General features: G+C 39.3%; 1 protein-coding gene across 7 annotated transcripts; it reads right to left on the bottom strand.

The window, feature by feature from the left end:
• Positions 1-36,379: 36,379 nt before the first annotated feature.
• On the bottom strand, positions 36,380-65,475 carry letm1 (leucine zipper-EF-hand containing transmembrane protein 1). 7 transcript variants are annotated; one of them, XM_038728254.1, is made up of 16 exons: positions 65,122-65,475; positions 60,698-60,755; positions 59,538-60,024; positions 54,691-54,834; positions 53,335-53,472; positions 52,733-52,936; positions 52,354-52,473; positions 51,720-51,851; positions 51,324-51,482; positions 50,784-50,918; positions 50,230-50,262; positions 49,147-49,281; positions 48,725-48,918; positions 48,133-48,162; positions 47,169-47,325; positions 36,380-46,227 (listed from the first exon to the last, which is right to left on the bottom strand). In XM_038728254.1, the coding sequence occupies exons 1-16, from the start codon at positions 65,198-65,200 to the stop codon at positions 46,075-46,077; spliced, it is 2,358 nt and encodes a 785-aa protein (XP_038584182.1). In that variant the 5' UTR covers positions 65,201-65,475; the 3' UTR covers positions 36,380-46,074. The 7 variants fall into 7 exon arrangements, with proteins under 7 accessions (XP_038584182.1, XP_038584183.1, XP_038584184.1 ...); XM_038728255.1 differs by having other exon boundaries at positions 47,169-47,307; XM_038728256.1 differs by lacking the exon at positions 48,133-48,162.
• Between the last annotated feature and the right edge of the window lie 6,614 nt (positions 65,476-72,089).

Below are 72,089 nucleotides of genomic sequence, written 5' to 3'. Positions count from 1 at the left end.
TGCTAAAATAACCTTTATAGCTGACCATGTTATCTGGATTAGCTTGTTAGTCTGGCTGACCTAAATTCAAACTAGCTACTGGTCTAGAGTTAGCTTCACTTCAACAAAGCAATGGTTCTAACTCAATCAGATTATTTCTGTAAACTTTAACATTTGTCATTTATCTTCAGTTCTACCTTCAGGTAAATTAACCGTTGAGTCTGTGTGTATCGCAGTGACCAGTGTGGCAATAATCAAATAAATCACTACCTTAAAACAGTGTTGGAGTGATGGTGTCCCAACATGAGGCACTGGAACACAAACAGACTGCAAAACCTGAAAAACAAAATCCCAACAACAAACCTAGTGCACTCACAAGTTGATTGGCAGATAAGAAAGAAACATTTAAGCTGCTCTTTAACTGGAAAAGAATGTGATTTTGTCTTGTAGCAATGCTTTACAAATGGAGCGAGACTCAAAGGCATCATTGTTTAGTTTATTTGCCATGAAATTAGACGTCATTAAGGCTGGGGAAAATGGTTCCACATGCTAAAACTGTCTTCCATCTGAAGTTCAAGGTAAACAAAAAGAAAGACAGCTCTGTCTCTCTCGTGCCTCTACTCTTTTATTTTTATAACCTTAAGGTAGCAGCAGGACACCCCACTGAGAGTACAATTCTCCCTCTCTCCAGACATCTGACCTAGGAAATAGCATCAATGACAAACTTAACAACATACACCACCAACAATACATCTCTTTCTCTCGTTTAACATTTTAGTTTGACCTTGCAGTGTTCACACAGCAACACACACACAGAAACACTCAAACAAAGCTCGAACGCCAGAAATGAACATGATTGATGACTATGAGGTAACACAATGCTACCGATGTGGAATTTAATGTGGGCCTGCAAAACTTAGCTGCTACCGTCAAGACAGTCTCATGCAGTCCATGTACACAGGGCAGGGCACACCGCAATGGCTCAAAGGTGTGAATAGGAAGTTCCTGGCCACCTCAGACGGCAAAGGAGTATATTTTCACACACACACACAAAATGAACTCATCAGGTTAAATTGCAGGACCCTGGCATTGTTGGTTGTCATGTGCAACACTTTTTTGACACAAAATAAAAAGGCAAAGCTGGAAAAATAGGTATCACAGTTTCAGGCATTTAGAAAGTCGTACTTTCCTTTGTGACAGACTGAGTGAACAGCACCAGAATCAGGTTTAATGTGACCTAATGGTAACTTTGACTTACCAATTTTGACTTACAATCTGATAACTTTGACTTCCCAGGAGTATTTTCGTTTTCATTATGCTTAACTCATGTTTGTTTTTGTTTAGTTTTTTCTTTTCCTGGTGGAAATGGGGTGCCATAGTGAGTCATATGACTCAGTATGGGATATATGAGTCTTATGCATCACAAATATTAAACCTCAGTGATTATTTGACCACATGTTATTTATATCTGTTCAGTCAAATCAGATTGGAACTTTTTGAGATATCAGCCTGCAAACGGATCAAAAAGGATAATGAACATAATAAATGTATATAATAATAAACAGAAAGGAATGAAAACATCACCCCCTGTAGTTACCACTGTGCTGCCATCAGCCAGCATCCTGTAAGCATGATGAAACACACTTATTTATGCTGCAAAATAACGGCACAGCTCATGTATTTTTCAACAGCCAACTTGTCCAGCTGTTGCAACTTTGCAAGTCAGCCGTTTGCATCTCTTCTTTTAGTTCTTGAATTTAGAAACTTTACTCTGGTGTACTCCACTCACATGAAGCAGAAGCCCAGATTGATCAGGTCACTGTTTATATGCACATTAAAGGTATTTATATTATGATTTTATGCAGAGCAAAATGATAAGCTGAACAGCAGCCTTTGGAAGCCAATATTGTACTTTTTACTCCACTACACTATTTGACATTAGTTGCTAGTTACATTACAGGTTCAGATTATCCATACAAAATATAAATGAACTAATAAATGATGTGTTATTATGGATTAAGCTACCCGGCTGTGTACAAAGTAGCTGAACAGCTGCAACATCAGTGATGCTTTCACATTAATGCATATAGACATACTAGAATATCAGAAGATATTATTCCGAAATGGCACATTGTTGATAAATGCAGAACACTTTCGTGGAGCACAGCAGCCGCCCATCCAGGGAGCACTAGAGAGGAAAATTACATAATCTATCTTAGTTTCAGTCTTATTAGTAATTCCCTCGAAAGATGACTTCACCTGCCATCCTAGAGGAAAAAATTGCAAACAGCATCATGATACAATTGCTAGAGCCTTTTGAAAGTGGCCATTCAGGACCAAAATACATAATAAATATCTTAGCAGCACCTGAACCACACAACACTCAATAGAAATGCATCCAGGACTACCCATAATACAGCATATGCTTGTACAGAGCCACCCTGCTACTGGCCATACTTAAAGTATTATTCAGGTTAAGCTGCCAGACCTTTAAGTAAACCTTTGAAACTGTGGGACTGAGTTTCCTTCTTGTCAAAAAAAGTTAATAGAATATTCCTGTCTGCTCCAAGTCTGCTCCATAATATATGAAAGGGTTTGGCTCCCAGCTCCCTCAGGGACTGAGGCTTCCTCTAATGGCCTACAGGGAAAATAAATGAGGATTCCCATAGCAGCAGTGATTGTAGGTACTGCTCGCTTGCCATGCCATTTTATTGACATCTAAATCGAGCTACAACCCATAATTAAATTATGAGCTTAGCAAGGTTATTTAGAGTTATGACATTTATATGCATTAATCAAAACCAGGCTGCCTCTATGAATGTAAATTAAATATCCATCGTAAAAATTTTCTCAGCATCTTAATGTTTTGTTTATCATTTAAAGCAGGGATCTGTCTGCTTTAGAAATAAATTGTTTTTAGGTATTATTTACTGAGGTTACTAAGGTTTTTCACTTTTCTAAAAGTTGCTAACGCTCGAGTAACCAGGTTAAGAAGTGAACACTCTGCGCATGTAAATATAGCTGCTGTCTCCTGTGCTGTCAGTGTGTGATGGATGAGCTGCGAGGGAGATTAAACGCTCCTCAGTGTGCAGTGACAGATGAGTCCAGCGGCTCTGTGCTCCACGCCGCATTTCTATCTTTCTCCAAACAACATGAGGCCCTTTGCCAAGAGCCGGACTACAAAGCCCCTTCAGGTCTCCATTGTTCTCTGCCATCAATATGGAGGTACAGTGTTGGAAAGCACTGCTTGCAGTGTTAGGGGGGTTTAATTAAAATGATGGTGAAATGTAGTGAGTGCCTTTATAGTATCAAAATGATTTAAAGGTAATACACTGTATTTTAGTGTGTTACAGTCATGTTTAGAACAGTAGGTGAGGTAAAAAATAAAACGTTTAAGGGCATTATTTCAGGATGGAGAAAATAAAAGCGACATAAAAATATGCAATGAAAATATAAAATGTACCTGAAAAGGAAACAAAATTTTTCTCTAAATTATTCGCATGCACTGACTGAAGGTTTGTTTAAAATTGTTTCTACCACTAATCATATATCTGACTACATATGGATACTCATCTTGAATATATCTGATGACAGTTTTAAAGTTATACCAAAGATGTGAAAAAGAATCAATGCATGTAGAACTTTGTCCAATATTACCTATTTACAGAATTACCCTTTTCATTTCTGAGTTGCAGAGGCATTGATTTAGCTTAATAGTATGGTTTATACATACAATGGATACATACACATAATCGGAGTTGTAATGTGTTTATATATAGTGATTATACTGTGGTATGTTTTTGGTAAGTTTCGAATACTTTCCATCTTTATTTCTCCCCTACATAACCTCAGTCAGAGACTGCAGGTGTCTTCATTGTGAGTGGTTGGTGGGTTGTATTCATTCAAAGACCTGCAGTGGTATTGTGATCAGAGCGTATTTTGGGAAGCTTCATGTATTTTCCATTCTTCTTGTTTTCCTGCATTATTATATGTCAAAGAAGAGTGAAATAAATCCAATTTCTATTCTTTACATATTGAAACATCAGGTGTCACATCCTAGAGTTATAGCTGAGTGTTTTATAGTGATTACAGTGCATTAAGTATTCTAGAGTGATATTACTCTTGTCCTTTCAACATGACAAGCAAGCCACAGAACGGATTATTTTCCATTCAATGTCTGAGGCTGCATCTGTGGTTTATTGCCTGGCCTATATGGTGTGAATACTGTCTAGTGTTACATGCGCTCATATATTTGAGCTGTGTTTTCCTACATCACAGCAGAACCAAATAAAAGCATGTAAATGTCACACATCTTTTTTTGCAAACAACAGGCTGCACAACTGTGGTGTATATAATATATACATATATACAGTACATATATACATAATTATTACATTGATGCATACATTGCTGTTGCTGTTGAATGTGTTTTTTGTCTGACTCACATATGCCCTAAATACATTGCAGTTATATACATATATATACACACTCAGACAGTGGGTTGGAGTGTATGAGCAGAGGCAGAGGAGAAGCTGATCCATGATAACCACCAGTAACTGTATTCCAGTCGAAGACTGCAACTGGTGGGAGGAAGTAACTGCCACACCAAGGTCTACGTATCCTTGAGCATGCCACAGTGGCTGACCCCGAATTCTGACCCCTCTAAATAAACTGATATGTGTAAAGACTAAGTGTACCCAGGGAGTAATATATCAAAAGTTTCCAATGACTTGTTCATGTTGGTAGTAAAGTTCTCTTCTCCCTTCACAGCTGCATGGTAAAGTCGAGCAAGAAAGGCACAGAGGTCTCATTCGTTGCCCATTTTTCCTCAACAAGCAGCTTCTTTAGCTCTTGTTGAAAGAAACCACAGGCTGTGGTTTTTAGTATAATTACATACTGTAGCGTGTACATTGTATAATTATAGTATCACATGCACCCATACATTTGCAGTGTGTTTTTCTACATCAGGCCAAAGAAGTGCCAAATAAAATCCCAGAAAGTTCCCACTCTCTTCTTTAGAGAAGAGGACACAACTGTGGCCCTGAGCATAGTTCCTATACGGGTAACTACAGTATGATACTGTCTTTGAATGGCATTTAAAGAACAAAGTAATGTCACATAAATCTCACATTTCTGACTTTTCTCTCTGCAACTGATTAGTGTAATCATAGATCCATGCATCCATCCATCTGTTGATCCTATTCAGGGTCACTGAGGGCTGAAGCCATAAAGTACTGCATTCAATGTGTAATTATAGAACAGTGTAGTCAGAAAGTAGTGGAGCAGTTATGCTTTGCTTTGTTTTAACAGAGGACTGACATTAAAGTACAGACTTTCAGATTTATTTTAAGTGTGTCCACATCTAAATTGAGTGAAAACTATGAGACACGTAGCTCTTTTTATACACTACATGGCACAGAGTGTTTTATAATTTACTTCCATTTCTAAACTGTCTATAGTTGATTGTTCTGTTTGTCTTTAAACGTTATTTTTGCTCCTTTATATGTTTTTTTATGCATTCAGCCTACTTGCATACTAAATTTGAAGTCAGAAGAGAAGGGATGTCAGCATTTCATGGCACATTATATCAAAATATCACTGTAATACATTTAGAATTTATTGTTCTGGATCGTCGCCCCACACACTCAAAAATGAAGCCAAACACAGAAATATTGTTGCTTCCACTCGTCAGCCAGTGACTGTCAGACAATCCATACCAGCCAGAGGGTTTGTTGTGCTGGGACACTGAGCTTAGCCAGCCAACTAAACAGCCCACACACAACTGCACATCCTCCACCAGCAACATCACCGCTGGCCCTGGACAGGCTTTTGGGCTGGAAGCAGGCAGTCCGGCAGCTTCGGGGCGGGCCGGGTCAAAGGAGCGCGACGGGAGGACGGCCAGCTCTGGCGGCTGCTATCCCTCTCCAAGACAACTGTTGACGGGTCACAGAGGCCCAACTGGGCCGGGGCCGGGCACGCTCAATAGCTCCCATTGACAAGGCACTTCCTGGAGGCAGCAGTGCACAGAGAAATAAGTAGAGAAGAAGAAGACGTTTCAAGAAAAGGAGAGGAAGAGAAGATGAAGGACGGAAAGAGTGTGGAGCGAGGGGGAGGAGAGAGATGAGAGGGATGTCAAAAAAGAGAAAAGGAGGAAAGCTGGAGGAGCGAAGAGGAGAGAAGGGACAAGATGAGTTCAGATGTAAGACAAAAAGGATAAGGACGACAAGGAGAAGAGAGGAGTAGAGGTGATAAGGAGAAAACGGAGAGGTGAAAAGACAAAATAGAGTGAGATATGGAGGCAAAAGGAAACAAAAAGATCAGAGAGGAGAAGGAATAAACAAAGGAAGGAAGGAGGTAACAATAATAGCAGCTCTGTGAAACTGTACTTTGTACTGGGGTGTTTTGAGCTAGGTGCTAACATCAGCATCCTAACATGTTCACAGTGACAATGCTGACATCCTGATGTTTAGCAAGCAAATTTCACATTCTTAGTTTAAAATGTTAATATACTAACGTTTGCTAATTAGCGCTAACACAAAGTGTTGAACAAACAAGATTTCTTTTCACCTGATGATGGCGCTAGATGAAACGTTAGAGGATCACCAAAGTTGTCACCATTCATCCTGAGGGGAACATGTATTTCTTTGCAATGCATTCAAGAGTTGTTATTATTATTATTATTTCACTCTTCAACCTTCCAGTTGTCCACAAACCATGCATGTTCATAAAGGTTGTGCTATCTTGTAGATGTTTTGTTTGACCTGCTGCTGGATCTGATTTTTACTGAAGGAGAAGTCAGACATCTAAGTCATTAGGATTCATCCTCTGGACACCCTGAATGTCTGTACAAGATTTTATAGAAATCCATGCAATAGTTGTTGAGAAATTTCAGTCTGGACCAAAGTTGTGGACCCACTAATCAACTCTACCAACCCTAGATTCACACTAAAAATGGGCAAACGAGGAAGAAAAGTAGAAAGAGGACAAGAAAGACTGAGATGACAGAAGTAAGGATTGGAAAGGAAAAGGAGTTTAAGATGAAAGCAGACTGGGGGAAAGGAGAAGAAAAGGAACTAATAAGAATAAAAATGATGAAGAGAGGTTGGAAGATTTGGGGAATTCAGTGTAGAGCACACACACACACACACACTCTTGAACCCCACAGAATGCCCAAAGGTTTCTCCCTTAATTCCTAATTCCCCCTTTCTCCCTCCCACTTACTTCTTCTCCTGGTTGTTGGCGTACTGCTCCTTTTCCTTCCCCCTTTGTTCTGTCAACTGTGAACAATTATCGCATCTGGAGCATTCTTCCTGACGTCCTCGCTCCTGTATCAGCAAACATTCACCACCTGCTCAACCTTTCATCTGACCACAGACATCCAACGGTCATCGTTAGCTTAACTGATGCAGAAAATTTGTAGGTAACAATGTGGAAAATGTACATACAAATACTTGTTTGTTTTCCTGGTTTTGTTTATCACCGGCTGATATGACAAAAGAGTGAACACCAAATGTTGAACTGCTGTTTTTCTTTGTTTCATTGTGCTGTAATTTGTTTCTCCTACAAAATGTGTTTACCTGGGCAATTAATTTTTTATTTGAAATTCATGTCTGGCTATAAAAACAGTAAAATGATCATGTGGTAAGGATGAAAAAAACTGGAGGTTGAAAGAAAGTTACCCGGCAAAAACATTTCAAAACCAGCAGGAATGAGGTTACAAATGTGAGTCTAGGCTCCCTGCAAAATACAGACATTAGTAACAAAGACACTTACAAGTATAAGATACGAGCTACAAGACATGTTGACGGTGATTTGAAAGCTTCTGTAACAATCGCTGGAGGCTTCTAACCGTAACTATGTTCTGCATGGTGTTGTTTTATACTTGAATGTGTGCTTTATAGGAAATGTGGAAACTAAAGACTAAACTAAGTTCGAAATAAAAATAAGAACTGGTAGTCAACATGACAACACCTGTCCCTTAAGGCCCTTCACACCAGCATTTATATTGTAAAACTGAGCACCACATTGGTTTTATCCGTCACGATGACGAGAGGAATCAGCACCAAGCTGCAGTAGCAACCCTTGACATGTGAATTTATGCTGCTAAACAAGTGCAAACTGTCAAACAGCCTTGTGCTCTGATGGTATGATCAAGTCCAAAATGGGGGAAACTATCATTTTAGCAAATGCTAAAATCATACACCACTTCTCTGACTACCCTGTCTCCTAAAATAAATACGTTCACATGCAGCTAATTTGCAGTAGCAAATATGTTTTGTCGGAAATGTAATGCCAGCTGAATTCAATGTTTTTTCAATATACCCTAACATACCTCGGGGAAATAGGAACTGACTCAAAGCACAAGACACAATATTTGTTACACTTCTTGGATTCGAAAATGTTGCCAGTGAACATAATCCAGACTGTAATTAAGTTTCCGCCAAAACATATTTGGTAAAGCAAATGAGTAGTATAGAAGCATATTTTGTGAGAGATAAGAATGTCTCTTAGCAACTCTACTTGAATGATTGGATGTTGTAACTGACTTCTTCATTTTGCCTTTAGTTTGTGAGGAACAGCAACAAATGTTAATATCTTAAGTGCTAACATCTATAATTGCAATGACTTTCACTTTGCCACTTTTTGGTGTTACCAGGAGTGGCTGCCCCAGCTGTTCATAAGTTCATATTTATTGGTGCTATTTATATATAAGTGATCACTAAATTAAAATGAGCTGCACAAATAGTTATGTGAAGATTACTTGTTACACATATTATCTGCCAGGTGGAAATGTTTCATACTGTTAGTTGACTCTATTAGCTAACTGGCAGGATGCTAATATGACCCGTTTAGATTGAGGATAAAAGAGGTGACATTGTTGACATATCTGACCTGACTCTTGACCAAAATCATGGTTCAATTACGGGGTGAATTGGGGGGTCTGACACCCCAAAGGAGGCAAAAACAACAGTTCAGGGCGTCTTTCTTTCCTGTTATTGAAAGTATTACAACGTATTCCCATATTCATGCCTCAAGAATCTTCAAATATAATTTCAGACACCCCTAAGATGGACCGTACCATTTCCTAACCTTTATGTTGAATGTCTTGTCTGCCTGCATCACGGCAGCTGCTCATTGAAGTCCAGTGCATCACACAGCGAGCTAATAGAGATACTGTAGATTAATGTAAGCTATCAAGCTTGTTTAATGCACTTAACTTTCCTACCTTCAGAGTTTCAATATTAGCATTTTTTAAATAAAAATCAGCTCTCTCGTGTGAACTAGCGGTCATTTCCAGTTCCAATTGTTACCTAACACCGGTGCTTAGGCATGAGTAGTGAAAGTGAGGATTAGTTATCGTAGAGATACATTTTGACATCAATGTAGAGTTTATTATTTAATTTCACAACAATCATGCAATTTGTTTTCACACTGGAGTTTTACCTGGCCAGGTAATTGACAAATGTTCAAATCCAGGCGTGTTTCAAAAGTTTGTCTAGTACTTTATTGAATTACATTTCAACACTTTTGTGGTGCCACAAAAAGAGTACAATGAAACTTAAATCTTGAAATGATAAGAATTAGGAATTAAAGATAATGCAGACTGTATTTTATGAAAGTTTAGTTCTGGTATAGTATTGTGTGGGTCTGTGTTTGAACGGAAATGATGGTCTTCTGTTGCCCTGACTACAAATGTTGTGGTATGGTATGGGGCACCCATGAACTGGTGTAATGAATTTGATTTATCATCATACAGACTGCAGACATTACATTAAACAAGCAAGGAGACTGTAAGCATTGTAAGACTTTAGTTCTCTGAAGCACGAGCCTGCGATGTACAGGGTTTCCTTTACCACCTGGAAAATGAGCAACTTAAAGCTTATCTGCCGTACAACATTATGCTGAGCAGAACATCATATAGTCTCTGAACAAGAAAGAAACAAGAAATGTATGTTAGTGGATTTTTTAAAAGGAAGATGTTTACAAAGGTTATTATAAGGAGCCTTTGGCAAGTTTTCTGCTCCTGCACACCTGCCTCTCATCAGCTGATCATCCCTTTGACCGGCCACCTACTCAGCTGTTCCTCGTTGGCTCATCAGGCTGCAAGTGCATAAAGGCCACTCTTTCCTCTGGGCTTTGTCAGATTGCTTTCACCATCACTACTTACTTTGCGTGTTAGCCAAATGGCAGTCTGTTGATTAACCTGAATGTTTAAATTGAGTTAAAGTGCTTTATATCTTTAGCTGCTATGTCAATTTGGGCTTCCTATCATAGGAAGTAGTAGTCTATCATAACAGGCTTGCTGAAGTAACAAAAAAGTGCAACATACATGGACAAAAACTTTTAAACTTGAAGGTCTAAGAATGATGACATTAAAGTATTACCTGCCAGTCTTAACTGACATGTGATGTCCAAGATAAGCAGCACAAAATCCACAGTCATCAGCTCTTAGGAGAAAAAAATGGTTTATAAATGTTTAATGATTCTACACAGCTGCAGTAATTTAGTTTTAGAGTAGGGTCTTTAATCTTTTTAAGCTGGTGTCACTTTAAGTCCAAATGTGACTTTAGCCTTAGAATAAAAACAGTAAAAATACGACTGTGGTCAAAACCTTCTAAATATTCTGTATTCTTTTCTGTATAGAGATATGCAAACTTGTTAAATCATGAATTAGGTGCTGAAAAGTCACAGCCTGAGTGTTACTCCATTTAATCGCTCATAGGGTGAAATGAAGCAGGGGTTGTGGGTGTTTTTCAGTAGGTGCCTACTCTAGTGAAAGACCTGCTCCATATCTTCCCCACTGTTTAGACTGAATTGCTTTTAGAATAATTCCATGCCTGATTTCTTATGGCTGTTAGCGCCTTGCTGTTCATCTCTATGGAGAGAGAGAGGGAGAGAGAGAGCGAGCGAGCCTGTCCGCACCACAGCAGCTAACACCGCTCACTGTCTCAGGGTGGTAAAACGAAACCCATCCCCGAGGTAATTAAACCACCTCATTGCTAATCAGAACACCAGGTTAGCATTTTAGGGTGTGTGCAAGAGGCGGGGGCAGACTGAGATTAAAATGGAGGAGAGGTGATGGGAGCTGTTGCCTAGCAACCGGCATGTCAGACAGGTGCTTGACGGAGATGGGATGTTGAGTTCATCCAATAGTTTTGCTCCACCCCCCTCCCCCCTTCTGTTTTTGCTTGCTTTGCTGTTCACCAGTTGTAAAGGCTTATTCTTAAATAGAGCTGTCTTTGTCTCCAAGTCAAGGACCACAGGAGGATTTCAGTGGAGGAATTAACACCTAAACTTTATACCACTTAGAACAGGGCTATAGTGGACTTTAGAAAACCTAGTGTACCATACCCCCCATTTTTTCTTACTAAAATTATGATTATAGCACGCTGATTTTAATTAAAATCCTGGAACAACGGCTTGTTCAAAAGCATTATTTCATTATGGTAAACGTGTACTCTGATCTTGAGACTATCCCGGTAAAACAAATATGTGTGTAGCCTATTTATAAATATTGGTACAGTGGGTGCAGACTAATAGGTCAGAACTTGGTTATCTAACATGCCTTTTGTGGTGTTAGTCTACTGGGCAGCATCTACTCTCTGTATGAATGGTGAAATTGTGCAATAGATCTCATTGTTAGGCTCTGGCTGGCTTCATCTCATATCCATTACTCAGTTTTCTATCATTTCCTTTCGATAACATTCACACCTGCATACAATGAGTTCATGCTTACACTGCACACTTTGAGGTGTGTCGAAGGGTGACTGCCTCAGATCAGCAAGTTTCATTCAACCTCCTCTTACATGCAGCAATCCCCATTCCCCTCATATGCTGATCCTCTTCCTTTATCAGCAAAAGTATAAGTGCTCAAGTAAGACCACCAGAATAGCCATAACACTTTAATATTTCCTCCGCAATTAACAAAAGTGTGCTTTAAAATGTAAAGCTGCCATTAGCCACTACCGGCAGATTTTAAGGCTCCCCCTTTTGATGCAAAAACAGGGAATAATGAGACGAGGGAGTCTTAATCACCCTCTTTCGAACTATCAATCCCACCCACAGACATGGAAGAGAGGTTTTGGGGGTTGTTGGAGCAGACAGGCATTATCAGAGGTGGAGGGCTTTACAGGTGAATAGGTAGGAAGGGTACGGATTAAAAAACACAGGAGAGGAGAAAAGCCTGGAGGTCAACTTGTCTGCCAAGACACTGCCTTTCATGCTCACTCGGCCTCCCTTTCATCTGCCGCTCCTGCCTGAGGAAAAAGCGGGTGAGCAGGGGGTTGGATCTCGAGGGTGAGGCAGGAGGAGTGACACAATGCATGCAGGGAGAGAAAGGCAGGGTGGTAGTAAATCAATGCTAATCTTTCTGATCTGCTGATTAACATTTATTACACATTGCATCACATTCAAAGGAATTTTGGTGGTTAAAAAAAAAATGTAGCAGCAGACAAAGTGTTGAAGAATATGTTGAGAGCCAGTAACCTCACACAGAATGAAAACTGACCCTCACATCACCCTGAGAACTCAGAAAAGGGCTCCTTTCATTACAGCTGTACAGTAGCTGCTGGCGCTGTTGTACGCATTTCTGCTGTGATGTCAAGGCTTTGGTGAGTGGTTGGAGTTGGGGGTGTGGGGGTGGACGACAAGGGGCACAGCTGGGCAGCTGCTGGGGAGAGCCAAGAGGTCCCTCAGGTCCTTTTTAAATAGGCCTTTTCATACAACACCCACTCAAAGTACTCCAAGAAACAAAGAGGACGGAGAGTAGTCGACCAAAGAGGGAGGACGAGTGCACCATAAACAAATCTCAGTTTATCGAGGCCGATCTTGTTTGTTTATGAACCACGGATGTAAATTGCAGTTCCCTCTGTTGTGGGGAAAAGTTCACCATTGGTCTCTGTTACATGGTGGTTGTTTCATGCTGTCAACATTGTTGTTGTTTTTTTTTAAAGTTTAGTTTAAGATTTGACAAACAACCATGACTCCTATGTTTTTACAAAATTGAACCCTTAAATATACTGTAAACTAGAGACTTCAAGATCTAAAGCCCCACTGATGATCAATACAGGCTTCCATGTTTATTATATCCCACAATATATAAAGACGTTGACAGAACAAACAGCTGACGCATGTAGGGGCAAATTTGTAAAATCTGACCTTAGGGTGAGGGTTGTGAAATGCCATTGGGTCATCGGAATACAAACAGGTTCTCCCCTTGCTAGCATGAAATGTGTAACTTTCATGGCAAGCTGCCAACTGGATTCATTTCCAAAGTACCCTGAATACTGAAGCGCCAAACTTGTCATCAAACTTTAAAAATAAAAAAAAACCTGGTTTCCAATCCTAAAATTTCTCTCAACCTCATATTTAACCAAATAAGCAACAATCTAAGTTAAAACTAGAACAAAACCTTAGTTAAGACTGCAGTGCTGAAAGATTAATCTAATCTGCGTCTTCAGGAAAGGGCAAGTATTCGATCAGATGTGGTTGTCAATGGCATTTTCTTGGAAACACCAGCAAACAACTGTCAAATTCTTATGTGGTTCCAGTGTGATGGAAGAAAGATGTCCATTTCCCATGGTGAGCGAAACCATCAACCACTCAGAGCTTAGTAGGTAGGATTAAGAGTGGGAATGTCACTCATGAGCTGGACACTGCTGTAAGTCCACATACAGCTCTTGCATCAACATTTCTTAGATCAATGTGAAGGTATTAAATACTCAGCGGCTACCCATGCATATTGAGAACTAGAATAGAAGATGGTGCCTATTCATCTGAAATAAAAATTGCTCACCCAGTACATAATACAAAAACACTCTAGCTTCCAGGTTTGCTTGCACAGTGTCCCTGTCTAGGTTCTGGGAAGGTTTTACAAATATAAAACCTTCATCGGGGGGAAAAAAAAATCCCAATACAAAGTTTTATAATTGATCTCTTTTTTTTAACAACTGGAGGTGTTCTGTCAGCAGTTATGCAGATGTTTCTTTACTTCACTGCAAGCAAATCCACTAATCATGGTGATCCCATTTTTAAAACATAGATTAGATAAATGCTGGTCTGACCAGTAGTGTGTTAACTTTTGGTTTCTGTATGTTTATTTAGGACCCGTTGTTTACAGTAAGAATTATTAGACAATAGGTTTGCAGGGCTTTTATGGTGGCATAAGATGAACAGTGAGATGGTCAAAATATTTGGAAATCATCGTTCAGCCATCAGAACATCAGGAATTATGGATATTTACTGTTTCATGGCCCAGAGTGAGCTTTGGTCAGGGGGGCCTGGAATTAAAAAACACAACAATGTGCATAGGCAAAATCACAACTGCAATCAAACAACAGCTGTGTAAGCAGTTGTGTCAGTCCAAATTCCTAATGTGAAACATGTAAAAGACAGTAGGGGGTTGGAAACAACCCCGCAAGAACATGAGCCTGTCCACGTGCAGGAGATGAGGAGGTGAAATCGAGGGAAGAGGAAGGAAAAAGGAAGAAGAGATTATGTTTATGAAGCACCCTCATTATGTAACCTTATAGGACCACATTACAATCACGGCCACTCCAGGAATTTCTCATGGGTTCACATGGAGTAAAATGGCGTCCGTTGTTTTTCTGGCTTGGCAGCTGTCGCCCCGCTCGGCCCTGTGGTCGCTGAGGATTGTGGCCCCTGATGAGGCACGACATTGTTGAAGGAGCATAAGTGCAGCAAAATGCAATACCCCAAGAATGTAAACCCCCAACCCCCCCCCCTGAATGCTGTTCTTACAATTATCACATGCTATGTCCATCACATCATTTGTACTGGGGGTTTTCTTCAAGATGTAACTGTACAAAGAGCCAATTAAGGCCTTTTTTTAAATAAATTTCATTAAAAGCTGACTGAGTATTTTCAGGATATGTTCTCCTATTGATCAAGTGTTCGGTGAGAATTTTCTTTCTCCTCTTTTTGGGGGGGAGATCCTGAATGCATGGGCCCTTTTTTTTTTTTTTTTGGAGGAGCAATGCAACATGTTTGAACTTTCCATTGTTTAAAAAGTACAGTAACTCATCTGTCCTTGAGTATAATTTTAGGTAGTTGCACTTTTCAGTTTTATTTCATGGGTTAAATCCACAAGTATACTTGCCTTTCTTGCATTTGTACTTTTTTTTTCTTTTTTTTTTTTTTCACACAAATCCAGGATTTAAAATGCCCTTTTTGCATAGCTTTCAGGAGATGTGATACTTAATTCATCAAGTGTATATAATCTTGCAGAGATTTCTGCTTCTATTTTTGAGATCTGAAAGGCAAGGGACCAAATTTTGCCTCTCAGAAGTCACGCAGCATGTTGGATCTCTCCACAATGGCATGTAACTACTATGCCCAACTGTCCTCTAAACAGTTTTTTTTTTTTATGTACTTCACCATTGTTATTAGTTTACTTACACAATTTCTGTTTTTTGCTTTTTTGGGGAGGAGTGGCAGTAAACACGGTTTTCTAAAAATCTAGAAACTGTCACCGCTAAAAGTACAGAAATTAAGAAATCTCCACCAGATTGTAAACTTAAGCAAATATCCTTAAATAATAGGCCAGTTTGTGGAGAAAAGAAATATGCAGAGATTTCAGATTGTGCAGATATGTAATGTAAACATCATTACTGATAAGCCTAATAACTGCTACAGCTGTTATGTGTTTACTTGTTGTTTCAGTTATATGCACAGGGCTGTTGTATACAGATTTACCACTGTCCTGTTTAATCTGTCCACTTGTGAAAAGTAACATTTACTCAACTGTCATTTTTAAGTACATCATTTTGAAGTAATTGTACTGTAGATTGTTTTGCTTTTTTTCTTTTATAGATTTATTCCAAACTTTCCTGGCCTTTCTTGCTTTTGTGTATTTTTTTTTAATACATGGGGTTTTCAGGACATGCTAATTCAACAAGCCTTGGAGAGATTAATGAAAAGAAGGACTGACATATTTAAACTTGCAAACCTGCCACACAGAAAGCCTGGATCTCAAATTTAGCACAAACAAACATTCAGGAACACTGTATTGCACACATCACTCTGTTTAACATATACACAGCAAGGCTTTTATCCCTGTGGTTTGCAACCAAAGTTGCAATGGAGCAACTTTTCATGTTCTAATGTGAAAACCATATTATTCTGTAAGCAAATCAACAGTAAAAACCCCTTAACTGTGGCTTGCTACGTCATTAATTTCCCCATTGACTGTATAAGCAAAGGCAAACCTATAATTTAGCCATGAGTGATCCATGAGTCAATGCAGAGCATGTTAATGGGTGAAGTATTGAGGCCTCGCTGCAAATGTTTACTCTGCCTGTTCATTATCACGCCATACTCTCAACCACCTAATTTGTCCATCGTGACTTCTCTAAATGCCATTTGGAGACAGGGTATTTTGTTTATTCTGTCTCCAATGAATGGAAGGCTTCATGAATATCCTGTAATAATGATTTTGAGGATCCTGAATGCAAAGGACCATTTTAGATGCTTCTCGAGAAGCTATGAACCATGTTTAATCTGTCCAGTAAAGTACCAATACTCAAGTACTGTGTCCTGTGTTGTTCTTGTAGACATTAACATTCATTGTTACTCATCAAAACACATTTGTTCTTCTTCATTGCTTTTCCTGGAACATTGCAGCATATCTTGGAGTGTTATTGTCATAATACACCGTCCTGTTAAGTGGAATAGTGAAACCACTGCATTACATCACCCACATACTCGTGCAAACTTGCATGAGGAAAAAAAAACAATAGACACACAATGTTCCACAGCATAACCAGTAGTCAAAACTCCACATGGTACACTTTTTTTTTTTTTTTTTTTGGTTTTTTTTTTTAACTAACCAACCGTATATAGATACAATTATCCCCATCACCTTAATCAGTGGCAACATTAATGTATAAAGCTGGAAGTAGCCTTCACAAATTCTTCGCAGAGAAGCAGACACTCATATCTCCCCTGTCTCAATGAACACGTGTGGAACAGCAAGCTGATTGGTTGGTTCAACTGCATTTTTGAGAGGTGGGTTTGAACACCAAGAAAACGTAAATGTTATACAAGTTGTACAAGGAACAGCGCAGAGAAGCATGTTTCAGCCTTACTAAGAATCTACTAAAATCCCTACTCTACTTTTGAATCTACTTTTTTAGGTACCCTGTGGAGTTTTTGACCACTTGTAGAGCTACGGAGCACTGTTTGTACAAGTGGAGTTTTGAGGAACACAATAGCACAACATGGATATAGTGAGGTTTTGTTATGAGGAAACTGACAGCTCAGAAGTGGCTTATCCTGCAGGAGAAGTTTGTTGGAGCGTCCTTTTTAACCTACAGAAGATTGGCATTTGATACTTTGATATTACTACACCAAAAAAAAATATACATGATTTGGGGTCGTTTTTTTTAGTGAAAGCTCCGAGCACTTCTACCTCCACTGGCTCTGTGGGATATCAAATGAGACCCTGAAACACTGGACATGAGATCTGACTATATCCCAAACCCCCACCCCTCCAAAAAGTGGCAGCTAATCCTGCCCCTGCAGCCCCGTGTCAGCTGTCTGCACCCCCTTCCAGCTGTCTCCCTAATGATATACCTAATGAGACATCTGGGGGGTCTGTCTCTCACACTGGGACAGTATGAGCTAACCAGAGGGGGAGTGCCTGGGAGTGCTGAAGGGGGAACACATCAACTTTCCCACGTGTCCCAGTATAGCACTGTGACTAAATCCTCGTTGTTCTTTCATGAAATTTCATCAACTGCTCCTTGAGGTTTTTGACCTGTAGTAGCACAAATCCACAGAGAGAGAGAAAACCGAGCGTGACGTGAAGCCAGAGAGCCGAGGTTATCCGTGAAATCAACCAATATTTGAGATTCATAAGTGCCCACGCACTTGAAAGGATAAGCCTGAGTCAATCAATCGCATCTCTCCCAGCAGTTCTGCATAATGTCATGGCAAATAAGTTAAGCCTCTGGCTTTAATTCTTATTTCAGCTGAAATCTTTTGAGACTCACATGTGCCCTTGTGAGTATTTTCAGTCAAGTGTACCAAGAGAATAAATCTACTGCAGTGGACAGCTCACTTACATTAGATGGTTTAAATGCTGTCAATGCTTCAACGAATTCTTATTTCATTGGCCTAATAAATATTTTACATTGGTAGGTAAATGGTTTTTCTTTGTCATTCCAGTTTATAAATTGTACACTTTATTAAGTGTTTTGTTTTGCGTTGCAACTTTAAGAAAAGTGCTATACAAATAAAGTTATTAGATTATATAAAGAGCTAATGTGCCTTTTTACATTTACAGTGCTGTGACCAAAAGGATTTTCAACTAAATGAATGTCTGTCTATATTCCTTTAGTGTCACTCATATTGCAGTTATGGAGTTCATTTACAGGGGAACATTTCAAATCCTTATTTATGAAGAGAAAAGCTTCAGCATGACCAGAATACATATGGGTAGTAAAAATTATTTATAAATTAAAGTTTTTGTTTCATCCCTCCAACCTTTTGTGGAACTGCATTCCTAAACTTATTTTGGAAAATCATAAACAACAGTCATAAACATTTTAACAAAGGCAAGGCGGTTACAGGAAGAAATATTTTGACTAAAGCCAAAATATACAGTATATTGTTTCAAATCAGCACAGCTGGTCTGGCAGCTCTCCACAGGTTTACTGCATTTGGATTCACACATCAGTTTGAAAATGCTCCACTCAGCAGGTTTGCACAATTCCACTCAGGTTAGCTGGTATCTGCCAGTCCAGGTGTTTCTAACCTTCACTCATCCGGTAGAAGATCCCAGAGCAAGGCCCACTCCCAATGTCTACACTCACAGACTTTGAGGTGCGTTCCCTGTAAGTCTGAGGGCTTACTAACATCCTAACTTTGATTGGCTGTAAAATACACTGCTTCAGATGCAACCAATAACCCGAAATAAAAAATGTGGTGGTCCAGTTAACGACTCCCAGCCCTCCCCCGCAACGGTAAGCATGGAAAAGTAGTGTTGAATAAAGATGCTTACGTTGATTTCAGCTCTTAGTGTTTGTATGTGGGTGTTTTTTTTTAATGGGAATGTGGATCTTTCACATCAATTTGAGAAGTACCTATGATCTCGTTCTACATTTTATTGTGTGCCATGTAATGTGGGAAACTAGTCTTGGTCTCGGTTTGGGCGGTCTTGAACATTGGTACTACCCACATTTTATGTAGACTACACCTACATCATGTTCACTAAGTTAAATCTCACATTTAATATTTTCTGTGTTGCAGATACTTTGCCACAGGGGACTAATTTAGGACCATCGCAAACGGCTTCCGCGTTGGGATCCTCTCCATTGTCTCCAGCATTGTCCCTGATGTCGCCGCTGCTATCTGGGATTGCCTTGTGGAGCAGTTCATGGCTGTGCCCACCACAAAGGAGTGGAGGTCAAAAGCACAGGGCTTTGAAGAGGTGTGGAACTTTCCTCTCTGCTGTGAGGTCCTGGATGGCAAGCATGATGTTCTCAAAGCCCCTGCTGATTCAGGATCCCAGTTCTTCAACTACAAGGGAACCTTCTCATTAGTTCTTCTTACAGTTGTGGATGCCCGCTATCGTTTCCGCTGGTTGACGTCAGTGGCTATGAAAGAACAAGTGATGTGGGATTCTGGCCAGCTCAGTGTTTGGTAAAGCTCTTCAAACACACCCTCCCACTGCCTGCTGACTTGCCACTACCAGGAGCTGAACACAGAGGACCCAAGCCACATGTCTTTGTTGCTGACAAGGCCTTTCCACTCCTGAAGAACCTCATGAGTCCATTCCCTGGGCCCTGTAGGGTTTTTAACTACAGTCTGTCCCGAGCTCGGCTGGTTGTGGAGAATGCCTTTCGGATCCTCTCCTCAGTGGAGGATGAACAGGCGTGCCATTGAGGTCCAGCCAGAAGTTGCAGAGGTGTGTGTGTGTGTGTGTGTGTGTGTGTGGGCCACCTGTGTCTGTTCTCTATAACTTCCTGCAGAGGACTACCCAGGCCACTGCAGAGAGGGCGAGTGTCCCTGTGGTTGAGGTGGAGATGCAGCCAGGTCTGGGAAGAATTGCTGCCAACAACTCAGCAAGAGAGGCTATCAGGATTAGGGAGGCCTTCACATCCTACTTCTCTGCAGAGGGAAAAGTTGAATGGTAAAACAACGTGTAGTATAAGCAATCCCAAAACATTACAAACGAGGGGTTTATTCAACGGTTTATTTTAGTTTTTGCTTGATGATTCTATTTTGACCAACATAATGCACTGATTACTGACAAATGCAGATTGACATGTACCTCTCCTCCACTCAGTAGGGCAAGCGCTTGCAGGACTTCAGACAAAAATATAAAATAAAGTGTGCAACGTGTTTCAGTGTGATTCTGGGCCCTCACAGGCTCTTACACTCAATCACTTACCAGGTGACATCAGTTACGTCTGTGAGGGTTTAGGGTTTAGGGGGGCATTGGGATTGGGCCCAAACCACTCTTTCACATTCATGTCACTATTTTGTTCATCTGCATGTCGCACAACTCCTTCGAGGTAGTAGAATAATATTGGGATTACATTCATCTGTTTTTTAAATTGTGTTAAAATCAATCACAGAACATGGTCACAGAGCAGCACTACTTCTGCAGCTTTAAGGTCAAGTAAGACGGCCTTGTGTTGATAGTTTGTTTAGAAAATATTGTTGTTATTACCCCTGCTCTTTGTGAATTCTTACTTACTACACACTACAGTAACTATATGATAGAACTTTCTTGGTTACAAACATTTCTTTTGTAACCACCATGTGCATTTTAGGCACTTCAACAGTAGCTGCATTAGAAAACATTCTTTAAAAATCATAGATGTATTAATTCAACTGGACTTCCTGGTTCATATTTAATATTCTCACTGTACCTTCAGCAAAACACCACACCTATGTAAACCCTTAACTGAATGTGCCCATTGCTGGATCCCATACCATAACTGCCTCATCCAAGACTTGAATCCAAGCTTTATCCTTTTTCATGGCTGTTGTATGAGCCTGTCTTTCTAATTTACACATCATTTTCTAGTATGTGAGAGAGAAACAACGGTTTTTAATGTAATCCATTTGAAAGTTTTTCAATAGGGCTTACGCTGATGCAGCTCAGGGAATATTTCCTTCAGGCAAAGCAGAAGGCTTCACAATGTCTTGTGTCGTGTTCAAAAATAAAACAATTGTGTTTGTGGTCCACATGTTTTTTTAAACTTATATTTAAGTGCCTGTCTGCCTCTGGTTATGAAAAGAAGATTCATCCCTGTAGAATATAACTCTATCACAAAGCCTGTCCACAGACAATAAAACACATTACTGTGAGGAGAATGGGCTGCCGCTAACTTCGACCCTGGGGAAGCTCCTGAGACAGTTTGATGGCGGGAAATGATAGTGAGGTGGTTAAATGGACTCTCAACTGTCTACATGTGAGGGGTGCAGTGAGTCGCGCCATTTGTTCTCTTGCTGAAGTCTCACTTTGACCTGCAAGCTAGCGATTTTGACTGAATTTTTCATATACGGCATAATGTACACATAAATCAACTGGTCAGAAATTTAGAATCTGTGGACAGCGCAGCTTTGTTTTTTGTCTTTTGCTGCACTCTTCACATGTGAATAGTGACTGCACAAAATCTATACTGTGGTCTTCCGCTGTCTTTCCATCAGGTGAGGTTGTTTTGGCTGTGTAATGAAAACAAATGGTGATGTAGCCGTGCTGCAGCGACTCGGCACACAGCCTCATCCATCCCCATCTGAATGAGATCTATTCGCCATCACAGACGGAGGACGCAGAGCTCCCTCAGCCCTATCGTTGCAGTGACACCTCCAGACTTGGCACTGTTTCCTAAATGTGTTTAATTCGACTGATCACTGATTTATACTAAATCCCTGTCCTCATGGTAGAACCAGAATTTAAATCAATCTACATGACTTACATGCAAATACAAGCTGAGCCAGGTTGAGGGAGAAAATATGAGATTTTTATCTGAAAAGATGTCTTTGAGTGAATGAACTGCTGCTTTTTTATTTTCTGGTGTGGACAGAAAAACAAACTCTTGTCAGCACTGATCACCTCTTCAAATGTTTCAAATTATCTATATGATAATGCAGCTGTAATGTCACCACATACAACATTTTTGTTGCAAGTACAAATGTGAACAGAAGCCATCTCCTACCAAAGATGACTGCTTTTTACCTAACCTTCCCCAGCACAACCGTAGTTACTCCAGAGGAATGCAACCTCTGACATATATATAGCAACTGTAAGTCGCTTTGGATAAAAGCTAAATGAATAAATGTAATTGATTTTAGTTGAGTGTCAACGGGTTGAATTCAGTTGAGTTGGGAGTCTTTTAAGCAGAGTGGAGAGCCGCTTCTGGGACATGCTGCAGCCAAGCGACAACCTCCTGCTCGCACAAGTGAAGCCAATTAGGAAGTAAACCTACATTCTTTCTAACGGCCAGCAGGGGGCAACTCCTGTGGTTGCAAAAAGAAGTTGGTTCTATTAGAAATAATAGTCAATACTTCTCACCTAATTTATTACCTCGGTAAATACTTTCCTAATTGGTTTATGATCTCAATTGTTAGTTTCAAGTCTTCTTCAACACAACATGATCATTTTGCACATTATGGTCCAATTTAGAGGAAGATGGACGATAAAGCAGGGTATGCTTTAGGGCGGGTCTACCTTGTGATTGACAAGTCGCTACTATTGTAATCAGGCTAGCGTGACTGGTATCCGCTGCTCTGTTTACGTTTAAACAGCACGGTTGAAAAAGCTTATTAGGAGTAATTTTTCTGGTAATTAAGTTTGTTTTAAGCCTGATTTTAGCTAACCAAAAATTAGATGCACCTATCTAACCAAGCCTGCCAGCACCACCGTCTTGTCCAACTATGGTGACATCTGTTGTCTGCGGCAGTGAAACTGCAAAACTCGAGGTTTCAAAACAGTCCACAAACCAGTGGGTGACGTCATGATGACTTACGTCCACTTCTTTTACACAGTCTATGTCTGCAGCGCATCTGCTGGGATCACAAACATTGTCTAGAAAGACCACAAACCTGCACTTGCTTCACATCCGTAACGTGTTTGAATTGTTTCAAGTTGAGCAAACTATTCAAGCAAATATTGGGGTGTTATGCATACTTTATAAATGTACAGCTGGAGGGAAATAACAGAACTGGAGTTTCTGGTGAGCTAAATACACACAGACACGGTCGTTGCTTTCCTTTCTAGCTAGCTTAACATCTGTACAGTCAGTACATTGGCTCTTTGGGGAGAATAAGTGGTCATATTCGTGCAGCTGACCTAAGTTTAAAAACTCCCTTGCCTTTCTGTCTGTACACACTTAAGCACTGAAATGAAAGCAGCCTCAGGCAACCTTTTCTTTTGGTGTCATCCAACAAAAAAAAATGGCAACTCATTAAAAATGTGAACCTGGGCTGCATTTAAAAAAGCAATTTGCAAGCACTGCTAACACGCCAACTGTGGCAACATTTCACCAAGGATTGCTCACAAATTGCTGATAAATTTGCACATTCCCAGGATTGTAAAAAAAAAAAAAAAAAAAACTGCTTCACCTACAAAGTGCAGCCATCATTGCATCATTCCAGAGCATACAACATAACATCAGAGAAGTTTACTAATGAAGTTCAATCACTCCAACGTTGATTTGATATTGTGGAGGAATGAGGTTACCCGCACACAGTGTTCTTCTGACTCCATTACAGCCTGAGGAGAAGTATAAATTGGTTCATTTGCAGCCTATACTCAGGACTTTTGCCCGCTGGGGCCTTAAAATGACCAATCAACTGACTAACGGGGGTCGCCCATGCAAAACCACAGAAAACATCAAGAGAAAAACTAAAGACTGACTACAGAGAAGGGAAGTAATAAGATATTCTGGACACAATATAACCCTAGCTGGAGGACAGTGACATGCATCTAAAGCACAAGTGCTATGTTAGAGACAAGCAACATAAAAAACTACAGTAGCATACTGTCATACTCCACATGCTACATACTAACTATATGGTGCTTTATTTACATTACAATTACATTGGGAAACACATTACATGATGAATCAGTCAATGAGTCACGCTAAAGGTCTGACTCTGTGGATGGCAATATTGGTCCCCCACTTTGGTCTAGACTGAAATGTTTTAGCAATTAGTCAATATGTTGCCAAGAATCTTGGTTAAAAAATCCATAGTCCCCAGAGGATGAATCCTAATGGGTTTCCTCTTCTTTTCCTCTAGTGCAACAATGCAGTTAACATTCATGGTCTTGTGTGAAAAATGTGTCAGCAACCACTGGATGCATTGCCACTGTTAAATGTGAACTTTTCCCCTGTAAATAAATTCAACCCAATGTGTATTGGTGATGTATATAGCATCACCAATACACAGCATTTTAGTTGTAATTGTTATAGTCTTGCTTTGTTTTATGTTTTGTGCTTAATATTTTTCAACCTGGGCAACACTTACAACTTTGTATATTACATTTCATTCACAAAATGTAATTAGACAAAAAAAAACACAGACATAGATGGAAGATGCATAGTTTTAAATTTTCTCCCTTTATCTATTTTTGAAATGGTAATAATAAACTATAAAGTGGATTCTTTTGTTCTCCTCCAAGTTAGAGGCAGTAAACAAAGAACAGTGCTGCTGCTGGTGTTGGTAGGTGGGCAATGAGAGCTGGCTCAGGACTGCATCAGTCACTGTAAAGGCTTCTCTCTTCCCCTCAGCAGCAGCAGCAGCAACCTGGCAGACTTCCCGTGTGTGTGTGTGTGTGTGTGTGTGTGTGTGTCTCAACGCCCTTCAAACACACTGGACTTGGCCCTATAAATGAAAATGCAGTTACAGAGGAGGGAGCTCCACCTGTCTTCCCCACCCCCGCCAGAATGCATCTGCGGGTGTGTTGGTGGAGGGGGTGAAGGTAAGAGATGGGATGGGGGGAGTCTCCTTCTAAACAAGGTGAGCCGTCCTTCCAGAGTCTTAAATTGGAGACTGAATTGGTGGCTGATGGGAGCATGTGGAGGGGTGGTTGGAGGGTTGAGGATGCCAGAGAAGCCCCCCAAAGCTACCGCCGTCCCCCTTTTCTGTTAAGATGGTCCACTCTAGAGGGGTGGCATCCTCACGCCATGTTTCTACTCACCTTACCAAACTCTGTGTGAGGGAGTGGGGTTATGGGGAGGGGGGCTTCCACCTCTATCCCACCCCTCCCTCCCAAATTCAGCACTCAGAGGGTCCCGTCTGTTTGAATGCCAAGTTGGCAGCAGGTCGTCCAGGCGAAGCTCTGCCAGGCCCTTAACCCTCCAAAACACCATGAAATTTTGAAGTGTCTGTGTGTCCTTTGGTCACCTGCCTGCAGAGGGGGGGCATTGAGTAGCTTCTGCAAAAGGTGTGGTGCAACAGTTTGGTTATGAACCAATATTTATAAGCATTTATCTGGTGACACGTTTGCTTAGTGGAATCTTGTTTTGTTTTTTCCAAAATGTGTGTCCAAAATTCCAAGCACATTAAAAAGAACTTAATAGGGGGGGGTGTGCAAAGGAAAGATCATGTCCCATCCCATCCATCCTGACCCTAAAGCATGAGAATTTAACATGGGGTTCATATCCCATGACCTGCCAATCAACACACAAATATCATCTATCAAGTTTAGTTTGTTGTTGGCATTTTAGTCATGTGATCACAGGTTCATGGTCTCTGGTGTTCAGAGACAGCAGAGAGAACACATTTTGTAGTGTCTACACAGTCTCTTGTCATTGCACACACCACTTATTCTTCTCTGGATGGTTCTTGCCTTTTCAAACATTTGAGGTATTGGAAACACCAAGTAAGAGGACGTTTTTTTGCCAGACAGCCATTTCCAAGATCAACTATTAGCTAACCCTCAAGCTCCTTTTTGTTTTAGCTGACTAAACTTAACCAAAGCTTTACCATAGAGATGGCAATTTAGAGAAAAGGAAATAATTCAAATCAAAAATCATTCATTGTTGTTTTTAGTATTCTGTTTTTGTACACAAATAAAAAAACAAGGAGACACTGATGAAGTTAAATCAAGTGTGTGTTCCCATTATGTTGTGTACTTTTTGCACCCAGGTCCTCTTTCCACATATTTTTGAAGTTTGTTGGGTCTTCTTTTGAAATTAGCTATTTATTCTAAAAGTGATAACTAATGCTAAAAAATAACTGAGGGAACAACTTCAGTTGTTGGACTTGGTTTGTTTTTGAAAATACTGAAAGGCACCATTGTGCAAAGCTTATCCTTTTGCAAAAGGGGTGTGATTTATGGTTACCTCTGCCAAAAAGGTTTAATTTTTCACCCCTATTAGTGTGCTTGCCTGCTTGCCTGCAGACTGTTCCGATACCTGATAACACACTACCACAACATTTGATGGACAGACTTGGACCAAAGAACAGTTTTTGTTGCTGATCAGGAATTTCCAAGAGATGATGATCGTTTTTCAGCCATAACCATGCAATTATTGGAAATAAAGGCTTGATTCCAAATCCAGCGGGAGCTGAGATGCCTTTGGCCATGACAGGAAGTTAAGTATTTATTTAGCATTAGTAGTTTGAGTTCTCTAGTTATTTCTGGTGGCAAGTGCTACATTTGTGGATTTAAACTCCAGTGTCTCTATCACTGGATTTTAGGCCCTGATGTCTCTGTAAGTTGTTGCACAGAAATATCGAAAAGTGGCTGATGGTGTACCACTAGCTGTTCAGCGGCATATGCTGATCCCAAGAGTGGTTTGCCACTCGTGTTCCAACAGCACATGCCGTTTTCTAATGGCAGGTGCCGCTTGAAAGTGGTAGGTCACTGTCCCACCAGTACTGCCCCCGATTCATATGCAAATGTAAAGACAATTAACTAGTTTCCAACAAGTACTGCCTTAAATGTATTTCAAAAGCATCACACATATCCCAACAGAACAGACGAAAGATACAAATACTACAAATCCCTTTATATATAGTGCTATGTTGTGCTACATTGTTAATTAAAATTTACATAAAATATAGATTTACAACAGGACTTGTTGTAAATCTATTGGCAATACATTTGCATATGCATCAGGGGACGGTACTGGTGTAACAGTGACAGTGGCCACCTACCATTAGGAAACGGTATGTACCAGTGGTACATGCATGCATGCATGCATACATACATACATACATACATACATACATACATACATACATACATACATACATACATACATACATGGATCTCTAGGGGATCGACACATGCCGCTGAACCACTAGTGGCATCCCATCAGCCACTTTTCAAAGTCTATTAAAAGCAACCACTCATCAAGGTCAATTTGTTTATTTTGTATTTAAACTACTTTGAGTACTTCTTCGTCAAGGTTGAGTACACTAATTATAGTAAATCTTTCTTGTCTCACTTTCACACCCTTTTTTTTATGTCTTGTGCATTTTTGATCACAAGCTTTAGAGAAAATATGTCTATTTCACCATCAAAGCAATTTCACATTCTTCTGCTTCCCACTGTTACTTCATATAACTTTTCACTCTTGCTTTTCTCCCTCCAGTCTCTAATTTCAAAGCAAACATTTTAAGATGGGGACGGTCTCTCTTCTCTTTCGTCTGTCGTCATCGCCAAAGTCGAGCACATCAATCACACATTTGTTTTCCATTTAACAGAGACGCTTTTAAGAAAGATGGAAATATCCTCTTGGCAGCCCGTCGGTGCGCTCTTCCTCTTTCAAGTTGTCTTTTTTAGCTGGTTTTATTTCTCCCCCTCCCACAGCAGAGCTCTCACCACATCTGTAGTGTGGTTTAAGGAGGGAGACAAGGAGGGAGGGAGGATGTGAGTCTGTGGTGTAAGAGAGAGTTAAACTTTCTGTGCTGTTGAGAATGCAACTTGATTCATCCAGCTCTTTATGAAACTTCATTAATTGTCCCCTGATTACCTTGAGAGCGGTCTTCAAGATGCACGCCAGTGTGTCCTGTACGGCGCTAAGCAAGCTCTCTAAAAGATGATGAAACTGCATTAGCATAGAGGAAAATATAGAGAATCTTGTCACACTGGGAAACAGCTGGAAGGGGCCCAAATGTGGTGGTAAGGGCAATATGGTGAGTCGTGGCACGTTTCCTGGCCTGCAGGATGCCACTTCAAAGCACCATGATAGTGGTTTTTCACGATTTAGCTCATTATCACGTAACCTACCAAGGATTTTTACATTTATTTCCTACCTGTAGGCGGCCACTGGCAGAAATGGAGACCCAAGAATTGAACTTGAGGCAGATTTACGTCACAAAAATGTGTTTTTGAAACTCAACTTTGACCTCTAAGATTGGATTTTCTTCCCATTTGACTGCCCCGAGACTCTAGATGGACTTGAGACTCTGGAAAAAGCAACACTTAAAAGCAAATACTACTTCAGTTGAAACTTCAAAAAGGAGGGCACTTCAAATACCTTTTGATGCTGAGCCGTCCTGGCTCATTTCATTTCAGTGAACTATGAAATCCAACTGGCTGTGACTTCCAACTCTGCTGAGGAACTCCTTCACACTAAACATTAGTTTCCCTCATTTTTAAGTTACATGGTCATTGCCGGCTAATGCAAATATGCAAAACCACTGTTTCGAATTTTTATTCCATATTCGTGCATTCAGGAAACTGACAAAATACATATGATTTATGCTGCTTTTGGGGGAGCCACTCATTATAAATTGCCTTGAAAAATGTATCATAACAAACTCTGGGTGCATCAAGGAGCGTAAAGTAATAAACACATTGCACATGGTGAGTGGGGGAGTCAAATCCAACTTAGGAGCCCAAAAACACTTCCAACCCTGCTGTCCAGAGTGGAGGAATGTGTGTTTATTAAACAAACATAACGCTGGTTTCAGAACAGGATATGAATTATTTCACTTTACCTGCGTTGGCCGCTACTGGCTGACCTAAGAGGTTATTTATAAACCCAGACTTTTCTTTTCTATTTGTTCAGAATGTATAACTACACAGGGGGAGAAAACGTCTCATTCTGTGCGGTGGTGTGAATTAGCCATAATGGTGATAAAATGCTGATGATGGCCCTTTAAAAAGCCCTCAGTGAGAGAGCTGCCAATTAGAGGGAGGATGGTGATTAAATGGGAACAATAAAGCTTTATCTGCTACGCCACACACACATACCAGGCACCTGTACACACACCAACATTCAGAGAATTATATACACAACATCACTTATACACAACCCTGCATCATTTACTTACTTTAACATTAACTAACACACATGTATGTGCACGCAGACAGAGACAATCACACATACACCTCACACAGACACGCACACACCGATGTTTGATCTTCTATACTACTGAGGGCCGTCATTTATCTCAAAAAGTTAGAACCGGACAAAACGTCCAAAGGACCTTCCTATCTTCACAAATATGTCCTCATTTAAAAAAAACAATTGCCATCAATTTAATAAATTTCCTTGCTTTTAGCCATGTGAGCAGCGTGGCTCCACAGACGGCAACATTGGCTCATCTACTAGTGTTGTAGTACTCGAGACCGGCCTTAAGGCAACTTTTGATGGTCTTGGTCTCGTCTCAAACTCAACCACATTTGTACTTGGTCTTATCTTGGTCTCGATAATTGAGGATTTTATTTCAAGACCAGTCAAGACCATAACTTTGGTAATATCAATAAATTGCTTTTGTATTGTCTGATTTATTTGTTAACATTGTAACTTTCATTGTATGTAAAACGTATTGCTTCAAATGAAGCCAATAACCCTGAATAAATTGTGTTGTTACCGTTAACTGTCATCCCTCCCTGCAATGGTAAGCATGGAAAGGTAGTGTTGAATAAAGATGCTTACATTGATTACAGGTGTTTTAATGGGAATGTGTATCTTTCAGATCAATCTGAGAAGCACCTATGTTCTCGTTCCACATTTTATTGTGTGTCATGTAATGTGGGGAACTGGTCTTTGTCCTGACTCGGTCTCGCCCTCCCTCGGTCTTGGTCTTGACTTGGTCTCAGCCCCTAAAAGTCTTGGTCTTGTCTTAGTCTCGATAAACTCTGGTCTTGGTCTTGACTTGGTCTCTGTTAGAGTGGTCTTGACTACAACACTACCATCCACCATCATGTAAAAATGTCAGATTTAGTCAAAGGTCCTTGGGCAGGTTGATGTAAAGTGTGTGTGTGTGTGTGTGTGTGTATAAACAACAATAATAACAACAGAGTGAAAAAACCTTGAATTTTCCCTTGTGGGTTTAATAAAATAAAGTATCTTCTTCACTCACACCCAAAAATATAGAAATATTACTTCCCCATGTGGAGATGCACATGTTTGTCTAAAAGTTGTGGTCCACAAAATTGGAAGGGCTAAAGCTAAAATTGGTCCTCACAAAAATAGAACAAAACACAAAGATTATTCTCAGTGCCCATTACAATACAATACCTCACACACAGCAGTTTTTCCTGCCAGTGAAGCAGCAGTCGGGGGTTTGCTTTGTTTCTCTGGTGTTGAACTTGGTGATGCCACCAAACACCAGGACCCACTGGAACTCTTAATGAGTCTCTGAGGAAAACGGCCAGGAAACCCTATTTAAAAACCATCATTTCATCCCCGCTGCTCGCCCACTTCCCTTCCAGACATGCCAACACTGCAACGTGCATCAGGCCTTACCACCTGCCAGACAATGCTGCAGTCCCCCTCCCTCTATCTCTCTGCGCAAAACTGAACCTGAACAGCCGGCCGAAGCTTGGCCTCCAGTCACCTGAAAACATCATCTGCATTTATATTGAAAACTGACTCATTATTAGTCCAGCGGTTCGGGGCATTTCATTAAGGGGATTTGCATGCGGGAGAGTCGGTAAAGGCTCTCCATAAACATGTTGCAGTTGTCGTGACTCATGATAAACAGAGGAAGTCATTTTTTATTTATGTTGATGTCCATGGATTTTTTTTTTTTTTTTTTCATAAAGGCGGTGAGATTTGAGCGTGCAGAGAATAGAGAGTCACATATATTCGTCTTATGTGTCTTGGATGCAGCCTACATGGCAGTTTTGAAAATGTATTGAATCACTAAGAGGTTAACAAAACACCTAAGCTAATCAAAGGCTGCGTCTGAAATCACTGCCTTGAAATCGCCCAAAAAAATCAATTATGGCTGGTTTAAGGAAAATAAAAAATAATGTCAGTGATAAATAGATAAATGATTAATTATATCAATTAAAGTTGATAAATTAAGTATCCAGTCCTCTGGCTGCTGGTGACTAGTCATCCTGAACTCCGTCTACAGACCATTTTATGAATCATCATGTGCCTTTTTAGATGAGCTTGTTTCCAAACAAAGGAGCTCTTACTCCTTAGAAGTTAGGTTTTCAGATTTGCAAGTAAATAACCCACAAGAGCAACCTGTCATTTCCTTTAATAACAGCCTGTATATCCTTTCATGAGAGAGTGCATTGAAGATCTGTCAAAGGGTAAAACCTTTTGAACAAGCGTTTGTCCATTTTCCTGCATTAGAATCCAAACAAGAAACCTTCATGTTCTGCAAATCTGGATCTTGTATTTTAATCACTATGTTCAGCACAATCTGATGTATTTTATTTATTTTTGGATGGTCACTACTGCTGTGTAAATCAAATTTTAATTTGATTTTAATGGTTAGGGTGTCATGTTAAGCTCCATATTGGTTACATACATGGCATTTATTAGGAACAGCAGTCTCTTTGGTGAAGAAGACTATGGTTGCAGTGGTTTGAGCAGTTCCCAGTAAGTATCTCCATGTAACTCATGCAGCGCAAAGAAACACCACCACTGTGAGAAGTTTGGGAAGTTTTATTACTTCTTTAAAACTTGTGTGTGTACTCTCGGTGACGTTCATCATCTCTCACTAATACTGAATCCTGTGAGTGACCACAGAGGCTGGGTGGCCTCCGGTGACGAGCCAGGCTGTTTGTGGACGCCAGAGTGAAGGTTAACTCGGCGCCAGATAGCAGAGGTCACCGGCAGCCCTGGAGACTGAGATGGATGTGTGTTTGGTCTGGAAGGGAGACCTGCCTGGAGACGCTCTCTCCAACAGAGAGGCCTCAGTGTAGCTCGCCCACTAACTCACACAGACAAACTCCTGTACAGTATACATGGACCAGAGTGTAAAATAACATATCTTTACTCGAGTACTGTGCTTACAGGTCATTTTGCAGTGCTGGTATTATCCTTCTTCTGAGACCTCATGCCTCCACATCAAAACTGCACAGTAGTAATACACTACATGGCCAATAGTATATGGACACCTGTCCATTACACCCATATGTGGTTAATGAACATGTCATCTCAAAACTATGAGCATTAGTCTTTGCTATAACAGCCTCCGCTCTTCTGGTTTCAGACACAAGAGAATTAATGAGGTCCAACAGTAAAGTTGGATGATTAGGTCTGGCTCACAGTGTTCCAGTTCATTACAGGAGCTGAATGGGGTTGAGATCAGGGCTCTGTGCAGACTAGTCAAATTCTCCCACAGCAAACTTGGAAATCCACTTCTTCATGGCGCTGACTGTGTGCAGATGCGACACTGTCATGTTGAAACAGGAAAGGGCAAAACACAAACTGTTGCCACAAAGTTGAGAACATTATCGCCTGAATTACTGTGTTCATTTACTGTCACAACAATGTGATTTCCCTTAATTGGAAATGAAAGCACACGTACATTTGGTCATATAGTGACATTTTTAATCTGCATCTGGATCTAAATCTACAAATGAAAATACCAATTTATTTATGGACAAGGATGTATGTGCAGGATATTAGTTTTTCATTCAAGTGCAGTAGCTCATTAGAAAATAGTATCAATGTTAAAATAAACCGCTGCCATCTTTAGGTTTTAGATTCGGCTTGAGATAAGCACAAAAACTCTTTAGCAAATCCATAAAACAGCCATCTGAGACATTTTAGGTTTGTGTCATGTAGAAGCATGGTGTGTCATTATATATCCATTGACTGTTTAGTTTTCCAATATTGAAGCATTAACACAAAAACAAGGACCACTCTCCACAATTAGTTTCACACACCTGGGACAATTTCGGTGCAACTACTTCACTTTTTTGTAAATCAAAGTAAAATTTCAATATTGAGACTTTTTACCATGTGTTTTATTTCAGAAAAGGATCCTTACAGATCAGGTAAAGTACTTCATCCATACAGCTATCTTTCATTCTCTTTTTGTGAAGGTTATTAATCCTGAATCATTGTGACACTTTTAAATAAGTAGAACAATGTGCTTTTAATTTACCAATAACTGACAAGTTAACTCGCCATTAAGGAGATCCAGTTTAAATTCAGCTCAGTTGGATGAAGCCTTTTTAAAACACATTTTATGGTTTGTTTTCCCTGCTGAGATGCCAGGTTGGCTTGAGTTTCCCTACAAGGAAACATAAAACCAGAAAGATTACACAATCACAGGGACGTGTTTGAAAGTCAATTTGTTTTTCTTTTCTCTGTCATTGCCAACTTACCTAACAAGGTTAAACCCCTCCCATCGGACCTGAAGCTCCAAAGGTGTGAAGGTTGACTTTGGTCTGCCCATTCATCACTCAGAACAAGAAGTCACAGTCTACCAGTGAGAGCGGTTATTTATCTACACTATCAAAACCCTGTCACACACTGTCATCTAGTGGCCAGGCTGCAAACACCACTAAACTAAATGATGTGAATTGTACTTCTTTTGAGCAGCCTCTGAGCAAGGCACTCTTCTCCTATGGAGCTGCCCAATTAATGTCCATACAATCAGTTTAAGGAGGTTTGAAAGCTGATATTTTGAATCTGAAATTGCTTATTAGTCATTTATTTTATTGCCTAAATGTTTTTTTCATAGTTCCTTTCAACAGAACTTTTATCGTTGTCTGAGTTTCTATTTATGGCTTTATTATAGTCAATTGTACGTTTACTTTAACTTACATCTTTGTTTTGTATTAAGCGTTGATTGAGTACTGCACCTTAAAGTCTTGAGCCATTTCAATTTTATTTATTCTTAACTTAGAAGTATGAAACTACTACTAAAAGTATAAAAAAATGCTGAGTCTTTCACTAGATGTTTTCAATAGACAGGAAATTTCTACAATTAATACTGCTTTTCAACGAGGAATTAATTCACTTAACAGCATTATTAAAGAACTTAGATATACTGGAAACAAAAGCTACAATTAGCAGTGATTACAGAGAAGAGAAGGACCTAATGTTTTATAAAGATGAACACAAGCCCAAAGCATCAGTATAGGTTTAATTTAAAATGGGTTATTTTCTATTACAGATAAATAGCTACTGGAAAAGACAGAACCACAGAAGCTGTGTTGAGAGATTTATTGCAGTTTGTTTCAAGCGATATGAGTAACAGCGTGATCACAGCAGCTTCTGAACAATCCAGATGTCTCCGATGTGTTCAGTTCTCCTTTGTTTAGGAGCAGAGCAGATTTACATCAGACTAGTAAGCAGAGCAGACAGACAGCACTGTGCGGTTTAAACCGCAGAAGACAACAGTGTGGTTGCAGTTTTCACCCTAAGACGGGGGCATTTTCTTGTTCATAAACCTCTAGGTCTTTGTGAAGATTTCATTGATGCTCCAGAATACTTTTATACTACTTCTACTTCAACCACAATGTCGTGTGAAATTTCCAAACGTCACGGTTCTTACACTCTTATCCTTTACCAGCTTTCTAAAGTAGTGCATAAACATTCAGCTGTCGTGACTAATGGAAGAACAGTGGTGACCATAAATCTTTAACATCGCTTTGAGCTACAATCACAGAAGACCTGAACTGATGAAGCCTGAAGCAATGTAATAACTACAGGATAATGTAGCAACATGAAAAGGTAATAAAACCTTCAGTTGAAAACAATTCAGATGTTATAACATCATGTCACTGGTGTAACTTATTATTTCACAAATGATGATTTGAAAATAATGATGATTAAATGTACATTCTTTACACCTTTTACATTATTAATGAGTATTATTATTGCAGTATTGCAAAGGCCTTAAGATGTAATGAAGGGTGGATTTCTTAAATTAACATATATTGTTTCCAACTATTGCAGGGACACAGTAACATCACCTGATTGGTGTTACATTATCAGTTTGCAACAATGAGTGTTTGTGTGTTGTAATTTAAACTAAAACTGGCCTGATTCGTGCAGCCTCTTTAAATTCAGTTTATCTGCAGATGTTTCTACAGCAGAGCTCTGCAGTGTCCTTTAGCTCTACAGAGTCTATTTGGGTTCATGGTTTTGTTCTTATGGCCTGCAAACTCCGCCTTCAGTAAAAGCATTTCAAGCTGTAGCAGGCAGGGAAATAAGCTATAAACCCAGACAAAGTCAAAAACTAACTGGTGAACATAGTGAATTCATCGAGAGACTTTGAAACACAACTCCAAATGCATGCTAGTGTTGCTCTCTGCTGGATGTGCAAATAGGCAACTGTTTGTTTCACAATAACAAATTTTATACGTCGATTTTATGTCGGTGTTACAGCTTGTTCTGCTGCCCCCATGTAGCCAAAAAAATTAACGCAGCTAAAACTAAAAATACAGTCTGACAACTGACTAAATGGAAAAAGTACATGGAAGACATTAAATTTATATAAAAGTTTTCTTGAATGTACAACATTAGAGTTACTGAAGGCAGCCAAATGAGCGACACTGTTTAGAGTTGTAAGGCTTTTTGTTTGGCTCTGCACGCTGCAATTTTTAAACCCAAAGTTCACCCACAGATGAACAGTCTGTTGTTCTAATTGAAAGTCAAAGGTCAGAGGGAAAGTGTAAAAACTATTTAATTAAATGCTTTACAGATAAACTTATCTTGACACTGCAGCTTTCACCCTCCTGTTTCTTCCCCTTTATCTCATTTTTTTCTATTCAAAATAAATACTATGTTCCATTTGATTCTTTTTAAATGTTGTTCTAATGCATTTCCTTGCCTTTATATAAAACATAGCCTCTGTGTATGAACAGTGACATATAAGACTGCCTTGCCGTCTCCCAGACTTTTGACTGCACCCAGTGTAAAAAGGGGGGGAAAAAGCCTCAAATGGAAAATGTTAATTGTTTGTTCAAAAGCTTTGTTTCCAAGAAAGTTGAGTTGCAAGACAACTGTGTCCTAATTATTTCAAGAAATGATACGTTTGTATTTTAGCCCACATTGTTTTATAACTGGCCTCAGTCTACACAGCTGTAAAATAACTTCAAAGTTCGCCTGACAAACATAATGTTGATGACCAACTGAGTAGGAGACGATAGAGTAATTTCATGGTACTAAACCATTGTACCCTCATTTTTTTGTTATGAAATTGTAACTTCTAAAATTACATTTTGCTCTCAGAACACACACAAAAAAAAGTTTCATTCTTGCTTTGGAGGAAATGAGAAATTTACATAAAAGTTCACTGAGACCACAATTTCCTTTTAGGACCCAAAACAAGATGTTAACAATTAATGTGTTTACAACAACAAAAGACTCCAAGAACAACTTGTTTTAGGCAGAGTAACCATAACTGGGAACAAAAACAGGGACGGATGTGGAGCCAGAATACAATGATCCCCAGGCACTGATGTTACAGAAAACAATAAAGGAAACACTGGACTTCCAGAGGAAAGCCAGAGAAGAAGAACAATGTCACAGTACATGCGCATGAAGCACCTGTGATGAGATAACATTTCAGCTGAATGAACATCAGCGTGTGTTCAAACAAGTCACTCTTCACTTCTTCTTCTTGAGATTTAACAGTACATGAAGAAGCAGTGCGTGCCCCAAGGGTTTTTTTTATCCTCAGTCTCTTGAGTGAAGCAGGCCGGTGCAGTCAGTTTACGTATTTGAGAAATAACTTTACAAGATCAACACAGCAGATGTGAGGAGAGAGTCTCCGCACTGAAATATAATCAGTGGATAGTGTTTCTCAGCAGCAGCAGGGATCCAACAGAGCAGGAAAATACAGATTCAGGTATTATAGTCAAGGTTACACTGATGAACATTTGGATCTGTAAACTGACATGCAACCCAATAAATGGTAAACTCTTCTTCAGCATGCAGTCAGCGTTGGTACTTATTGCTGCGCAAGGAAACATCCAGTGAGCTCCTTAACATATTTACATTTACAGAGATTGCACTTTAAAAGAAGGCCTTCAGACAGTGTATACAGCGGTTAGGACCATTATAATGATCCTTCTGCTGTTTCAAGTGTCCACTTTAGGGACCTAAGACCCATATTTCACCTTCTTCATCCTCTTGTTATTGAAAAAAGCACATAATCTGGATTGAGAATCATTTAAATAGTTTAGTCCGAGTGAGTTAAATTTTGTCACTCTCATGAAGGCTGTACCCATCTGCGACTGTGTTTACGTGCACATTAGTATCCCAAGTTATAACTGGGTTTTTGGAGTATCTGGGTTATGTGTTGCACATCTTATCCAGGAAAGAATTATACTTAAAATAAATGCTCTAAGGAGTTAATTTAAGAGTCAAAAAGCCTATTATTATTTGGATTTTTAGGAAAGGTACTTTGTTTTAAGTAAAAACGTTTAATATCTCCAGTAGAAATTAACAAGAATGTATGTATTCATGATATATATAAAAAAAAAAAAAAAAAAACAGGGAAGGAAAAAGTAGGAAATGAAAAGGTTCTTGTGGCATAACATCAAATTTGTGTTTCAACATTATCAGCTTACAAGAAAACAGCAGCTGCAGTGTGTAACTGATTACTCTGAAAAATGCTTTTTACTTCAGTTTGAGTATTGTTTAACATGACCAATAATATACTGTAGAGGAATGCTAAAAACTGTCTCACATCTGGAGATCTCCTACATTAAAGAGCATTTTTAGGTCAATAAAAACGTGACAAAAACCTTTTTAGTCTAAAACTAAAGGCTTTTTACTTTCTTATCTAAATTTGACTTGAATTCCAGTTTAATAACAGGCCCAGGTTTCTGATCATTGTGTGATGTGTGCAGGTGCGTACTCAACTCTAGTTGGTCAGTAAAATTAAAAAAAATATAATGATAATGAGGCTCTGCACACTGAGGTTAATTCCGGGCACTGGCAAAGCAGAAGATAAACTACACTGTCACTTATTTTCCATTACTGCGATCAGATATAGAAGCCCGATCCAGCAGATTGGAGAGTGCGGCCAGATTTAACTGGCATGAGGTAACTATCGAGCAGGATGTGGAGGAGTCAACAACAAACCACCACCAACGCAGATGATCAGAAACCTAGATAACACTCGACTGTTCTTATCCCTGCTGACAAGAAACAGGTTTATGTTCCATGTAAACATCGTAACCTGAATATGATCCAAACCACGATAACACTCAAAACCGAATTACTAGTGCGCATGTACACTGAGGTCAAGTTTTCTGGATTTACTTTGTAGCAATTTCAGCAACTTAAAGTTTCACACTGAACATCTCTGCAAAAGTTCACTGACAACATAAAGTATTGTTTTCCCTACAATGTCCACTCGTAGAGACTAAAACATTTTTATGGGTATGTTTAGGCACTCGCAGAACATGGTTAAGGTTAGGGAAGGATTGTGTTCTTGGTTTAATATTGAAAAAATTGTCAGGGAGATTCTGGGACAAAAAGCCCCTCAGACTCATGACCTCAGTCTTCCTAAAATTCTCATAACATCCTTTATGCACTTTTTCCAAATTGGATATATAACCTACATGTGAAAACAAGGAATACATTTCTAAATAACTACAAAAACATCCTCCATCATCTTATATACAATAATACTTCTATACTTTGTATTTACAGACCACATACTGTGCAAACATTGTGCATTTCTGAAATCCACTTTCAGCCAAATAATGCCATTAGCCTAGTTTGTCTGTGCAGTCAAGTACTTCTAAACCTTTGTGCCCAAATTCCTATAAATATACTAATAATCTATAAATCCAAATTCAAAAACTAATCGCTAGAGTGGCAGAACAATTCAGTTTCAGGGTAAAATTTGATATTCAGTGCAAATATTAATTTCCAACCTTTTGAAATTAAAAACAAATGAACCAACCACATTTTATCTCACACAGAAACAAACACAAAAACTGAAGGCAGCTGACATCTGGCATCACACACTGATGTATGACATTTTCAGTCTCAACACTAAAAGGGATTCAGCACTTTTAGTCTGCGTGAACCCGATCACAAACTGCACACACAGAACTGTCAACATTGTCTCTTGGTGTTTTTGAAGGCACTCAGATCCTCTAAGGCCTTTCTTTTCTTCCTCTGTAATCAACACCTTCTCATCAGAATACCCTCCCTCATAAACTCCCTGAAGCAGACAGCTCACACTTTAAGATCAACGTGTCTCATCGTTTAGATGGCTGCAGGTCTGAAACGCCGTCACTGTCGGCTCGTTACCGAGACACTTCACCGTCCTGACAGAGAAGCCCAGACAAACCCATGACGGATTGAGGTGCAAAAAACTTTAATTCTCTGCAGAGACGTGATGAAGGATGGAAACAGGGAGCAGGAGCAAAGTGTGAAAACATTTAACTGTCTCATTCGGTGTAAGGGGCAGGGTGTCTGCAGCTTTCACCAAGTTCAGGTCTACATATTTAGGTCCCTGTTGGCTGTTTAAAATTTTTCCACAAAATTCTATGTGACTAAGCTAAATTGTATTTGATTAAAACGACTCATTTTCAAGGTTATTTTTAGTTTTTTTTTTAAGGCTGTTCTAAGAAATGTATCAACATTGGTGACGGTAAAATGGCTGTGAGATTAAATTTTAACATTTTAACATCTAGTTTTGTGAATCCAGCTCTTTCTGGACAAAGTACTCAAGAAATAGTTTGGATTTTACTCTTAATTTCACTTTGTGAGTGAAATGACCATATCAGAAGTCCATATGGATATGCAAATCTACAGTTCACAGATTCTGACTTAAAAAAAAAAACATCAGCCATATCCTGGACACCACATCTGTGGATCATTCATGTGGGAATTTCTTTTGCACCATAAACACAAACTCGCTTTTAAAGGCGTAATGATAAACAGATATTAGAGGTCAGAGGAGTCGGCTTTCTGCTTGGCCAATAAGATAGTTGTGCTGTAATGTTTACATAAATCTTAGTGCAGCCTTAAAGATTATATTTAAGATCTTGATATTATTATACACAAACACTCGGGGTTGAATAAAAAATTCTCTAACCCTGAAAAATAATTTCTTCAATATTAACAAGCAAAATAATCTGTAAACATTTCAGCATTCACAGAATCTTTTCACGGATTTTTAGATAGCCATGAAATCACATTTGTTTTCAGCTTGATAGCATGATAGATAAAACTACACTTGGAAACTGGGAAGAGATTTAAGCTCCTCAAGATCAGTGCACATAACGGTTAAAAAAAAAAAAAACAGATCTTTTATGTCTTTTACGCATTTGTGTATCCTGCTTTTTCTGTCAAAATAACCACATACACACTGATGTTAAAACTGTCACTGGAAAAATATGTCTGGTTGCATTCCAGTGGCCGAGGCGGGTGGCTCTGTGGGGAGTGGCAGCGAGTGTGGGGAGGCTGGTTAGGAATCAGGAATGAGGGTTTGGGACGAGAAATGTGGGGAAAAAATGGCTGCAAGGATGAAACACACCTAAAATGGCAGTGTGGAAGTGATGAGGAGGGATCGAAAAACAGGAAAGAAACAAAGTCAAACAAAAAAGGATCATCCATCATTTATTCAACACTTATGATTCATCTTGTAAATGTTGTTTTGTTACATGAACACTTGATTTGTGTGTTAAAAAAAGAAAACTGATGCTTTTCGTACAATTGAGATTTCGGTTAAACTAAAATAAAACCCAGTACCCGGTCACTTTTTGAAGAACATTTCTGCATTTTGATGAATAAAAAACTTTGGAAATTACTAATACTAAATACTAATAGTAATAATAATATAAATAACTTGACCATATTCTCAAATTGAAACCTCCAGTAGTTTATATTTTATATTGAGTAAAAGACTAATATTTAAAGTTGCAGCCCGGTGACAAAATATACTGCAATATGTCACCTCGATTTATTTTTTTTTAATAATTTCTGTCTCTGCTGTTAGATTTTCTTTTAAAACCTATTTGTTTTTCTTCCTAGAGTATATTTTAAATCTTAGTTTGGGGTTTAATACCGTGTAAACTGAAAGTGACGGCCCAACACGAGGCTTTTAAACATTTCCAAGCTGAAAATGAATCTTTACTGTGTGTTCAGACAGAAGGCATTTGATTCGCACTGGCCGAAGCAATTCGCATCAAATGTCCATTTCCACTTGAGCGAAGCTAGCTAGCTTACAGTTGGTGCAGTACATTTGCTGTTTGAGGCGAATAAACACAACAGGTCCAGCGGTCAAATTTGCACGAATGACATGAGGTGAAAAATTTGCTCCATTTCTGCCACCTTTAGAACAACAACCTTTTGTAAAAACATGGTGGCTACATTGTTATTTAAAATGCAATTAAATGTATTTTTCTACACCTATTTCATTTTCAGTTTCCAGACCTGTGTATGAACGTGAGCGAGGTCTGAGCTTTAAGGTCATGTAGAAGCAAACGTCTTGTTTCCTTGACTTTAGAAACACTGCTGAGCCTGCTTTCAGTCTCCAGCTGCCTTTTTCTCTACAACTCAACAGCTCTCCCTACATCCACCTCAAGAGAAAATATAATATGTTGATACATTTTTATATATATTCTACATAAAGGGCTAGTGCAAAATACTTAAAAGGGTAAAAGGTCGGTCCTCAGAAAGTCCATTCAATAATCAACTACAAGCAACTCCCAAATAAGCAGAAAAACAGCCTGATCTCTAGAAGAGAAGCAGAATGCACAAAACACTTTCTTTGCCTTTTCGTTTTATAGCATCCTTTTTCTTGCTGACAGCAAAAGGACTCTTTCATTTCTTTTCTAAATTACATTTATTACAAATAAACTTTTGTTCCAACTCAAAAGTGGAGAAAAATAAAATTCAAAAAGATACATGATGCATAAATCAATTATTGCTTTAAATCTTTGTTCTTCTAGTACAGAAAATCCACAACTGGTCTCCTAAAACTCAACAGGAATCTTTCAGGACGGTTTGTATCGTAGATAACAACACGCTAACTCCATCTCCCTGCTGGTACTAAAGCTGCTCAAACCACATCAGACTGAACAGTCGCACCCTGAGTCCAAACATTAACACACAGCTAGTGTATCAAAAATCTATTTCTTCTTCTAACTAGCCTAAAATATCAAATTAAAGTCACTAAAAGAAAAAGGGCACTGCTCCTGGACATGGTTTAGAATGAAAAACGACTGATTAAAACTTGCTGTCAAAAAGCATCTTCTGCCAACTGTCTCCCTTGTTTCCTCATTCCTTAGATACTTTTTTTGTTTAGCTAATGTTTTTAAAAGAGAACAGCTTTAACATCACAGTGCAACACTGCTGCTAGCGGTGAGCCCCACACTCCAGCCAGAGACGAGGACGCACTAAACTACTATGCACGGCTGCAGAAACCTATGTTTTGGGTTGAGTAAATAATAGATGTCTGTTTTTTGGAAATATAAACATTGTTTTAAGTCTGTATTACTAGAATGTTGCATTCTGCTGATATTCATATCAGGTTTCTTTCATATTCTCCATTTCAAAATGGATAACTTGAATGCCTTTAAAGGTGTAACAGGTTTTCATCATAATTAATTCATGGTAGCATAGCTGAAATATAATCCTCACAATTAATGGTCTAGTACATGAAATGATCCTTTAGGGTTGCAGTAGCACAACATGTGTAAGAATACAGCATTTCTGATAATTGCTAAATTGTTTAAGTAATTCTCTGATTCCAGATTGTGTCTTTTTTTGTTTTCGGACGAAACAAGCACTTTGAAGATGTCACCTTGGGCACTAAATTGTAATAAGCATGAGAGCTGTAACAATTAGTCAGTTAGTTCATCCACAGAAAATCAAAGACAGTTTTGATAACTGAGTCTTTCAACAAGCAAAACTGCCAGACATTCACTAGTTTCAACTTCTGGAATATGAGGTTTTGCTTTTGTTTCACATCATTGTAAAGTACATTTCTTTGGGTTTTTGACTGTTGGTTGGACAAAGCAATCAAACAATCATAGTTTCCAGATAACTAAAATGCAAGGGCTGTGCTGTTTCAAGTACCTGTGAGATGAAATACGATCCAGAAAGGCCGAACTGAAGGGCATCAACAAAGATTTTATCAGTTAATCTTCCGTTGATATTCATCTTTTAAGATAAAAGTAGTACATTTTCTTTGCGTTCTTGCTTGAGAAATAATTTCAATTAATCAATTATCATACAGTTGCCATTTCATTTTCTGCCAATTGACTAAGAGTAACAAAAATATTATATTAATAAGAATAAATCACCCAAACACTGCACAGTGGTTTAGAAATTTTAACTCTGGAAAAATATTACAAACCGGCAGGTTATAAGGAAAAGGTAAAGAAATCTACCAGAACTGAGTAACTGTCCATATTTTATTGGCCAAACCAGATGATGTTGCATTGCGACCTGTATCTTTTTCCTGGAGCCCGTTACATCAATACAGCATCTTTAAATTCAAATTCTGTTCATTTCAACCCTTTCTGGACCCACAATGGAACAGTGGCAGCACTGCCCTGAGCCCGACCTGTCAGGCAGGGGGACACAAACACCACTCTCTTCTGCCAAGTGTTATCGAGAGGTTGTCACAACGTTCCTGTGACGTGTTTACATTAACTGCTGATTTATGCGGCAGAGAGCATGCCATGTCTCGCCGGATCGTCTCTAACCTAAACACAACCCTCCAGTCAAGCTGGCTTTGGCCCATGTATGGGGCGAGTGTTTACCCTGCACCCATCAGTCTGACTGGACCCAGGCGAAGCAGAACCCTCGCCCTGTCAGGCAGCGCTGGGTCTCAATTGGTACAGTGCCTGATGTAAGATGAACAACCTCTTAATCATCCACAGGTATGACAGCAGATTCCAGGAACGGATTAAACGAAGCGTTGTATGCTCAGTGTTATCTCAAGTACCGCTTTGTCTTCTACATTTACACCTGAGCTCTTCTCCAGTTACTGTGGAGGAATAACTGAGGGATGACTGACCACAAACTACCAGACATGCAATTCAGCAGTAAAGGTGGAACAACCCTTTACTCTGAGTTCACACTGCAAACAACATGAACTGAGCAGAAGTCCGTTTATTTGCTTTAGAGCTGAGCAACCTGGCAAACTGTGCCGATGTGTGGACAATCCAGAAACAGCTGAGAGTCATATTATTGTGTTTTTCTTGGTTACCTAACAATTTTATTTTGATTCAAAAACAACAGCTATGCCTTGCAGAAGCTAAATGAATGTGAAACTGATCACAACCATTCAAAGCTTGCCAGTTTTTCCCACTAAGCCTGTTCATTAATAGACAGTAAATGCCTTATAAACCACACACGCAGTACAAACCCACTGAGGCTCTTGTAATGAGTATTTTCTGGGATTTTTTTCCACATTGTATATATTAAATGATTAAATAAAACCAAGCAGACATAATCAAAAGAATCATTAGTTGCAGCCCTAGTTGGAATATGTTTGAGTACACACAACGGTCAAGCTGCTTTAGTGTGAACACAGTTCAGAGTCAGTAGTTCACTCGAGTATCATCTGAAATCTTCACTTCGTCCTTATTTACAACCTACACCCATTCATCGCTACAGTGCAAATATAACAAAACTAAGGACTCGGTATGTGACAACTCATCTACAACTGAATTCATCAAGACTTCTTCAGCCCAAAACTAAATTACATCAAGTCAGTCCTCGGTGAGAAGAGTATCAGAGCACTACCATCTTCTTAAAACACTTAAAAATAAATACACAATAGTATATGTTCCATAGTATCTGTGTCAAGAGAAGGCCACTTTGTATTTAAACTACGGGGGTCAACATTACCACCATGACCATGCTACTCAAGTGCAGAAAGTAAACTACTTAACATTCAGTCAAACTACCACTTGTCACAGCAACAACTGACCAGTATTTGATTGGTGTGCTGTTTCAGTGTTCCTTAGTCAGTCTTTACGGATTCATTTTGTTGATATTTGGAATAATCAGAATGTGTAATTAAATGTGCCACAGTGCAACTTTAGCATTTTACAGACATCTACTAAACACAACAGGAATAGATATGAAGAGCAGCGCTAAAACGAGACAAAAAAATCAAAATGAATTACAGTACAGTAATCTTAACATTGATGTAAATGTTGCTAACTTCAGTCCTTGGCTCTTTAGACAAACATGCACAACTTCTACTGCCTGAATTCTCTAATTATTTCTTTTAGTGTGAATGATGAACTTATTTTAATAAATGTCTATGTTGTGTGTAATTATTAATTTAATTATAATTACATATTTGGTTGCAGCCACCATTTCAACATCCTCCAGCTGGCAAAAAGCTACTCTCTCCAAGTACAAGTTACTTTACAATAGGCGGTATGATGGATAAACAAAATCTAAGAGGAAAAGAGTGTAGTGATGGTGATGACAATGATTTTTACTGTGCAAAGTCCAGAAATGATTTCTCATTTCTTTGAGATGATGACAAATTAAATGAAAGGCAAGACAGTTCACCTCAAACTTTTAAACAATACATCTTCTAATATATTTTCCAAACATAATTTTTGATAGATTGCTCCTTTGCCAACTCTTTAAGCTGGGAGAACAACCATGGTTTCAAGTCACTGTGTTCCCTGTATCAATACATTGAGTTAAATTACACAAAACCAAATATTAACATATAATACATGAGTAGTCCAGAAGAGTTTAGCATAATGGCAAATTAAGTTTATTTTTTATGTTGTGCGTTTTAAAAGGCAATATGCCTTTTTTTTTAAATTTTCTAAGAACTCATTTAATGTTGAAATTATATTTTGAGAAGCCAGCTGTTACCTCATGACTCTCTCGACTTGTCCAGAACGATCTGGCGTCCAGAGTTTTTTGTGACCGGGTGCTAGTCACAAACTTCTGTGGTGGTCATATTTTACAAGTACTGCGAGTCTTTACGGAAAATAAGTTAGCTGTTGAGTGTAGCTGCCTTTTCCTTTTCAGCCTTCTCTTTGGCCTTCTCCTTCTCTATCAGCTTCTCCTCCTTCTGCAGCATCACCATGATGTCGGCCACCTGAGAGGTGGAGATGTCGACGTCCTCCTTGTCGATCAGTTCCACCACCTGAGATAATGCAAGACAAAAGGAATTCATTAGATTAATAAGATTTCCAATCTTAAATATTTCCATACAACAATAAAACTCCACGGCAAGAATAAAAAGCCCTGTTTATACAGCCTGTTCAAGGCGGCAATTTCTGTGTCATTTTTCCAGCTTACAGTTCTGTATAAAACGGGTTGTTCCGCTGTTAAGCCAGCAGTGGAGGTAACAGAGCCAAATCAACGTCAGTATAACAATGGGGAGCCAGAAGGATGGGACATGGGTGTGACTTTTTGATGACGTGTTATGTGTGTGACCACTGGGTTGATTAAAAAAATAGCAGCTAACTCAAAGAAGAAGAAGATAGCAGCTAACCTACAGTAACTGAAGCTTCTCAAAACTCCCGCCAATATTTTTGTTTAGAAAGCAATGTTTCAGCAATATATATTACACGTATAGTGACGAGTCTTCTTTACACACTGTTTCTCTGTTTAAAATGGGCAAAAGCTTAGTTTGGGGAATAAAGACATCCACAAGTAATATTTATTAAACAGTAAATTAGATTGGAGTGGGAAGATGTGGTGCATGGATGTATGGGACCACCATTTTCCAATTGAGCCCCGCTCACTTGAAACCAGTGAAGGAAACAAGACCACAAAAAAAAAACCTCATGTGTCTTTCATAAATCTAACATACATTGATAAACGGGTGATGTGTTAAATCCCAACCAAATGACACTTGGCAGGCAAATTCCACCAAGTCTTATGGTGCGATATTGTGCTACATATGTGCATAATCACAGCTCATCCTTTGATGTTCAGTAGCCCTGATCTGTAATAAACCATTTTTAACCCTTTTCACTTTGAAACAAAACTCAAAAAGAGCATTTTATCTGGAAATGAAAATGAGAAACACAACAAATCAGAGAAGAATTCCTCATTTTTTTTATTATCCTTTCAACCTACTTTGATGACGTCGTCTATGTCGATCTTCCCGTCCTTGTTGTCGTCGAGGGCCTCCGCGATGCTCTGCAGCTTGTGCTCTGGAATGTTCTGGATCTGCCGCATGACGCCGATCAGCTCGTCGATGCTGATGAGGTTCTCCCTGAAGGTGTAGAACAGACTGCATACAGGAAGCGGTATGTAACAAATTGTGATGAAAATGTGGTGGAGAACATGCTGCATTAAAGGTTCCCAGATCACACCAATCACGCTGATTTTGCAAGTTTCATTCGTGTTCACGGCAGATTTTGTTTTTAAAGCTGAAAATCATTGAATAGGTGTCTTGCGTGCCGACATCTACTGCATGTCTGTCCATCCTGGGGGAGGGATCCCTCCTCTGCTGCTCTTCCTGAAGTTTCTTCCATTTTTCCCCTTTTAAAAACTGCTTTCAGGCGGGAGTCTTTCCTCTAAGGTTAGAGTCTGTTGTATGCTGTGCAGATTGTAAAGCCCTCTGAGGCAAATTTGTGAATTGTGATATTGGGCCATATAAATAAAATTCACTTGACTTGATAGTGTTTAAAGCTGCTCTGGGCAACTTGAAACACACACAACACAGAATTGGCAGCAAAAATAATCAATAATCATTTTAACAATTTCACTATTTTTATTTCTTTTTTTATATAAATAAATATTGTCTAGTGCATTGTTAAAATCAGACATTTACTATTTGTTAAACAAATACAGTTTGGAATGTCTTAAAGCTTTACAATCAAGCAGCTTGAGTTAGATCTTTGTATTCAATCTGATTTCATTCATTAAGGAAGATAAACTGTTATTAAAATTGGTACACAGCAACCAGTGGGTGGCACTTTGGTGTAGTGAGCACAAATGGAAGCTTACTGATTTCAGCAGCTGAGAATTGACAACCATGATGCAATATTAGCATTTGGCAAGCAAGCAAATGAAGGTCTATCACAGATCAGCTTACCTTTTGGCATCGCATTGTTTAAAGAATAATCTGTAAAATTATAAACAAATAAGGATTTGGTTTTTAAGTTGTAAACTAATAAGTGACATAGCTTGAGTTAGTTTTTTCTGGGAAACCTGTTGTGCCTTCTTTCATCTCCACCACCATTTTACAATTTAAGTAATGATGATGAGGATGAAAATGATGAGGATGAAAATGATGACGATGAGGATGAAAATGATGGCGATGATGATGACAGTCACAAAAATCCAGTATAAAAACTGAAATAACTTAATAACATAGTTATAACATTTTAGGGAAACGTGCTCACTACCTTTTTGTGAGCAAAGATTTCTGATGACTGTACACATCAGTGAGCCACACTGTTGCACAATACCACACACAGGCGAGGGAAGTCGAGTATCAAGAGACAGACTATAATCACTAAGGATAGTTTCGGTTGGGACATAATCAAAAATATAGAATATTGAAAGCCATAAACATTGTTTCCAAATTGGTGTACAGTGACAACTTGGAATGAAATCCTGTTTTTACTATTCTGAACTACCACAGATAGCAGTGTAGTAGTTAAAGTGACATATTCAGCTCTTACCCAACAGGTGGGGTGGTCCCACTGTCCATCTGTCCGTCCAGGATGGCCTTGTCCTTTTCCAGCTCTAGGATGATCTTGTCGATGCGACCGATCATGCGGTTTACTCTCTTAGACAGACGCTGGCTCGCCTTTGACTCCTCTACCGCCTTTTCTTGGCCGGTCTTAGAAAGCTCCTTCTTTATCTCTTCGAGATCCTGAAAAACATACATGAATACAAAAGTGAAACACAACACACGCACACACACGCGCGCACACACACACACACTAATTTGCATTTACCACAACCCAGACTACAAAAGCACATAACATAAATCGTCTGTTCTGAGACCAAATAATCTTAAAATTCTAAAACCTTTGATTTGATTGGCAATAAACCACAACTTTTGTCTCTCTGCAATAATTAATAAGTCTTAGACGGGTACCTCATTGTATTCCTGGACATCATCCTTCAGCTCTTCAAGCTCTTCTTTCTCCAGAGTTAGCAGCTTCTTCTGCTCCTTCAGCTTTGTGCACGCATCACTTAACAGGTCAATCTCTTCTTTGGTGATCTCCTCACCCTGGAATACAAACATACAATTGAGGAAATTTTCTCCCAAATGTCAGGAGTGATAGTAATCTGACACAGTATGTGCTTTGAAGGAAACTACATTAAAAAACTGCTTTAAAGCAGCTTAAGGTCATATTTTCCATCCAACATGGATGTGTGTCACAATACATTCCAGTTACTTTAAGGAGAAGATCAAAAAGTGCATTAATTTAACCAGTGTAGCACATGTGCATTTAATATAAACCCACATAAGAGACCAACCCTAACACACAAAATGGGTAAAAAGAGGGAAGCTCTAGATGACACCAGGGTACTCCCCATAACCCCAGAACACATTCCCACATGATGAAGAGAACTCTGTGGAACTACAAAGCCTGTTAGTTAGAGAGGGAAAGGTTCGACTTGGACAGGGACACTGCCTGGAAGGATCGACAAGGAAAAGAGGAGGAGAAATCCATGTAGATGTGGGCCAAACAGAATTTGCAAAGCATATTTAGGATTTCTTTAACCATTTCAGAGCATCAGATGAGTGATATTTTCTACAACAAACAAGTAAATGCTGATAAATGTTGAACATGACTACCGTGGTTTGTCCACACTACAATTTTGTTTTTGTCTGCTTTCATCCCATTTAATAAACACACAAGGCTGAACATGAGTATTTGTGGTTTGCCCTCACTTACTTTCTTTCGCAGGCTGATGTCAACATTTATCTAATCACACACATAAAACCTTGCATTTCTGGCTTATTTCCTGTCATTCGGATTATTTTCTCACTCCTACTGAACCGGAAATCAAATGACATGTCTAAAATAGTTCAAACCAATGTCAGAATAATATGCAAGTACTGTTTAACCCTCATCTGGGTCTGCTCAAAGAAACACCAGATAGTGTGCGTGCAGGGATAAACGGGTATGGCTATGAGGGTAATTTGGGAGGAGACATCATTAAACCTAACCTGTAAGCGCAGGAATTTCTGCAACTGTTCAAACTGTGTGGCACAAAAGACGCATTAGTGATACAATGAAAAGGTCCACACTGTACACACTAAATATCAAACATAAATTTTTTGTGCTGTTAGTAATACCACTGGGAAAAGAATTCATCTGTGGCTTAAATTTAGTCCCTGTTATATATGTATTTGGTATGTTAGTTAAAAAGCCTTAACATACAGAAATTAATGCCCAAGACTGATTTGGCAGAAGTAAAAAGAAATAATACAATTAAATAGAAAAACAAAAAACTAATTCAAAAGATATGATGATATATTGTCTGCAACAGGGTAAATACATTTATTGAAATGCAAAGTACATATCTCTGATATTACTGATTAATCTATGTTGTTTTAGTAATTTCTTTAAAATAATGGTACATAAAAATGCACGTAAAATATGAGTTTTAGCAGAAACTATAAATGTCCGTGTCCAAATTACAACTAAATGTAAAAACAATTGTAAGCATAATTTAACAAAAACGTACTGGTCTCACAGTGTGTATGTTCAGAGGCATTACCTTGATCCCTTCTATGACAGGTGCAGTATCCCTTAGTGTCTCTGAATGTGCAGCCATGGCAGCTTTAGCCATCTCTGCATCTGCATAGCTGCGTTTATCCTTCTCTGCTTCAAGCTCCAACTCGGAAGGACATGGCTAAATAAAGTAAAGAAAGAAGTTTGCTATATAATCTGTAGGATAACAGACATGCTCCTCATGCGTTTAGCTGTCATTTTCTCAAACACCTCATGAGCTGGCATATAAACATGTCTCTAGGGCTAGGTATCATACCAAAACATTTACTGATACATCCCCCGGGTATGAACAACTGTCAAGAACCAAAACTTGGTACCAAAAGATTTGGTCTTATTTTTCTATCAGACATGTCCTGAAAAGTTCTAGATAGAGTTCTAATAGACCAAAATTGTACTCAGTGAAAACAGGTACTCTCATGTTGCTTTAAGTACTTAAGGTCATGTATTAATACATCTATCTTGAAAGACACATTTTTGTCAAAAGAACTTTTCATTAACAATAAAAATAAATGATCGGAGATGTTACCCTGGCAGCTTTCTCTGCAGCGTCTGCCAACCTCTCCATCTCCCTGTCCTTGTTGTCCTGGCGTATGGCCTCCTCCTCCTGTAGCATGGTCTCCACCTTGGTCTTATTGTCCACTTTGGAAAGCTCCATCTCTGCCACAATCAGCTGGGCCTCCTTTGTCTGGAGGGGAGAGATAGGATAGATCAGATTAGAGTACCAAACATCTACCTTTACAAAAATAACCACAAACTTAACCTTAAATGACAACAAATACGCAAGGAAGCTAAGCAGCATATCTACTTTAAATACTGTTTACAGTAACTTTTATTTCTTAATCTTTTATCAGCAACGTGTTATTTCATTATGGCAACAAGACTACAGTGAAGTCACACATCCCAGCTCTGGCCTCCAACATACCACCATCTCAGGCAGCGTCTGCAGTGTTGTCTTCAGCTGGTCGGCGGGGGAAAGGGTGTCGGGGAGGTACATGGCTCGAGACAGCAGCAGCAGGGAAGTGGGGATCTGCTGATTCAGATGCAGCTCCAGCCACTACAAGAGCCGAATATAACATGACAGAGGTTATGACAAACATCTGATCTAACGTCTCCCTAAACTTCCACAACCCTAGTGTTTGATTATACATAACCTGTGTCAATGAGAGAATAAAAAAAATGTGAATCAGAATAGATTTCAGATTTCAGGTGTTGCAGCTTCATATCTTGAAATTAACATAATGCGCTGCAGATATAGATTAGATTTTGCATGTGCACTATTTTTTCATTTGTTTAATAAAGCATATCCTCTGTTAATGACCATATTTTAAGATATTAAAAATGGCACTGAATATTAGCTCCAATGCAAAATAAGTAAACAAAGTCAAACTCTGTCATTTTAGAGTGAAGATTTTAGTGTAACACACCAAAGAAATGCACAAAAATGAGACAATAAGCATTTATCTTAAAGGTAGTTACGTTATAATATTCAAGTTCAGTAACTGAGGAAAAATGGACATATTAGAGGCAGAGAGTTAAAGAGTGTTCGCCGCTGTTACCTGGCTGAGTTGCTCTCTCAGTCGTTCTTCTGTTACTCCGAGAGATCTCATTCCTCTGACGCGACAGGCTGCCTGCACCTCGTTCACGTTCAGACTCGCCACCCCTTCCTCTGCTATCAGCTGGATAAACAGTTCACACAGAATTCCTAATGATCAACTACATTTTAAGTGTGTCCTAAAACATTTTTTATTGAAAATAAAATGGAGAGAGAAAGTAAAATCAAAGCAATGTCTAACCACAAAAGTGCTCTACATATTACCTCTTAGCAGTTATTTCACTATTTATGAAAGTGTAGCTGTCTGTTAAATTTTGACAATGATAAGGGGAAATGTGTCCTCCCTAGGACATCTACTATAATTTTACTACAGAGGTTATTACCTTGTCATCTGCACGGATGGCTCTCAGCTTCATGATAAGCTGAAAGCGGAGGAAGTTATTGGTCCCCATCGACTGGAGCTCCAGGAGACGGCAGAGAGCCACCAGCTGAGGTCGGGTCAGGTTGTCCAGAGTCAGCTCATCCTCGAACAGTTTGGAGAATTTCAAGATCTGCTCGTTACTGGGACGTTCCCCAGAGTTCCGTATCTACAAAAGATGACAAAGTAATGGCTTGTAAATCATTCTGGATGAAGGAGGTCTGACAATCTGTTTTAAAAACCTAAATCATTACAACACATTCTTAACGGACAGCCGTAGTTTCACTCTATTTGCGCCACATTTGGTGTCCCCTAACTCCAACCCTCACAGGAAATTGAAAACTTAACAAGCGTTTATGTTAACAGGACAGCGGCCTCTTGTGGCTTTACTTGTAACTGTTACTTGTAAAATAAACATCTTTAATTATTTTATAGTATTTACTGTATGCAATTTAATGTACAATACACCAACCAAAGACATTTAATTGTTTCCAAGACCAGCAGGCAGTTTGGAGCCCGTTTCCCCTCTTTTCATGATGCCTTGTCTCAGTAAACACTGACACCCACCTTCTGGAAGAAAGTGGAGAACTCCTCCGTCACATTGCCCTGGGAAACCTTGTTCCGCAGAGCGATTTCCTCGATGGTGTCCTGCAAGAACTTGGCCATCTCCAGTTTGACCCTCAGCTCAGTTTTCAACCTCTCCTCCTAAAAACAACAAGTTCCAAATTCAATGTTGTGTAAAAAAAACAATTCCCATCTTCATAATTTTATTGAGCCATCAATAAAATAAACCAGCAATGTGAAAAAAATCACCTTGGGCTGACAAAACGATTAACCAATTAATCAAGAAAATCATTGGGGCCATATTACAGAAAGTTCCTATCTTAAGTCTCAGATAGGATTTTTCCCAATTTGGTATAACAGAAGCAATCCTATCTTCTTACATCATCCTATCTTATCTCAGGTTAGGAAATCCTAAATACACAATCCAACATCGGTTATGAACTTTTATGGCCGTTACCTAGCAACGGATGCCACTTTTCTCAGATCGCGAGCTAAACGGCTTTTAATCGCTGTTTTTTGGTAGTTTTCTTTATGAAAAATACACTGAAACATTGAGAAGAAACAAGAAAAAAATCCAAATTCAAGTAACGCTTAACTCGGGAGATTAAAGGAAACAGTCACTGTCGGATATTTGGCATCCAGCGGAGCGTTGATGCTGTTAAAAAGAAAATCCACTGACAAGTGATACGAAGATAAAGGCAACTGTTGTGTCCAAAGAGCAGTGGAAAACCGGTGGTGGCTTCTCCTGTGCTCCCTCACGGACAGTGGTAGAAACCCGTACTCTTCTCGGGAAAGTTACTAATGAAGGCAAAAAATATATATAATAAAGGCTGCGGGCTAACGTCATCATGTTTTTCATTCATCTTATATAATGAGGCATTATCTAGCGTTACAGCTTTCCTACTAACAAGTGTTTGTCATCAAACACATCGGTAGATCAATTAATAGCCTAAGTTCCGGCCTGTTGACATTTTGTTGATTTTGTAAAAGCAATAAAAGAGCGGCCATGTGGATTAAACGAGTAAACACTACCTGGTGTAAAAGCAAAAGTTAGGACAGCTTAACACTTATCCTATCTTAAGTTAAGAAAGGAACATTGACTCAGGAACAGTTAATCTGTAATGGCCTTATTCCTAAATCAGTTCCTAACCCTTATTATCATGGTTACCAAGCAATTAATTTAGCCGCAGCCTTAGTTGAGCTACTGTGTCTCAACCCACACTGGCATACAGTGTGGACATAAAACTGGACGATAATTTGAAACTTCAACAGCTAGCAAAATAATTCCACAAATTCATCTTATGCATCTTGTCTGTATCATGCAGCTTCAGTCTGAACAAAATGCCCAGCTTTCATTACCTTCTTCGACTGTGTCTCAAAAGTGGACGGCAGCATGTTGGGGAAGAGTTTCAGAGCTACGGGAAGCAGGAACTCCATGAACGGGACAATGATGAACACCAGGAAGGGAAGAAGTCTGAAGACGTCTGCACATGTCCTCAGGAACTAAGAAGAGGATTTGGAAAAAAAAACTTGAGTTAGAATTGACTCCTTTTAAAATTATTTCAAAAAATAAGAAAGAAATGTGTCTTAAAGAACTGTGGAGATTATTTTAAATGCCGACAAGTAGCATTTCCATTGTGCTGAAGTTTGTGTATGTACCCAGCAGAGAGCAGCAGCGAGCAGAAGAGCCAACAGGCATTCATGGGAAATGTTTACCCCATCTTCCTTTGTCCCTTGGTACAATCACCCTGCTCAATCCCTCTAATAACAGTTTCAACAATCAGCACTTTTAACCCTGCGCCCATACATCCCCAGAGCAGCAGAAACCTCCTAATTCATCTGTGCCTTATTTGCATGGAGCTAAAGACCACAGTGAACATTCTGCCTCACATAATATGTCCACTTGAGCCAACAGGAAGCACATTTGCTCAGCTCAGACCTGAACAATCCTCAGAATATAGAAGTACCAGGCCAACAGTAGTCTACTTCATTGTACAGCTGTCTAACTGTGTCTTACTGACCAACCGGGGACATAATCCTGACCAGCCATCTACAGAAATGGCCCTAAGGGGAGAAGGCCAAAACACGAGTCCTTCTGTCTCCGCCCTTTCCACCTGCATGTCAGTGAAAAAGTAGGATGAAGGATTTAGGCCAGTCTGAGTGAAAAGGCCTTTGTCCACAGGCCCATTGACATGTATATCATCTCCCAGAGTTCCACATCAAAAGGAGGGAGGAGGGGGTGACAGATTAAAATGGAAGAAGCCTTAAACGAAGGCCTGAGTATTGTAAGTGAATATGAAAGGAGGAGATTAAGGAGGCAAAACCAGTCCAGGTTAGATGAATGGAGTGTAGATGGGCTCGGGACATGCGCTCTGAGGGAGTCGGCTGCATTTGAAAAGGTGCAGATGGGTTGGTGATGTGGGTTTAATGAAGGAGAGGGGGAGGGGGACGGGGGACGGGGGAGGCTGTGATCACCATCAGCACTGACCAGCAGCTACTAGCTCTGCAGCAAGGCTTTACTTCCTCTGTTAGAATAATCACAAAGTAGTTGTTGAATGCATCTTTCCCCTTAAATTTGTCTGTAAGTATAGCACCTCTACATTCCTCTAAGTTCCGGCACTGCACTTGAAAATTTAATTACAAGTGAACAGGTATTTCATTATCATCCTGTATTTTCAATGTTGCAGAAGATGTAAAGATAATACCCAAACTCAACAGGTAGAAAGTCTTTGCCACTGCAGGATGTGGTCTGTTTCTCTAGTCATACATCAGCACTTTAAGGCTCTAGTTTAATTTAATCAAATAAACATATATAAGTGGAGCTAGCTTAGCTAAATTGCCCGTGCCAATGTCAGAAATAGCATTGAAGACATTGAGTTAAAGTGTGATGATTAAGGTAGTCTAATAGGATTGGTAGGGTTGATTATATCAGCCAATCTGGCAGATTAAAACATTAACTTTTAAATTATTATTTTTGTTTTAATGCAACGTATCTAGTTAAAAAGCAAAAGCAGCAGCAGCAGTGAATTTTGAATTTGGCAAAGTAACTCAGCCAAAGCACATGGAAAGATTCCCAGAAAACCGCGACAGCAACTCAGTAATTCACTAAGAGGAGAATTCTCAACTTGCCAATCATGTCCACTAAGTCTGTACCATCCTGTACTATTGAGGAACATGGTAACAGGAAGTGTGACCTTGGCTGACCTGCTCACCTTCCCTGAAATGACACCTGGCAGCGGGCCTCTGAACGTCAGACTGCAGGCCGAACAGAACAAGGGGCAGATAATGTCAAAGAGTCTGCCATTTAAACACTTTTTATTACTTCATTTGAGGTCAAACAGTGAATTTTAACCATTGTTTATTCTACATCAGGTTTGAATGAGTGAAACCTTGTTATCAACTTATGTTATCCATGTATGAGTAAATCATGATTCCATCACCAGTTAAAATCAAATGTTTTTGTAGTTATTACATCATATAGCAGTTATTTCATCATCAGTTGCTGCAAACCTTTTAAAAAAAGTAAAGTTATGATGTAAGGGATTCTGTTAATGTACACAATGACAATAAACTGTAAAGTTAAAGTGTAAACGCTAGGCGAAGCTACCGTTAAATGAGACATTTCTTTACTCAAAGAGGCAACACAAACGCTTCTTCTAAAAGAGCTTTAATCAAGCAACACAAGTCGCTCCTGGCGAGTAACTCAGCATGCAGCAGTCTTCTATAATTGATCCCATTAGGTTTGAGAAGCTGTGGATTAAACATTATAGAACAACATGTCTGGGCTGTCAGACTTAAACCATGCTTACTCAACTCTGATCTCTGAACTCCTGCTCTGGGCTCTACGCTAACCTTTTTCCCCAATGAGCACATGTGCTCCTAAATGAAAAAAATTTAGGGGCACACAAAGAGCACAGTGAAAAATATTATTTATTATACACATATTTATACTACGCGTTTGCTCCTTCTGTTTTTGTCAACTGTGAAACCATTAGAGGACTATGGAAGTGAAGACCCTTGGATAGGTACACTCAGCATTAGATTAAAAAATTTTGTCGGAGCTTTTTAAAATATTGAAAGACATTTTTTGAAAATCTGCTTTCACTCATAACAACTTCACTGTTTACCAGCAGCACCCACACCTAATGTAAATAAGATTACTGAACAGCATTATAGTAACTTCAGTAAAACAGAACCAGGGGAATGTGTTGCTCTCAGGAGGAGGCTAGAATGAGCACACACTGGCAGTGGAAATCTGCATCTTTCTACTGCAGAGGCTCTTTCCACTACATGGAGGAGAAACTAGTTTTAATCAGTATATTAGTGTAATTTAACATTAGATCAAATTCTATTTTAATGTAATAGTTTACTGTTGGTATGTTAATATATAAATTTTGCTATATGTAGGCTAATGTCATTTTATGTGAGAGTATACTATACAGCCCACTACTAATATAATACTAACTCCAACTGGTCACAGCAGTTTCATGTTTGTGAATTGTTTTCAATTACATTGGCCTACTTAATTTGTTAATGATACCATCTCATTAATGATCAGAACCATTCAGGAGGAGTTCAACATTTGAAAGTTCACTGTAGCACGTCAAACCATTTTTATGTCCTGCCCCATCCAGGCTGTGTTTGGCCAGTTGATGAAAAGTGAAATTGACAAGCACATCCACTTTATGAAAAGTTGAACATGTTTCAACAAAAAAACCTGTTATAGCTAAATAGCCAGCTAGCTATCGGTCTCTCCGCTCCAGCTGCTGACATCTATGTCTTTGTTTTTGTAACAAAGACACCGAGTTTTGCACTGAGCGGCCCGCCCACCGGGATCTCCCCCGGTGCTCCTGTGACTAGCTTTTTTTGTTGCCGGAGTTTTACCACTCTCAAAGGACTGACACAAGCTTTGCGATGCGTCCTGCCAGCTACTCGGTGCAGGGTGGTTTGAACGATTAGCGGCGCAGCGGCCGGGTTGGGGGTTACGTTAGGTTGTAGTTACTCGCAAATCATTTTTCTGGTTCGCACATGTCGATTTTTAGGGGCATATGCGAGCAAAATGGTCGCACCGTAGAGCCCTGCTGCTGGTTATCTGCACTGCAAACTCTGAGCTTTCTCTCACTGGTAACTGGGGTGGTGATGGCACGGTGGATAAGACAAAAGCCTTTGGTGTGGGAGACCTGGGTTAAACCCTAGTTGCTCCAGAGGTGTGCGACCTCTGATGGATTGAAGGTTTACCTAGGAGTTTTTTGTTCAAATCATTTTTTTGTAATTGAGCAGACCTTTAAACAGACCTGTAGCAGCAATTTATGTTTGCTTGCCCCCATTAGTTTCTGTTGCTACACAGCACATCATGCTATTTAAACTGTGACATATCTGCCACTTGTAATTCTGTTTATATATACAAACATATCAATTTATTTCAGACAGAGGTAGACAAAAGGCAGGCTTCTCATTTCATTTCGATCTGATATGACAACTGTCTGGCAGGTCTTAGCAGCTATAGCTAGCTATTAGCTAATGTTAGTTACACAAAATGCTTGAAAGGGCAATGTTTGGCCGTCTTTTTAATCTTTCCAGTTCCCTCGTTTGAAATCAATAACCTCCTAAAAGGATCTCACATGCACTCGATGGCAACATATATGATACCACGCTAAAAGGCAGAGGCTAAAGCTGCATGTCCCAGGAGAAAAGTCAATATCCATGCACAACAAAGCTCAACAGGCTTGGGTGCCTAGTTAGGATTAACTAAGCAAGTTAAGCTATGATTAGACAATCATTGTTCGGGGGAAGGATTTAGCAAGTGGTTAACATCGCTGCATTATCTCTAGCAAAGTGAAAAGGAAGACGTAGCTTGATCAATGCTCCCAGTGGAGAAACTTTTGTGCTGCTCTGATTTTAGCATTTCTAAATATGAGCCAAATAAACTCACATTTATTACATTTATTGTCTGAGCACTTAAAGTATGGACGTTCGTCAGGCCCTGAAGAAAACAACAGCAAGGTCCATATCTCCAACAGACCTGCTCACAAAACAATTGTAGACCACTGTTGTTGTAATGGCTGTGTGAATGTGAGGCCTGGCAGTGGTTGCACCAGAGTGCATTACAAGCAAAGCATGCCCCAAGGTACATTTAATTAAAAAATCATCTAAACAGATTTGTTCTCCTATTAATAAATCTACAGTTTCTTCCCTGCCGACCTCACCTGTCTCCTCTCACGGCGGGACAGGGGGTGTCCGTTCAGCACCTGCCACAGCATTCGACCAGCAATGGTGGTATCAATCCACAGCAGCCTGAAGCCGTGGTAGTAGTGCTTGACTTCATCTACAACCCACTGTCGGACCGTCCTTCTCACAGGTTTTGCATCCAGCGTCGGGCTATACACCGGCCCTCCTTCCTCCAGCTTCTTCTTTTTGTCCTTTAACGAACGCAGTGACTTTTCCACCTTGGAGTCGTCCCATCTCCTCCTCGAGGTGTGTATCCACCTAACACCAGGGATGTCCTGTGGTCGTGCCATCATCCACTGGGCCCCCGTTGTGATTGCAGGGTACGGTGAAGGGGAGGCCCCCAACACAAACGCACAGTAGAGACGCTGAGAGTCTGGGCTCTGGCCCACACAACCTTCTGACACAGGCAGGGTAGGAGAGAGTGAAGAAAGCTGGGCCAAACCACCGAGTCGGAGCCCATCAAGTCTAAGGAGACAACAGGGTGAAGAGTACAAAGTTCAGACTTTAAAGGAAAAAACAGACGCCTAGTCTTAGAAAAAAGTGTAAAATAAACATGTACTGGTACATTTTCCCAAAAAGCAATGGGATTTAAAATCACTGGTGGGATTTAAACTTATGGCAAATACTTGGGTACTAAAAGGATGTATATGGTTTTTAAATTGCCCCCTCAAAAGGTACAGACTTTTACTAGAATGAAAAACAAATAAAAATAAATAGACCTTTCAGAAAATGTGGGTGTCTTAATTAGGGTTGGTTTCAAATACAAAAACAACATTCAAGGAAGCACAAAGTTTTAAAAAGACATAATCTTTTAAATTGACGTTAGTGTTTGTAAATGTAAAGGAATAGTAGGTTTTGCACACAACATAGGCAAAGCACAAAGGAAATCCCAGTTAAAATGAATAAGAGACCAGGAAAGGAAATTAGAAAAATAATCTAGAGATTTCAGATAATACGTGGGGCACAGAGCTCCCAACTCCTTAATCGGGCTCTCGAACATAAGAGCAGCATCAAAGAAACCACCAAGCTTTAAAGACCCATACAAATGAATTTAAGTCTTAACATTTTATATTAAACGTTAAGTTATTTTCAGATGTTTTCAGGAAATGCAGACACCGTGGACATTTAATTGGCTTACTTTTGACTGGAGAGTCTGAGTGCTGTGCAGTTGAAACAGGTACCATCTTGTACTTTCCCTGAAAGAAAGGGGGGGGGGAGGGGACATGAGCAGCTGGGTTCTGATAAAAAGCCATTAGACAGAGACACAAACACACACAGAGCATGCTAGCATTTCATGTACTGCTGCTGATGAGCAAATAAGCAAATATTCAGCAGCTATCTGCAGAATCTGACTGGTCTACTACATTAATAAAACTTCAGTTCAAAGACGCACGTTTATCTGGTTATGCAATAACAGGATATAAAGTGAAGCCACTCCTGAAGTCTTTCACAGGGGCCTACCGAAGACTATCACAAAAACCTTCTCTTGTGGTCACATTGGCCATTTTTTATTTTTCTATAACCTTCCACATTTGCTCCTTAATTTTATTATTTATATTTAGTAGTGTATTGCTGTGTGCTCAATACTCCATACTTAAACTTGATATTTTGAGTGAATAAGTACATTCACACTGACAATTATGGAAAAATGCAGTGAGAGTACCCAGATGGTGTACTCAAAAGGCTGAGTGTGGAACATTAGACACTTCTCACACACAACAGTCGCCATCTTGGTACGTACGTAGCAGAAGGGGCGTAGTTGTGGTTGCACCAGTGAACGCCACACTGTCCAAATGTAAGTTATACATACACTGTACCACTATACTGTTGTCGGATAGAAGCCATCAGTGTGGTTATTGGTTCAATTTTGTGGTAATGATCTGTCCAGTTCCATTTCACCATTAATTACAAAAAGGAGAAGCTATCATTATTTCCGTGTTCAATTTGAGACACCAACTGTTGAAATTCAAGCACTATGCAATTAAGTAAACCGTGTACTACATGGAGCTGTGCTAACGGAAGTATTCAAATTGAGACACAGCATATTTCTGTAAAGATCTCTGCCAACAAATGAAGTGTATTATTCTTCTGTTAATATCTTTTCACTGAAAAGATTAATCTTTCTTGGAGGCCAGGATATTCACACCCTCAGCGAGAGCCACAGTGGGGCCCCTGTCAGTGTGACCAGAGTGTGACGTACAGGCAGAGGGTGGACTGGTGAGACACTTCCCACCAATCATCTTAGAGCACACGGCCTAGCTACGCCCTTCCTCTAGCTCTCACATGGCTGGCTGGAGTGAATCCAGCGAGGCCTGGTTGAACATGACAGGCTGTGGCTGGCAGCCAGGAGGACACAGAGTTTACTAGAACAGCTTCACCTTTGTGGCTGAACGGCTGGTTACAGTTGCACAGAAAGAAAATGCTGGAAATACTACAGTAGATGTACCTGACACTGTACCATTCGCCTGGGCTGTGTTTCCTCTGTGGTTTTAACCCCTGGGGGTTTTACAGTTTTGGTTTCACATTCGCCGCTTTCAGTCCAAGATACGTCACATTTGGTAGATCATTTTGTAATTTAGTTGCATAGCTATAATTACACTTTGCTAATAAGTATTTAGTGCATTTGTTCACTCATTAATGATTATTTGTCAACACGTTTGTCTTCAAATAACACAATGGTGTATAAAGTATTTCTATATAAGAAATCTTAATGAAGATTCAAGATAATCACTTTCTCTTTATCAGTATGCAAATGTGTGGCACTATAAAGATACCCGAAAAATTATACAGCAAGCTGTGGTCCTTGTGTGACGTTTCTATAATGTGTTGTATTACATACAAACCCGCCCAAAAATACTTCTGAACACAGAAAAAGCAGAAATTCTCTGGAAGAAGACATAGGAGGGCTCCCAGACATGCAATACATGTTGTATGTACAGAGTACAGAAATAAGACTTATTTTAAAAAGCTAGTTTAGCTTTTTAAAATACATTTTATTTAATGTTCTATTTCCCTGGCACTGTAGTAATGTTTTGCTGTGTAGCCACAAAACTGCAGAATACAGGAGTTCACAAATCTCTCACAAAACCTAAAACTCAAGAGGACAACAGTAACCACAGTAATATAAAACCAAGTATGTTTACTAACCATCAGTTAGAATGAACTTGTCAGAATACTGTGGACATTAGTCATCATATCTGGTTTGGTGACCCACAAATGTCGTCATTATAACACGACAAGGAGTTAATTTATATGTTTTAATGAATTTGGGAAATGTTCCACAGAAGGATACTTCATTAATGATCAGTATTATTTAATTAAAGCAAGAAATTGTAACTTGTAATTTATGAAATATGTCTACTGAACTCCTCCAATATAGTTAAATTTCTCACAACTTGGCTATTGATGACTACATTACAGAGCTTATACAGAAACATCTGAATCTCTTTTCAATTTCATTTAATTTCAGAACACTTCATTTATCCCCAAGGGCAATTGCAAGACCTGTAGATTAGTATAAGTTAAGTTAAAAAAAGATCTTTCATAATAACCATCACCTTACAAATAAATAAATAGTCAGACGTATATCAACATTGTCACCAATGTGACAACTGTTGACTTCCTGAGGATTATTGTTGCAATTGTAATGTAATATTTACTCTTAATTTGTTTTATTGGTGTTGGTTGTTCACTATGGTTCAAGTCCCCTTTGGATCTGGTCTTGACTCAAGTTAAACTAGGTCTGGCCTTGAAAGGTCGTGAACAGGTCATGCCCTACCAGCTAACTCATGTGTGACTGCAGCGTGCAGCTGTCTGACTGTGCTAAAACAACAGTCTAATAAAAGTTCCTCATTCACTGTGTGAGCAGCATATCACCAAATAGGCCTGGAGCCAGTTCTTTGGAGTGTTCCTGATATGAGGTTGAATTAAGACACAGCAGTTGTTCCTTTTGAGCTCAGTTATTTTAGTACAGATACTGCTGTCTTGCACAAAGTTATTACCTGAACATCTAACAATATATTGGACCTGGTATAAAATATATACGTTGTTTTATCAGAAGTGTGAGCTACCATGTATCAATCGGCATGAAAAGGACGCAGAAAAATAGCAGGACTGTTGGTGGGGCGATATAATTGGTTTATCTATTTCTTCATTTATTCATCTCCCATCAGAGATGTTTATTTGCATTAGATCCAGAGCATCACCAGAACAGTACAATCTTGTGCTCTAAATACAGGGCTATTTCAAATATGTTTACTTCAATTCATCAATATTCTTTATATTTGTTGGCCACTTGAAAAAAAAAAAAAAAAACATAGCTTGAAAACAAAAGTGACATGACCTCAAAACAAGCGTGTTTATGGGGCAGAATGTTGTTAAGCTTATGCCCAGACTGCGGTTTCGTTTTGATATGACTGGCTTTTTGAGTATGTGGCTTCTCAAATGTCAAACATCTCCCTTCACAGTATCCAATAAACTATGACGTTTTGGGGTCATTTCCCCTTGGACAACACTCTCTTTCATACTGGCATTTGCATTTTCAGGCAGTGTGTGAAGTGAGTCTAAAAGACCTCGGTCTCAGCTGGATAAACCACATAAAATGAGTAAACGCTCTCAATAAATAAACACATTGCTCCATGCGTTTTTGCAGATGCCACATCCCAAACCATTAATAGTGCACTTACACCAAAGCACGTGTACCATCACAACTGTTACTTTATGGTTGCTCCCGTAGTTTATTGATGCTGTGTTAGATAATGCTATAATCTTTAGTATGACCTTACAACCTTTGATGACAGCTACAAATCAAATTGCAAAGACAGCATACTGGTCAATGTTCAGCAGTCACAGCAGGCCCTGGAGCCCATCAGGCAGCTCTTGGTCACTATTACTTTGAACCTGAAGATTTCCTATGTATTAGAAGCAGCCCTAGTTTGGAAAAGCACAAAATCCATCACCATTCATTTGGTTCAATACTTCACAACCTTGTCTAAACATAAACATTGAGACTAAATACCACCATATTTTCTTCTAAAATCATGATTAGATATCCTGTGGATGCTGAATAAACAGAAGAGAACATGTCTGCCATAACAACAGCAGCCTCTCAGACTGCAGTGGAAGGTGGGGGTGCTCGCCAGCCAGAACCAGCTTGTCCCCAGAAAACCTGAATCCTTATTCATAATGTTCCTCCTTCTTTTTAATGATCATGAGAAAGGTGCGGTGCCTCCGAGCTTCCCAGTCACGGAGGTGATAAACCTAAAACCGTAACGTTACATGCAATACAGCCATGATGCAAAGTAGTAACTGCTTTGTAGCTTAAAATAATGACTGATACACGGTTTTAAGTGCGATGCCCAGTTCGTCTGCCCTGTCACCTTGAGTCATCCACCATCTTCCTTTAAAACCACAACAGGGCCAGACCAGGACCAGGACCAGGACCACCTGCTTCCGTAAAAGACAGGACTCCTCACCATGTCAGCTTTATTAACATACGTCTCCATGGACACAGGAACAACAACGTTAAACCAGACAATAACAAACGAACAAAGAAAACCTTACCTTTCCTGAATTCGTTCTTTAACGACCTGGACGTTTTCATTAAAGGTGCCCGGGACCTCGTAAACAGGATTAACGCCATGCGTAAATTAGGCTTTCTGTCGCTAAATTACCTTTTAACGGTTACGGTTAAGCTACAAACTAGCTAGCCGGTTAGCTAGCCACTGTTTGTTCGAGATGTCAAAAAGAATGGACCGCTAACGTGTGGTACATAGAAATACCAAACTCCTTGTAAGATTTTTAACAAGCTACGACGCGTGTATAACTGTACATCGGAAAATTTAGCTCCATGTTATGCCCTTCCTTGCTACGCGGATGACAACTAGCCGGGCCAAGCTGCCAAGTGACGTCAAACCGGTTTTCGTTAAGCAGCTTTTGATGTGCGGGGTGGAGCGACTTCCGGTATATTTATAAAATAAAAGCCCGTGATTCTGAGTTGTAAGATTAGATAAAAGATCAAAGATGATATGCATAGGTGTCTTTTACACTGGGGACTTTTGAGCCCTTACGTCCCCACCATTTTTCAACATCAAGTGAGCCCTTGATGATATGCCTTCCCTGTAGGGGAATTTTGTGTTGGCACAGCAGCACAGACGAATGTAAAGAACAAGATACAAAAAAAGTAAGGCAAGTTTATTTGTACAGCACATTTCAACAACAAGGCAATTCAAAGTACTTTATTTAAAACATAAAAGCAACATAGGAAAACATTTCAGAAAATAAAAACAGGACAGTGCAGAGTAAGTTATTAATCTACAGCCTTAAATTTCATTAAAGACAGCGTCCGTCTTGATTTAAAAGAACACAGTAGAAGACGGCTTCAGCAGATCTGCAGTTTTCTGGGAGTTTATGGAGCATATATTGGGGTGGCGATGCAGCAATGGAGAAGACGCATGCCTTTGGTGTGAGAGACCAGGATTCAATTCCCCACTGTGACCCATCTACCATTGTGTCCCTGAGCAAGACACTTAACCCCTAGTTGCTCCAGAGGCGTACGACCTCTGACATGTATAGCAATTGTAAGTCACTTTAGATAAAAGCGTCGGCTAAATGAATAAATGTAATGTGAACACTGATTCTCCGTGTTTAGTTTTGACTCTGGGGACAGAAAGCAGACCTGTATACCATGCAGACGCCCTGAGAATCAGAAGATCAGAAATATATTTTGGCCCTTAACCATTCAGTGTTTTACAAACCAACAGCAGTATTTTGAAATCAACTCTTTGACAGACAAGATGCCAGTGTAAAGACCTCAGAACTGAAGTTATGTGATCGACTTTTTTGGTCTTCATGAGCAAAACAATAGCTGCGTTCTGTATCAGCTGCAGCTGTCTGATCGATTTTTTAGGGAGACCTGTAAAGACACCGTTACAGTAGTCGAGTCGACTGAAGATAAATGCATGGACGAGTTTTTCCAGGTCCTGGCGAGACATAAATCCTTTAATCCTTGATACATAAGAAGATTAAGTTAGCGTTCTTACATAGATGTATAAATAATATACACACTGTATACAACAAAAATATAATGATCATTCTATGTAGGAGTAAAAATATATACAAACTGTATAATCACTACACATAATAATTATAAGATAACAATAGAACAATAATAATATAACAATAAAGTACAAACTGATACATTCAGAATAGAGACAAAAATAGAGTCTGTCAGTCGGGTGCTGTGGCTTTGTGGAGTCTGATGGCAGATGGCATAAATGAGCCACCAAAGCGTTTTGAGGCTCGGGGCTGGTTGAGTCTGATGGAGCTCCTGAGCTGCCTCAGCTCTGCATGGAGAGGATGAGAGGGGTTATGATGGTTTTCAGCTTCCCTTTAATCTTCCTTTCACTCTTGTAGGCGATAGGGCGTTGAGATAAAGGAACATGGTCTTTTCATCTTCAAAAGGTTAAAGTCATTTCATTGCAATTGCAAAACTGATTAGTGTGAAAGAGACATACAGTATGGAATTGTGTTGAGACCTAATGCAAGTTTTATTTTTATAGTAGACCACACATAGAAAAACGTCTGCATACTAACACCTCCTCATAAGATGTATGAATATATCAATTTCACTATAACCTGTTATATTGTGACAAAATAAATCTACCTACCTACCTATCAGGCATGTACATGTCTATTCATCTCAGTCATCATCAATTTGAAATTGAGTGGATCCACATACTTATCCCCGAAAAGAAAAGCTGTCGTTCCAATGGTGATTTAAGAAAGGGCCCCTTGATTGATCTTTATTTTTTAACTTAATGTTCCTTCACATAATTAAATATCTAAATCACATACAGTATGTAAAAGTATTTTGTGATCAACTTCAGTGTGCTTAGACTGCTTTTGTTCTATATTTAATATTTTGTCAAGCACCTAGTTCGCTTGCATTGTCTATGCATATAAATCTATGAAGATTTTGTAAAATATATTATTCCCATCTAGATTGCATATCCAAAAGATGACCACAAATACTCAATTTAATTCACTTTCCATCCAGGTATAGTGTATTGTTGCAGCAAACATTAAGTGGATTAAAATGGCCATGGTAATGTTTAAATAGATTTAACACTAACTAAATGAATAATAGTACAGTGTGAGCAAGGCAAATTAAATCGATCACTGTGAACACAAAAAGATGAGGTTTTAGTCTTTATCCTAATGTACTTATTGCATTCTCTCTCACTTGTCTTCAATAGTGGCCCAAACGTTAGAGAAGCAGGCCCGTGTGATCCCCAAACCAGCAGGATACTGTGGGTGATGAAATTGAAAGAGCAGCATTTGCTCATTACCACAGCTGAGGAAGGCCCCAAAGCCCAGCTATGGGGAGGGGAGCTGCACAGTGGCCAACAAATAGGACTGTGGTTACACTACCGGCAGCTTTCAGCAGTGACTGTTACTGTGTGAGTGTGAGCAAGAAAGCGTTGCTGGAAAAGGAACTTCCTATTTAACAATTACATGACAATTACTGCACTTTTTTGGCTTGTGACTAGTTTGAAAACAATTATTTAGTTTTTTAATTTACTGCAGCCCGGCGCTGTCTTTAAGTATGTCTCAGCTTACCAACCTGAACATAATCTTGCGTAACCCCAAATAGTTGTATTCTGCTCATACAGACACACATAAAAATGTACCTGTGAGGAGACCTGTGATGTACTGTGTGTTCAAGAGACAATTTTACCTAAGCAGGATTTGGAAAGACTGAATTCCCTGCATAAAGATTTCTATGGGGTGGGTGAATCTACCACTGACTTGAGCACTGAAATAGTTCACGGTAGAATACGTGGTGGCGTTGCAGTGCTATGGCACAAAAAGTATGACCAGCTGGTTAATGTGGTCAGACTGGACGTTGACTGGGCTATAGGAATTGAGTTAATTTGTGGTGGAAAAAAAATCATCATTCTGAGTATCTATGCACCTTATGAGAGTTCCCAGAATGAAGATGAATATCTTAACAGGTCGGCATGTGTCATGTCTTTTATTCAGGATAGTGATTCCACCTACTTTTTTATTGTGGGTGACATGAATGCTGATGTTTCTGATGGTAGTTCTTCATTTGCCAATCATTTAATGCAGTTTTGTTCTGATAATGGTTTGATTCTATCCAGTAAAGTACTTTTGCCTGATAATACCTACATCAGTGAGGCGTGGCATACAACTTCATGGTTAGATCACTGCATCTGTACAGCTGATGTACATGACTCCTTGGAGACTATAAGGATTAATTATGAATTTGCTACGACTGATCATGCGCTGTTTTCCTTATCTGTAAATCTGGGCAATTTACCTACCCTTTTGCCTGTGAACAACGACATGCAGGTGGGTAAAATAGAGTCTGACACTTTGTTGAGTAACATCGACTTACCGAAAGACGCGTCTGCATGCTGTGATATTAACTGTAAGAACCCGCAACATGGTACTGAGTTGTGTTCCTTCTATGACAGTATTGTGGAGTCCCTTCTTGCCTCAAGCAGGCCTCTGTATAAGACCAAAATGTATAAAGCTAAACCAGGATGGAATGAACATGTTGAAGAGCTTCATGCTGAGGCTAGAATGTCTTTCAAAGCTTGGGCTGAATCTGGCAGACAAAAACACGGTCCCCTATTTGAATATAAGAAACGGACAAATGCAAACTTTAAATATGCCCTACGTTTAATTAAGAGGAATGAAAATATAATGAGATCTGACTCACTTGCTAGGAAACTGAAAAGCAATAGTCCCAATGAATTCTGGAAAGAAATCAATAGAATCAATAACTGTAAAACATGTTTACCAACGAATGTTGATGGTGTTAGCAGTCCAGAGGAAATTACTCAGTTGTGGCAGAAACATTATTATCAACTGTGTTAAAAGTAACTCCTTTGCAGTGGGCAATATTGACAATGAGGAAGATGTGGCTGTATCCCCACAAGACGTTTATGATGCAATTATGTTGCTAAAAGATAATAAGGCATGTGGTATAGATAAGATTTCTGCCGAAAATGTAAAATTTGCAAGTTGAAAAGTCTGTCCTCTGCTTGCCATTTGTTTTACTGGGTTTCTAGTTCATGGTATTTTACCTGATTCAATTTTATCTGTTATGTTAGTGCCAATTATTAAAGAGAAAGCTGGCAAAATAAACAGCATGGATAATTACCGGCTTATAGCTCTGGCAAGAAATTTTAGATTTGTATAACAGGCACAATTCCACCATTTTTATGTGTTTTAGTGATGCCTCTAAAGCCTTTGATTGCGTTAATCATGAAAAACTATTTTTAAAGTAACAAAATAGAGGAGTTCCCAAATCTTTAGTGAGAATTCTGGCTTTTTGGTATGCTCATCAATCAATGTATGTGAAATGGGGCAATTCTGTGTCAGCCCCATTCAGTGTATGCAATGGAGTTAGACAGGGAAGTATTTTGTCTCCCTTCCTTTTTAATGTCTACATGGATGATTTATCAAAGCTGTTAAACAGCTGTGGAACAGGTTGTACGGTTGGTAACACGATCATCAACCACTTGATGTACACAGACGATTTGGTGATTCTTTGTCCTTACAGTGCTGGTCTTCAACAGTTACTGAGGGTTGGTAATGCAAAGAAGAGTAATATTATGATTCTTAGGAGTAGAGAGGACAGGAAACTGACATTCGCTGACTTCTCTCTGTCTGGTATTGTCCTTAGAGTCTGTGATGAGGCTAAATATTTGGGACATTATCTAACTGACGACCTGTCTGATGATAGGGACATTTACAGACAGTGTCGTATGATGTATGCACAGGCTAATATGTTGATTCGCAAATTTAGTATGTGCTCAGTATCTGTTAAGACTACCCTTTTTAGAGCATATTGTACCCCTATGTAAACTGCCCATTTGTGGAGGTGCTACAGAAAGAGCAGTATGCAGAAGCTCAATGTAGCATATAACGATGGTTTGAGGCTTCTGCTTAAGGTGCCACGATGGAGCAGTGCAAGCCAAATGTTCGTCAGTGTTGGTGTGCCCACCTGCTCTGCTGTGCTGCGCAATCTCATGTACAGATGTATGTGTAGATTATCAGACTCTGCAAACAGTATCATTTCAGCACTTACCAATCCAGCACTAAATTCAGTTTTTTCAGTCTTTTTCAGAATGTGGAATCATTGGCGTTTTTAGCCTATATGTAAATAGGCCTAAGTAATATTGTGGACTATGTGTTTTTAATAATGTGGATTGTATGTTTTTTTCCTTTGTCTTATTGTATGTCTCTTGAACCGGGTGTGTGTCCTTAATAATAAAAGCTTGACCTTGTACACATAAATCACACAAGTGGAACAAAATCTAAGAGTAAACTGTCATCCATTGGCATAGTTTATCAAGGTTGGCAGCTTTTATTTTGATAGGCACTTTTCGTACCGGAGGTCTGTTGTTTTAAATCAGCAGTTTAGTTTTACGCCCCTTAGCTTCCTCTGTTGGAACTGCATGCCTGAATTTACGTGAGTAGGTTTTTCGGGGCCTGTGCTTTAAGCTGAATGATACACAAAGCAACTTTTTGAGCAATGTTGCTGGGCAATCTTACTGGTGTCAAGTCCGACTTTGTTTTGAAGGGATAGCGGTAATGGGAAGGGGATTACTGTAATAATCTTTGTTCATTACCATTGACAGCAACATTGCTCTAAAAGTTCCTCCGTGTATCATCAGCTTTAGGGAGAGCCTTCATCTTGCATTTATTATAAGGTTGTTGTTTTTTTCTATGACCACCTGTGTGTTACATTTTTAAAGGACAAGTGAGGAAAATGTGTCAGGTTTTCTGCTCGTAAGGGAACAATAGACTTGTATCTTTGGTGATTTTGTGTTATATTATGCATTGTTTTTACTGATAATGATGATTTCGATTAAACTGTAAGCTTTTACCTCCAATAAAGTTAGGTCTCTGGTTAATTAGGCTGCATCCAATCTTTCAGAGCATTGAAAGCCATCCCTAATGAATAACTTCCAGCACGATCACGGCCAATGTTACAAGTAGATATTACATTATCAAGGCTCCAGATTCAGATAGGTCACTTTTTATCTAATTTTGACTGATGAAGATCTAGTACAAGAAACGTTGGCAGCTTATAAATTTATTATTTCAAGTTAGACAGTGTGTGGGAGTTATTTTGCAACTTTTGTACCTTATTAACAGTAAATAAATAAATAATTAAACATGATAAATGAAGATATTTTTAACATGACTTGGTTTAGGGTGGATTATCGTTAGACTGTAATGGCTTCTTCGTGTTACTGTAAATAGCGGTTGTATCCCCATCCTAACTCCCCTTCGAATATCGACCTATCGACTTTTCATCTGGTATTAAGTGGATATATATATATATTTGACGTGCTGTTTTAATGTTTTTCATTTTTCATATTTCACACGTTTTCGACTGTAACGATGATGTGTTTTAACCATAGGGTTTTAACATTAACGGTAGAGGAAACCGCTTCTAAATGTACATTTTAAACGTCATACAGTGAGAT

This window comes from Micropterus salmoides, unplaced genomic scaffold (genome assembly GCF_014851395.1).
Source record: "Micropterus salmoides isolate LMB-PRFRI ecotype aquatic unplaced genomic scaffold, ASM1485139v1 Ms_hic_scaffold_19, whole genome shotgun sequence".
NCBI lineage: Eukaryota > Metazoa > Chordata > Actinopteri > Centrarchiformes > Centrarchidae > Micropterus > Micropterus salmoides.
The sequence above is the reverse complement of the archived record's forward strand: the minus strand, read 5'-3'. Positions and strand labels throughout refer to the sequence as shown.

Bases quoted from the DNA above. Each gene is read 5' to 3' on its own strand.
- letm1 (XM_038728254.1), bottom strand. From the start codon at position 65,200: ATGGCGTTAATCCTGTTTACGAGGTCCCGGGCACCTTTAATGAAAACG. The intron at 52,474-52,732 runs GTAATAACCTCT...CTGTTTATCCAG, and splicing joins CCATCCGTGCAGATGACAAG to CTGATAGCAGAGGAAGGGGT. The intron at 51,483-51,719 runs GTATGTTGGAGG...TCTCCCCTCCAG, and splicing joins AGACGCTGCCTGAGATGGTG to ACAAAGGAGGCCCAGCTGAT.